Consider the following 72,089-nt stretch of genomic DNA (forward strand, 5'->3'; position numbering starts at 1 on the left):
TAAATACTATAACACACATTTCTTTCCTCTTTTTTTCAATCCATATTTTTTGTCTTCTCGCTTATCCTCTGGAAGGCTGGATAAGCGAGAAGAAGCGGTCAAGTGGCTCGGAGCATAACGACTGAAAACAGCATCACCAAATGTTGTTGTTTGTTCTGCTTTGTTCAGCAGCTAAAACAGAAGAACGTGAGGATCTTTCTGGTTCACACAACAACAGATTTTTGAGAAGCAGTCTAGCGCAAGACCCTGTAGTGGCTTATGTACCAATAAAATAACTTAAAAATCAGTATCACACTTCCAGTGAAGCTTTATGTGGGTTCAGTTTTGTTGCTCTCAGTCAGCACTTGTGTAGCAGAATTTAGGTGATTTATTCTTTGAGAGACCAGAAAAGAGAGTGTCGAAGAGTCTAGTCTGCTAGGAAATCATACATCAGTCCTTGCGTGCTGCTCAAAGAGTGAAATATCCCCACTTTGGAGATGTTCTTCAAGAGGTAAAATGCGGATTATGTGACAAAATGAAAATAAAATCTGATTTAAAATCACGAATAGATTTATTGCATCCTGGCACTGTGTTCCCTCTCTGGGCCTTTGAACCAAACATCAGTATTTCGGTGTTTTTCTACCATGGTTGAGCTGTAAATCTAGTCATTTACACCTAAAACATGGCTATGATTTGAACAAATTGGCCAAATGTCATCAGGAGATCTGGCCACATAGAGCAGAGTGTCATCAGCGTAACTGTAGAAAGAGCCACTGTGCCTCCTGATGACACTGCCCAGGGGTTGCACGGACAAATTAAAAAGTCCAGAAAAGGTGTTTTTCTTTGATAGAAATATATAATAAATCAGTCTAAAACAATCCCAGGAAGAACAACATGCTCAATTTAACTGTAAAATAATGTGAAGGTCCTCAGTATTAAAGGCAGCGACAGAACTGTGCTGTCAGGATTGTTCTTAATTTCTGCTGTGTCCTAAAATCTGACTTAAACAGCATAAATAGTGTTTGAGTTTTTAAGGTAATGGTGTAACATTTGCTATGTGTGGAAATATCCAGGTTCCCTTTCATTACAAGAGGTTTTTTACTAAAGTCTTAAAGTCACCAAACTGTAGGGAGTGATTTATATGGCAAGGATGTCTTCAGAAACAGAATTAAAAATAGTTTTGTAAAAAAAAGGGAGGCTGGAACTGGGTCAAGAAAGTTTGAACATCAACCAGGTCAAAACTTTCAGACTTGACATCACTCTGTACACAGGATATAGATAAAACTGCAGTGTGCTTGTTCTGCTGGCAGATACCAGAGCTAATGTCGATTGTTTTCTCCCTGTTGTAGCCCAGCCAGCTCTTTACATTCAGAACCTGGAAACTCAATACTGCTGTTTGTTGTGGTCTTTACCAGAGGATCTATTGTACTTAAAAGCAGCTGGGGATTGTGCTTGTTGGTGTTTAGAAAGTTTGAGAAATATGGTTGCAGGGCTACTTAAATGGCCTTGTTGGGGTGTATGCTGCCACTTAATTACTACAAGACGGCGACAAAGCAAGTTTATCGATGCCAAAATGAATGAAATAATGAATAAAAGAATGTTTAGTAATGATAAATAGTGTTTTTCTAATAAGCTGTCTCTATGACTGAGGTATGATTTAGAAAGTTGTCATATTTTAGGTTCGTTAAAGGTCAGAATGTGACTCTCAATCCTCGGTTTTAAGGTTATAAACTTTCCTCATGCTAATTCCATCACTTTTCTCAGAAAGACAGCCGTTGTGTTAGGTATTTATTTGTAACATAACCTCAACTGAAGTGGTTTAAACGAGAAACCAGACCTGTTGTGAGAATCAAGCTTCGTTCTTGATCTCGAAATTAGAATGTCGGGTAAAATTAATCTCAATTCAAGGTCTCAAACAAACTGCAAGGTTGAGCTGTCATTCTAATCTCACAGCCTTCTTGCGTGAAGGAAGCTGGCTCAGGTGCAAAATGTCGATCCTGGGATTAGTTAGAGTCAGACAGAGTCAGTAAATTAACACAAACCAGTCAATACTTTAAGAGCACAGCTGGTACAGCCTTAACCCCCGCCCTAGTAAAAAATTAAAAAGTGTATGAGAACCGTTGCAGGTGTTGTAGGGAAAGAAACACCAGCTATCTGTAAACACCGGAACAAAACTGGGTTTGTTTTGGTCATGTCTTCAACTAGGTACGGATTAAAATCATTGACCAGGAGTCAGTGGAAGATGAGGATTCTCCCCACGTATACAACCACTTGACCAACATGTGACTTAGATCATGTAATCGTTTCTTCCACTTCAGAGTTGTCAAGTTCGAAGGAACAACATAAACGAATCTTGGCTGGCGTTATTTTGTCATACAATGAAAGAACTGCCATTGTACACCATAGCAAGAGGTCACCTGTCAGATAAACACAAGTTCTTTATTTCTAAAGAATGACCAAAGCTATCGTGCTGTTGTTTCCAGCTTCCAGTGAATGCAGCTTTCTTTTAAAAATAATAATAACAATAATAATAAGACACGCAAATACAGAAATGTATTACAATGGAAATGTTCAGTGTATGCAGACAGTGCATATCTCACAAATGACAGATGCAGCAGTTCAGAAACCTTCATCAAAAGAAAAGTGGGAAACACACTCAAACAAACACACACACTGGGGCAGTAGGGGTAATCTGGGAGTTGACCTGGTGAGCACTGTTCTGCTAGATAAAGGAGATTATCCGGACTGTGGTGAGCTGGGGCCAAGGTTTAGCGTGCATGCGTGTGTGTGTGTGTCAGTGTGAATGTACACATGCACTCGCTGTGACTTATTGCTGATGTGTCTGTATACCATATGTGTTGCTGTTTGCGTACATGAGTTGTGTTACAGCATTCCAAGCAGCAGGGAGAAGGGATTATCTGGATTTTCCACGTGGGATTTTCTGCAGGGAAGCTGAGAAATACTACTAAGTCGCCTTCACCCCCTGACCTCCAAGGCCAAAGGCGGCCTCCCAGGCTCTTGACACCTGGCTTAGTGGTCCCACCTGAAGTTTTTTTTATGGGCAGATTGCCCCTGCCTGGGCATCTCGTGACTGAGGTTAAAGTTAGGGGGTGGGGAACAGTATTAGTTTATTCTCACTGTGCTTGCTATATTGATACAGAATACATAAATGCAAAAAATACAAAAGAAATGAACTAGATTGGAACATAAAGTGCTTTTAATTTTCTCTAATAGTATCTTATGGTATTTTCATGCATCCTCAGACTATTATTTCTGGATATTTTAGCAATAGCTTGACAAAATTGTAACTGCAGGTCACATGACACACTTGGAATCCGGTATGAAAAAAAACAAACATCTGCAAAGTAAAAAAAAAAAAAAGAAAAGAAATGTTACTTGTGTGTGCAAGTAGTGTGCACAAGAAAAAAATGTGAATCATCAATTAGGCCCATCAATTAAAACATGCAGACTGCCAACTAGCTCCTTGGAAACCAGGAGTTGGCATGGCAACCAATTAGGCAAAGCCACCAATTCATTATGTAAACAGCATGGCTAGAACACATCTGCAACTAATAGGATTACTTGGCTCAGTCTACCTTTTTGTACAACAGGATTCATATTGAATGAATATAAACACTGGTTGTGTTATTTTTTTATAATACATTATGTGCCCAATGCTGGTTAAAAGAGGAGCTAGCTTGGTTTTAATTGGTCTCCAGTTTGTTGCTGATGTCCTTATTATGAGTCCTTAAGACTTGCCTTCATAACCCGTGTCAAAATGATCCCACCATCAAAGAGAAATGTTCACATAGGGATAAATTAAACCATCGAACCAAACTTTCTCTGTTTCCTTCAACATCCCAGGATATTAGAACAAGTAAATTCTCTTAAAATAAGCCGGAGGTGCGTGAGCAGACTCTCTCGAGGTCTTCCAGATAGAGATTTACCAATGTAAAGAAGGTCAAGACATCCCAAGTCAAGTGTAATATGTGGAGTGTATAGAAAAGGAACTGAAATGAGTCTAGGGCTTTATTAAGAAGACTCTCAGATTGATTTCCTGTCAGCCGGCATCCATGCTGATGAGATTGATCCAGACAGGATGGGAGGTAAAGATGGAGGAAACAGGAGAACAGAGCAAAAGATCTCTCCATCCTTGGAGTTGCCTCTCATTGCCTACGGGCTCAGACAGGCTGATCGGCAAGCAGAGCTGTCTTCTTCTTAAGTAATTAAGACATTACTGGGAGGTCTCTCTATCCATATTTGATGAAGACCCAAACCACAATTAAGATGAGCCCTTCTGTTGGAGGCTGTGGAAACCTGATTGATAGTTCCCACACAGTGAGGCCGATAGCTGGTGGTTGGGTCAGTGAGCTTTCGGCTTCCTCTGCAGAATACCCTTTAACCTCCGCTAGGTTGGTAAGTCCCCGTCGGGAGCGGAATATGGATGGTCTACATCTGCTTGTTAATGAATTAAAAGAGCAATTTAGGTCTCCTCAGCTCCCAGATGAGTTGATTTCATCTCCTTAACGATTGGCCCTCGTGAACCCAGCTCGGCGTTGCTGCATTTTATCATAAGTTATACCATCAGGGAAGCTTATTAACGATGGCTTGAACTGAAAGGTGTTAGTAGGTGCAGAAAGGAAAATGCCTGAGGCTAGAATTAGCCTAATTGTTCGTATGAAACTCCAGAGTAACAATGTGGAAGCAAATTGGTATGTTGTCATTGGCCTCTCCCCGTTAAATACTTTAAATTATGAGTTTCTTCTTTTGTAATATCCGATACCAGGGTAATTATTAACTGTGCAATACACGAATGGCTACGTCCGTGCTGTGGATAATACAGAGTTACATTACAGGGACGCAGACGTTTGAAGTCTGTGGGAATCAACCATGTATCACTGCATATCGCTCAGTCCAAGTGCAAATGTGTGCACGTGTTCATGTCCACACATCGTATATCATCACACACGCTACTGAGTGGGCCGAAAGTTACGGAGACTCACTCCACTGGGTCTGAATCCGAACTTCACTGCCTGCACAGTGCTTCCCTGATTAACGTCTGATCGACCCATCGTATTTCTAAACAGAAAAAGGAGCTCCGAATGACATTGCAGTAATTTCAAAATTCATCTTTAATAGAGATGAAAACACAAGGCTTTGGACCGGGTAATTGGATGAAACTTTGCTGCACGTAGCGCTTCTCAGGCCTCACTTCATTTTATGATAATGATAATTGAAAGATGGGGGAGGAAGGACTAAATTACAGAGCTGGATTAACAAAATGCCCACGCTGGGTGCTAAATTCACTCTCGTTACACTTGTGCAATAGCGGTTCGCAGCACCGAGCCTCTGGTTATAGCGCGCTGACTCGATTACCGCCCTCTTAATCAAATTCTTCCTCCTCAATAGAATTTGCAGCAGTTTAAAATGTGTTTCTCTTTTCGCACTATTAAAACTCTCCCCTTAGGTCAGGATACGCTTTAGCTCTAGAACAAAGTACCTTTAGTTTTTGGGGCCGAAGGAAATTCCTAAATATTCTCATGTTTATGAGCTCGAAAATTAGTCTTTTTCAATATGATACCACATAAAGTGTTTTCATCCACTCGCGGTGTGCAGCTCTCCCTATGACTCCACTTTGAAACCCGACTGCGGTAACTGGCACAAGCTGAGACATTACTGGGGTGGGGTTGAGCCTGGAAAGGTCACCAATTTAGCTGCTTTGAGAAATATTCGCTCTTTTTCAAGAGCTGCCATTTAGCTACACTGGAGTCAGACAATATTATAAGAAGTAAAATGGTTCCAGTAAAGTCCTTATACACGGATACAGGTCATTTAATACATTCTATAGCAGCCGCGGTGAAGAAGGTCATGTGTTCTTGGAAAATAGGTACTGTAAACAACTGACTGCATTATTTGGCAACCTCAGCAAAATGGTACACCAGCTTTAGTACAGGGAATGTGCAGCTTTGTTTTGTTGTGCTTCATGAGGATGTGACCACAAATGTTTTTTTGAGTTACATAATCTTGCAGTGCTTTGTAAAGGCTTTCTTGAGGAAATACAGTTTTTCCAACATCTGCTGTTTGTCTTTGTTGTGATTTGTTCTTAGGTTATGTTAAACCTACCCTTCACTTTGATGTAAGTAACACCTAAATTGTGTTATTTGAAACAGCTTAATTAAATTATGGAAATGATTTCGACCTAAATGTTTTTTTTGTCTTTCAGCATGTAGCCATTATGTTAGCCCAATGTAATTCACTTTAGTTGGTTTGCCTTATATTAACAATATCATTTTGACTAATTTAAAACTAGCTGAACCAACCCCATTACATGAAGTCAGACTCAACCATAGTAAATACATTGATTTGATCCTCATAAATGTGATTGGCTCAATCCAGATATATTACGTTGGATCAACAAGATGGTATCATGTTGAAAAAAAGAAATTTAATTACATGGAAATCATTTCGATAATTTTTTTTCCCCCAATCGTTCAAAGAGTGATTTTTTTTTGAGTGTATCTCTTGAACTGATCAGATATGATACCTTTAATGTGCAGATAAAAACAGCTTATGTCTTAGATCTGAGAACCAGGAGAGCTAAAGCTAAAGTCAGCAGTCATCTGTTTGTTATTGCTTAATTAATTCTATATTCTACATTTGAAAATTGTAAATACAGTATTTCAAATTTGGGTTTTGTCCATTCGTCCACATGTAGTCAGGGTTTGATTGATGTCATGAAATGTAATTATTTTTTGTTTGTTTTATAAGAATTGTATTTAATAAATATACTGATGCTGAATTTATCAGCAAAACATTAACAGAAAAAAATAGGTTTCTAAGAAACAGTATGAAAGCTGAATGATATGATACCCTCAGTATTTAAAGGCAGAAGTAGATTTTCTCAGAAACTGTGCACACATGGCATCTCCCAGCAGAAAATCACGACGTTAATGAACAAAGAATGCATTCACAGAACTGCTCAAAGATAAATAAATGTGTTTGCCAAATGACGTCTGCAGCTGTACTGGCTATGAATTATGGCTGCTGACGCTGACGACTGTTGAAGCGTCAGCCGTCATCTGCATAGAAGAGGCTGTTGGTGTATCTGGTCTGGATGTCTGCTATGTCATGCATGTGACAACATTAAGGGGACCCGCAGAGAGTTTCTCTTTCTAAGTGTTACTGTTTTTCTGTGGCGCCTGCATGCTCACTGACCTGAATCAAAGGGTCTCAGTGAGAAGAAAGCAAACCCAGGATCAACCCCACGCCAGACATCCTCAAGGCTACTGCAGTCATAATAAACACAGTCATGAGTCCAACAACTTTTTAAAAAATGTATTAATTTTGAGCAGAATAAATGTATAAATGTTCATGCAAATAAATTACTGATAAATGAAACACTAGTGAACAAAGTTAAGCAGTGTAGGGAAGGGAAACATCTACAACCTCTGGATCATTTTTGTGGTTTGGCTCTTTTCCTTTGGTAACAATGGCATTTTGTTTACCTTTTTAATTGCTGAGGTCTGGAAGCATCACTTAAAAGAAGTCTAGCTGGGGTAGATCATGAACAGTTCAACAATCCCACAAATCTTAAGCAAACCACCCAAACTACTTTGGGAGAGGAAAAGCAAACCGGCTCTACTCCACCACACTACTTCTGTGCAACAGCAGGTTGTTGGTACAGTCTGACTGTTTAATTTCATCTCCATAAATCATTTGAGTCAATCTAGTCATTGTGCAATGTTGTGTTTCTAGATGACAGACAGTAGCCACTTTGGTAAGCTGCAACTGTGAATATGTTTTGAAAGACACGAATAAGAATTACTATCACCAAACTATACCAATCAGCCTGCCAATTATAGTATCACCTTATGTCATTCATTTTCAGCTTATATATTAGTAGGGCTGGTCCGAATAGCGCTTTCTGATATCTGGCAGTTCGGGCCCGTTTAATGGCAAATATCTGAACATTCGGTTGGACCGGGGAGGTGCACGCTTCAGGTGGCGGTTGTCTATTTGGACCGAGGGGGGTGAGGGGAGAACGTCTGCTAATGCCAGATGAGGATGGTGGTCACAGTTTCCAGCGGCGGGGTAATCTGGATACCACCACAACGAACGAATATTCAGATATTCGGGTCCAGCCCTATATATTAGATGGGGCACGACCTTCGACTCTGTTGACTCAGGAATTGCAAGAAAAGCATCAAAGGTGTTATATTTTGACCTAAACCAATGATATTTTCCTAAACCTATCACCAAGAAGTTTCGGAACCTAAACTTAACCAAACAGGCAGATATGTTTAGTGTCAACCAAAGCAGGACATCTTCCTTAACTTAACCGCACACAACCTTACCAAACAGGGGAACAAAAACTGAATGGAAACAAGTAAAAACATAACTTAAGTGTAAGAATAATGGTCTGAAATTGGATGGGGTCCTGTTATGCTTCTTGAGGCAGGCAAGCTTTGCGGTTCTTTTAAGCTAGGAGCCGTTTCTATAAGGCCACAGGTTCGTTTCAAAATAAAATTAAGTTTCTTAACAGGTTTGGATCAGCCACAATATTACATCCGCTGACAGGTGACGCAGATAATATTGATGATTTTGAGACTATGTAATGTTTGGCTGGAAAATCTTAGTTCACGTGAAAGTTAGTTTGACACGCACAACCCGCCTCAACATTCTAGATCAAGCACACCTCCTTCACGGCAACAGCATTGCCACACCACAAAAAACTGCTCAGGAACGGTTAAAAGAAAGACGACAAAGCGCTCAAGGCATTGATCCAGCCTTCAAATTCCCCAGATCTCATCCTGATCCACCATCCATGGAATGCAACAAACTAATTTACAAGCAACGAAGGCCCTCTGCCAACAACACCCAAAGGATCCGCAACCAGCATCCTGGCGCCAGACAATGCAAGACTCCCCTAGAGGTCCAGGTCCATGCCCCAGTGATTCAGAGTTGTTCGTGGTTGCACAAGAGGGACCTAAACAGTATTAGGAATTTAAAGTTGTGGCTGATTGGTGCATGATTCTTTTGACATAATGAAGACATGTTGTCAGTTTGCATTATTTCCGCAAGCTGCAAGTACACTGACACTAAACACATGAGTAATATGTTCGCTAACAATGTATTTTTTCAGCTAAAATAAACAATTTGTAGAACAATATCCACTTTTTATGATTAAGTCTCTTGTTTAAAGTTAAGGAAAGCCTGTGGTCTGCGTTAACACAGACAAAACCCCACAGTAACTTGAGACACAAGTTGTTGATTACCATTTACCCAAAACCACAATCAAACCTTAGTCAAAATGCTTTTAACGCTTAAGCTTAGCCACAGACAGGTGTGAGCAGTTGTGCCAAGGTTTCCTTGTTAACCTTGGCTCCAGGGTAAAACAGCAGGAGGGACATTCTTAAATAATACAATACAGTGAGAGTGGAAGGTAGCGGGATAAGAGCAAATTACTTCCTTCATTCCAGGTAGCTCTAACTACATACATGCCTCTTTCTCTCTTACTGTTTAGTTCACACACACACCTTCCCGCTATCGTGTTTTTCATCACACAGAAGAAAGAAAAGAACTGCCAATTAGGCGCTGTGAGCAGTAATTCTGACAATTACCGGTAATTACATCACACGCACAAAAAAAAAAAAAAACTCTTGTGTAAAACCATCTAAAGCTAACAATTAGAACTCATTGTACACATTTGAGATTAGACGTTGCTTTGTTTCTAATTGTAAGTGAGATTTGAATGTATGGCGGTTGGTCGACCTGCTCTTTTTGTCGGCGTTTCACTGAGACACATTTACATATACACAGGCACAGACACACACACACACATACGCACTCAACCAGACATGCATACACTCCGCAGCCTTGAGGCCCTCTGCAAAATTAATAGCACAAGTCCCTGGTCTAGATCGTGTAGGTAGTGTGTGTCCTCCTCTCTATGTGTGTTTTTGGAGGCACAAGAGAAAAGGGTCTGATTTATCAACAGCTAGGCCAGGAGTCTGCAGAGAACAAGCCGACTGATCTCGCTCTTTCAATCTGACAAGGTCTCAACGACGAGAGCAAGCGGGGAGAGCGAGGAAGACGTGGAGAGACAGGGGCAGGCAGGAGTGGTTGGAGAGCCGGATGATTTAGAGGGCTAATATCAGCCATTATTGCCACTCCTATTCTTGAGTTTCCTAATTTCCCCCTAATGGAATCCTCACCCATCACTGAGCATACTGATCGCCTGTTAAACAGAGCCTGTCTCGACCAATCATTACGAAGCTCATAGCTGTCAACTGCCTATCAGAGATGGGGGGGGAGACTTCTGAGCAGAGACGAGTCGGATAGGGGTGTCTGAGAGAAGTTCAGAAGTTGAAAAAGCATCACCAGAGGCAGCGCAGATAACGAACTGGAGAAAACGCGCAGCTGTTTTCTGAATCTGGATTGTGGGGATAGTTTGCCTTAAACAGTGACTTTAGCAGCATTTACTTCTCACAAGCTTTTCCTGACGTGACGGTCGATGACACAGATTTGTCGTGAGCGATGGTGACACTTTAAGGTGGAGCTGAGTCATATCCAGCCACTTTCAGGAACTACCACAGTATTATTTAATGCAAGGTGTTAAACTGACTCAAATAAATTCATGCTATCTGCATACATTCCACGAATTCAGCTATTTATTTGATGCGAACCATTTTTTGAACACACAACACATAGCACAAACACCTGATCCTGGAAAAAAACTGCTAAATGTTTCAATAAACCTGGCTGACATCAGGTTTCTAATCCTCACAATTATTGGAATTAACTTCCATTTGGTTTTAAAAAATTGTCATTCAAAACAAATGGTGTCTGTACACAAATTTAATGAGCTACATCAATTTCATGTTTCTGGGAGAGTTCCTATACATATGCTATAATAAGCAGTCCACAGTGATATGCTGCAGAATGTACTCTGATAGCTGCTCTGATTAATGTTTGATGTCCTCAGCTGCCTTTATTGTGTCTCTCCCTGCTGTATTTTTAGTAGCCATGAAAAGAAAAACAAGCCGTTTGCATCCAGCTAGTGTTTACACTGTCTCCGATTAGAAGCCTTGCGTGTATATTTTACCTTTTATGACGTCTGGGACAAGCTCTTTTACTTGTAGTTTCCACAAAAACATCAGCTAAACGGTCCTCACAGTGACAAACACAGATCCAGGCAGAGCTGAACCCACACAAATGTGCAAATGTTGACATGTGATACGGGACTAAGTACATCGCCATCTTCATTATTCATTAATTAAACCAGAACTACTCCCTGGACAAGGCCCTCGCAGTGGAGGATGAGCTAACACAAGGTGTTTGTTTACACAAAAGCTCCGCCTCCTTCTTCATCGTCTCGGATCATCCCGGCAAGCTCTTAACACGATTATGAATCCATACTTAATGAGCACATAAAACATGGCAGGGATTATCAACATGTAGCTGTGGCTTCCATTGTTAAGAACAGAGGAACACAGAAACACTTGTTTTGAGTGGGTTGAGGGGTTTTTTTGGCCACAGCCACCTCCTTTTGTGTCATTTTTCCTTTCCTGCCTCAGTTTGGAGGAAGCAGGCCAGAGCTCCTGTGGTATAATGTAATGTTAAATGAATCCGCTGTGCTGTAAACCTGTTATGAAGTTTTAAAGGGCCCATATGGGAGCAGTGGGGTAAAAGAGAGGGAAGCAAAGCATCAAAGGAGAATCAGCAGCCAGTGATAGCGAAAGAGACTCGCTCTCTTTTACTCCTTGCCCACTCCAGGTCCTTACCATCCAGCTGAAGTGTACAGTGGACTGTGGACTGTGTGTTTCATTTCTGTCACCTGTCAGTTCACCTGGCAAAGGCTTGGCAGCGTTTTGTAGGTTTTGGAAAGAGATGTGACCAGTGGAAAGGCAGAGTGTGGAAAAGTGGAGGGTTGGTAACAGGAGAGGAGAATGATGCGGGAAACATGGCCAGACATTGTTGCAAACCAGAGCAGAACCCTCGGGCATTACGCGAGTCCAGCTCGACCAAATGGCCTCTTTGTAGCCTCGTCATGGTCTTTTTTCCACAGGCTTTGTTCAGGTGTTTAGTTTCAGATGAGGATGAACAGAAAGCCTGGTCGTCATAGTGACTAAGTATAGAGATTTTCAGCAAAAGGTTGGTTCCACTTATATACATATACTTATGGTACCAAAGCCACTATTGTTACTCAAAACTGTTGTTAAAACCCAAGTATCATGGATTTGTACGTCTATCTTGGGTGGCAATAACCAACCAGGGAAAGCAGGAAAGGCCTTTAATTACCCCTTTACAAATTGATTGTAAGTGTGGCAACCTGTTTTGTTTATATTGCTTTCTGCAAGTATTTGGACCCCCGCTGCAACTTTATCTTCACTTCTTAATTGAGCAGTTGTTTGCCAGACTAATCTCCAAGGCTTGTGTACACAACAGTCCTGAAAGATGCTGCAAATTAAAGACTTATCTTAATCCTCTCCTTCCCAAAACATTAGCCTTTCAGATCAAGACAATTCGGGCCGAATGTTTTTGTGTCTGTGCGGAGGAAGAGTAAAAGGTACTTTAAAGCAAGCTTGACTTAGCTTCTGGTAAAAAATGCATGTAAGACAAAACCAGCCGACTCATTAAAAGAACACAAGTTGATACAAGTGCGAGGATGCTTAAGCCATATAAGATTGCCTCTAAGTGCATCCGCGAATGCTTCCTGAGAAACACAATAGTGCTTAATGTAGCAATTTTATGCTACGCTGAAATGCCCATCAATACCTGTGTCTCAGGTGTAACTTGTTCCCCCGACAAGCCATGAACACCTGTCTCTCTAATCCTGCCAATTAACCTGGAGACTAGTGACTATCTTGGGTTACATCCAGCATGGCTTGCTCATCCTTTATTCTGACGCGTCAGCCTGTGCAATCGTCTAATCAGAGTAACCCAATCCTCAACGTCTACCCACTGAAAAAGGCACAGTCGCGCCTGGGAAGGAGACAGATCCCGTCTTTATGTCTGCCAGCACCAGTGTTTGGCCTCCCATCCAAAGCTACTGCCCCTCCACTCCCACCGCCATCCCTCTTTTTCACTTTCTTTTTCCTTGATATGCAGCGCACATTCTGGTTTATCCCTCGTCCAGGTCTCTATTCCAGTCACAGATGCAGTGGAGGAATTGTGTGGGGCAGGTATTAAGCTGACTGATTTATTTTTCTGAGATTGAAACCAGATCGGTGCCTGGAGCCTGTCATGTGATTTGACTGCCCACGGTTCACCCCGCAGTCTTACACAGCAGTGCAGTTGTTCCAAACAGGGCCATGTCCCCAATGACCACACTCATTCATATCGATCTCGAGAATATCATCTTTAAAACACACCCCGAGGTTTATATTAAGCATGGAAAAGCTCCCAGGAGACGGGAGTCGAACAATAGGAGAACAATATAAGTACATACAAGGCCAGGGGCTACATGCCAGATAAAGTGTCAGCCTATTCCTATCTCTGTGCCTTCAAGGCAGTAATGATTAGCCACAAAACCATAGCTGTCCTTCGCTTGATTCCACAGATGCTATAGTAGCACCAATGAGATATACTGAAAGACAAAGGAGAACAGATGAAGTAGGTATAAGCCAGAAAGGTCTTGTGGGAATGGCTATTAAAGGATGTGGCAGAGCAGCTTTGGGGCCCACTGCTGGTAAGAATGTATTGATCCATCTTCCTATTCTCTTATTTCCTTCCATTTAGAAAGTAGATTGTTGGGGAAAACACTAGAGGAACTGAAAATCTTTATATTGCCTCGGCTTTGTTTCTCAATGTATGAAACAAATTAAGAGATTGAAGTCGAGGGGGAAAAACCATGGCAAAGTACACATTCATCCTGTGGCAAAATGGAAACTGAAACAGATTTTTGCCTGCAAATAAAGCCACCACTCTCAAAGACGTTTCTGGGGCCGAGACGATATGGTCAATCGGTTTAAACGCTTATAAAAGCCTTTCCGGATCAGGCTTTTCAACATATCAGGACGCTGGTAAAAAAAAAAAGGCTTTGGCTCCTTGGCAATGTCGGCTGGCGAAGTGTGGCTCATAACACTCGAATGATACAAGGTTTCAACCGTTCATGTAATGGTGAACGCAGACTCTCCTGCCACAGGAGCTAAAGCAGTTGTCGTCTGCTGAAATGAGTCTCCTCATAAATGCTGGAAGGGGAGGTTTTCCTGTGCGTAATATGCCATTTTTAAGACTGCAGCAGCCCCTGTTTGAAAACGCATCCGTGCAATGTCATTCCAAGCAGATGATGAAAAAACACATGAGTAGCTTCCAGAGGGTTACAGTTCCCATGTGCACAGTGAAGATGTGGAGACAGAACAGCCTGATGAGGGCTACAGGGTTTTGGAAGAGGCGTAAGATGAGCTGGATAGTTAGAGACCTATACTCCAGAGATCATTTGATATATAAGGGCTAAGGTGTCTTGTGTAAATGTTTAATCACTGTCTGGGCTCCAGGTCGTTAACCTCCTCGACAGTGGACTTGAGAGGATACTGCTGTCTAAACACTGGGCATTTACCTTATCACATCTTAAATCCTCAGCCCCGAGGCTGAACGTCCTCAAAGAGGTTTCGTGGGCAATGCACGTAGCCCTCATCTGACAAAGAGAGCAGCTGTTAGGGTCAATAATGCACTTCAGTCCCCATCACTTATCAGCAAACATAGATTAGTGTCCTTGGTCTCATATAGTGTGGGTGTGAGTGTGCAGTTCATGTGTTGCTAAATCAACTTAGAAGCTTACAGGAAGTCTTATGAGATTATATCAAGTTTGCAGAACTTTGTTTAGATGGAAAACATTGATCTATGACCTTTAACATCGGCAGGCAGCAAATGCAACAAAAGTGCACATTTTGTGTCTGCTTGATGATGCAGATAATGCTGACGCCAGGAGCCTTAAATGACATCTGAGAGGCAGGGATCATGTTCAATTAAATCAAAGCTGCAGTGCCCCATGGGAAGAGATAGTTCTTGAAAAGCATCCTTAGCAGATTGTCTGTTCAGTTTGGAACTAATTATAGTTGCATGAGAATGAGGCTTTCCCTTTTTAAACCCAAGAGCGCAAGTGATACTTCTTGAAAGTTCAGTAGTTTTTCTTTTTTTATTTCTCTAATCATTTTTATCGTCTCTTTGTATTACCTTCTGTCCAACTTTTTGGAGTGACGATTCTGGGTGATCAGATAATTTGCCATGTCTCTGTAGTGCTGTGAATTGGTTCGCTTTCATCTTGCGTCGTTTGGTTTCCTTGCCAATCAAGATAGATCCACCATGTGTATGAATGATCACAGCTAGTTCTATTTTTCCTGTGCTTCTGGGCTTCTGATCCAATGGCTTTGCCTCTTCTAGTTAATTGTAATAACAAAACCAAAAAAAAAAAAGCAGCCTGGTCACTTGCATAACCAAAGGAAATCCAGAAGGTCAACCTTTTCTTGCCTCTGACACATGAAAATAAGCGTCTTTGCGTCAATGTGGGAAGTTACTCAACTCGAGTAACTGTGTTCTTTTCAGGGTGAGCATCCCACACTGCGCATTGACGTTTTTACCCAGCGGGTGCACTGTGGGTCCTTCAGAGCTTCATCTTACCTTTTTCCTTGAAAACCAGGAAATAACCGGGTAAGAGATTTGTCCTTGTTGTTGCTTTCTGAAGCAATACTTTCTGAATCTTACTTGAGAAAGTGGTCTGCTCCACTGGGAGAGGGGTGGGGGGAAAAAATGATCTTTTTAACACCAGAGGACAGCGGTGGAACAAAACTAAGGATGGCAACCCAGTAAAGGATAGTGCTTTACTATACTCCACATGTGGACACTTGGTTTGTGTCCACGTGACTAATGCAAATGGGTATAAACAAGGTAAATGTGCTGCTAAATCTGGCTCACCCCCTCCCCACCACGACTACCACACTGCTCATTTTACACTCACACACACACACAAGAGGCATGACTCACCCCTTTTCCCACCGTGCAGCTATTCCATTATGGCAATGTGATTCTAAACCCACAAAAAGGTCCCAATCCACTAGTAGAAAAACCCTGAAATACTGCAGACAACACCCATCCACCCACCTACGAGAGCAGTACGAGCGCCGGGCCAAAGTACAACCTAACTTTAAGGCAGCAGAGGCGTCAATGCTGTCCGTTCACCAATCCGCTGCGGAGGAGAAGCGGGTGAGGGAGTCCAGAAGGTGTGGATGCTCCACTGTTTTCATGTTGAAATTCTACAGCCATGTCACAAAAAAGCACACACAAAGCATCTCAGCCCCGTTGTCAGGATCAAAGATGCTTCATCGCTTCCCCTTGACTTGTTAATTCCCAGTATATGTTCAAGGCATCTGCATAAACAAGAAAAATGGTGTGCACATGTGTATGTCTGGCAGATAACAGGGAAAACAACATTCCCAGGATGATTCGGTGAACTCTGACCCTTTAACACCCTCTCTCCTATAGAGTCAATACACTAAGCAGCCTTGGCATGATGTAGGAGAGCATGCATGGTTTCACTTATGTGCATGCTTGTACTCACACGCAGCCATGCTAACGAATGTGCAAACATCCAACGCCAGATTGGCCTTTTTCGGTCTTATCGGCGCTGTATGTAAAGCCTGTATAGTGTGCACGCAATTACCATTTTATGAGATGACATCACTGCGAGCGGCGTGCAGCGGTTGGCTGGAGCAAAAGTTTATTTCTTGGAGAGCGTGAGATAGGTTTTTTAAAATCTCCTCCTTCACGTCTCCCATGGGTGATGTTTTCCAAAGTGGACTCGCTAAGGCGTAGCAAACAAGAGTGAATGCCCAGGCTGGACTGTGAGGAAAGGCAGATCAATGAGACAGCTCACCAACTCATGCGTAGCAGCTTTGTGGAGATAGTTCTCTGTGGACAGTTCTGCTTTGGAGACCTGAAATCAGTTTTTGGTGGTTGTGTGTGTGTGTGTGTGTGTGTGTGTGTGTGTGTGTGTGTGTGTGTGTGTGTGTGTGTGTGTGTGTGTGTGTGTGTGTGTGTGTGTGTCGGGGGTGGGGGTTTGCTTATCAGCAGTGGATCCTCGGCGCATGACGCATGTCACACAGGGAGATGGTGTTGCTCTGAGGCGCGAGGGTTTGAGCGACAAGAGAGGGAAAGACATGGAGGATCAAAAGTAAACCAGAGCAGCCGAGGAGGAGCTGGTAGAGCTGGGTTGGTTGGTGCACGTAGAATTAAACAAATCCAACTCATTAAAAGGCAAAAGCTATCCACAGTGACAGTCTAAATCCATGACATTTAGAGAGAGAGAAAAAAAAAAACCTTTAAATGCTTAGCATGAGGCAAAAGGGAAAAAAAACAGCAACACAGTTCCATCTGATCTTGTCTGTGTGTTTTTCTGCCTATTATCCCCCACAGTTTCAGGCATGTTCCGGGGTTACCAATTAATTTCACGTTTGTTAAAATCATATGTTTCACGGAACATTGCTTACTAAAAAATGGATATTCCAGCATCCAGAATCCTGCCAAAGTTTAACAAATTGGGAGCAGATGGAGACGCAGGTATTGCCAAAGAAATGGAAGCTCCTTGGGGAGCGTATAAACGGGGCTCCTTTAAGACTCGCGCTGTGCAGAAGCAGCACACGAGTCGAACAAAACAGGAAAAAAGGTTATTACCGTCATAAATAGATGCGCTGTAATATCAAACACACCGTAATAGTTTGCGCAGGTCCTTAACAGACAAAACAGTGTGACTGTTACTCCATTCAAAGGAGAAGGCACTCGCAAACACAGAGGTTAAAGTGTCTAAAATGCATTTTTTTTAACAGGTTATATGACCCTATTTCACCATGCGTCTGAGGCATTAAATTCAAATTATGCTGAATGAAAAACTCGGAATACCCTAAAAAGAGTAGTCAATGAGAAAAGTTCCACTCACAAAAGATAACAATTACCTGAGCCCATTTACATTTAGACTGGCATTTTGCAGCAATTTTTACGCATGTCCACAGGTACCAGACAGCTCGATGGAGTCTCACAGTTAGTGATAATGGTAATACACCATGAGTCGGGGCTTGAAAATTTTAAATTGAAGTGAAAAAAAGATTCTGCCAATGGCGCCTAATCAGCCAAGGAGAAGCGGCGAGCGGGCTGACACAAAGCATTTTCGAGACCCAGCCTGTTCCAAAAGTCTCTCTCCTACCTCCTGCCTTTGTCTTGTGGTAAGTGGTGAATTTGATTTCGTTCGACTTAATTTCGCTCCTAGTCATTGGTGACCTTTCATTACCCTGCATAATTGGCATATAGTGACTCGGGCTTTATACCTATTTGTCTGAACTGCTGGCTGTCTTTGTTTATTTGGAGTGTTGATACGTTTATCTTGACACCTCTGGAAAAAAGGACTGTTAAAGCCCCAGTTTCACAAAGTATGTGCTTAGTTATTGACATATTTTGAAACTCTAAAATAATTGAGACGAAACTACACACCTCCAAACATTGAAAGTAAGTTTGCATTTCTCTGAAGAGGTTTTGAATGGTTCCCATTACAGCTCAACCACATCTGGAAAGTCATTCACATGTTTAAAAGAAGAAAAAAAAATTCACATAAAGAAGAGACAATAGGACAGCAGCTATCCACCTACAGAGATAAATCGTTGTTACATATCCACAAGCAGCACATCCCTCAGCTTCATGAATATTTCTCTGATGGAGATATTACATTATGGGGACCTACAGCTGCATGTTAGCAGACATACAGTCATTGCAGGAAGATTTAGCCCGTGGTTGCACCTGCATCTCCTCCCGTTGGCCTCGTCGGATATATTTCTGGTCACGCAAGAGCAACCTCAGCATAACTAGCAAGACCGTGTCTGTATGTTTCCTTGGATGGGGAAGCTTTACCTCCCCTGATCAAACAAAGCTTCCCCCTTATTGTTTACAATTCCCTCCCTATAGAGGAAATAAGAGTCAGGTCCACATTTATTTATTTGACACTGGGTATCGCCGCCCGCTCTTCTGTTACGGCTTGTTTTATGTTCACAAGCGAGATAGGCGGCGATGGATTCCGCACACACGCGTTTCGCTATCTCTTCCTGGGCCTCTCATAATCTCTTCAGCCCCTCTCGTAATGAAACAAACAGGCCTGCACTCAGCGAGATGCATTGCTTCTGCGCTTATCTCGGTGCATTACAGTGAATCACGGTGAACTTTTTATTCAAAGCAATGTTGTGACACGCGGCTATTTTGCAAATGAAACCCAGCCAGCTGTTTGTATGCAGAATTCCAGTAAGTGATGATTCACAGTGCGAGATATCCTTTTTTTTTTCTTCCCCGCAACAGAATGGCATGTCTGCTTTCATAGACACAAAACAGGGAGGCCCGAGATGTTTAAAAGGAAAAAAAAAAAGAACATGACTCCACTCTACAAATTTATGATCCTATCACAACGCACGTCCAAACACATTGTGAAAGTGTGCGGTCTGTGAACTGCAGGTGAGTAAAGCCCAATTTTTCAGCTCATCCGACAGCGTTGCCATTTGGCCCTTGTCCTTGTCATCGCCCTGCTGCTCACTGAATCTAGGAGTGATAAAATATTTAAAACGAACTGATTCTCCTTGGGGAAATGTTAGCAAAAGGGGAACTTTTCTAGCCGTTCTACCCGACTGGCTCTGGCTGCTGTTTACTGGCGTACAGATGGAAGGATGACCCCCTCCACCATCATCCTCCCACTCTGCGAGCCTTTGTCTGACGCCATCCCCGCTCCACCATTCACATCTTTTTGTGGCACAAATGAACACTTCTTCTCTCCTCTCATCCTTTCTTTTTATTCTTGTAACTGACCAGGGTGGGATTAAATGATAATTCGCCCTTTATTCTCTTTTGGAACGCTTAAGGGCCCAATTCCACTCTTGCATGTCTGATCCTCTTATATCAGCGCACTCACTGACATGTTTTCAAAATTCCTTCCCTTTATTTTCCATGCCGCTGCTACCAAAGCCAACATAGCTTTCAGAGCGCCAACAAGTTGTAAACATGGTAATAGGAGCGGAAGCATAACCAAGAGAAAGAGAAGGAGGACGGGGAAAAAATGGGGGGGATTCTGCATCTTATTGGACCTAAAGATGTGGCGGTTTTTGGTGGAATTTAGACTTGGAAATGAAAATATCCTTCAATCTATCTCTCTGTTTCCTGTTCATTTACAGCAGCAAGCGATGCTGAATGCACACACTGTTATCTGTGAATAGCAAATCAAACTCTTTGGTCCCTGACAAAAACCAAATTGTCACCACGCACTGTGTCAAACGAGCAGTTGTTTTACATCAGTGCACACATTTGAAAAATGCCACGAGGAGACCAAAGCACCCACTTGTCCAAAAGGCTACAGTCTAACCTCACTTACATTAGGGATGACACAGTTTTCGGTCACAATTTACGAGTTGTTTTTTTTTTGTGAGAGCAGAGGCTGCGGAGCGACTTGATCCGTATGTTGTTTATTTATCACAAGGAGCCACGCTACGAGGCTGTTTTCCATCCAAAGCATAGACGGCGACAGTCAAATCAATGCAAAGCGTGTTTTGTTTCTTGAAGTGTGAAGTCCTATTCACACCTATTGTTACATGTCCTTATATGCAGAATAAAAATCTGGTAGTCAGCAGTAGCAGCATGTGGATGTCTGATGCCGTCACCTTGAAATGAAAAGCATAAAGGAGGGTTTCGCTTTCGAATTTTATATCTTTTACAAGTGTCTTCTCTGAGTACATGCTTCCTTCCACTTCTACACCCCTATGGCCATGGGAGAACAAGAAGCTTAATGTAGTAGAAATTGATTCCTATCCCATCATAATTTGCCTTGTCTGTATGTGGCCGGGGCACCGGGCCTTGTAGCTGGAGGATGAGAAGGGGGTTGAGTTGGGGGTGAGAAGGGAAGTGGGGGGGGATATTACAAATCATGTACGCACATTGGAGCAGCGATCAATAGGGAAGCTGCAGTCAATCTTGTTTATTACTTCTTCTGCAATTTCAGAATTCAGATTTTGTGGCGGTGAAGGGAGATGAATGAGTGGCTGCTGCAGTGCGAATGCCACAGATTACCCACACGGAAAGAGAAAGGAGTGGAGGAGAGAAGGGAGTGAGAGGTGGAGGAGGCAGTCGCCATGGAGATGATGATAATCCTGGCAACGTTCAGATGGTGTTTTTTTGTTCTCCGCAACGTACAGGCTACAGAGGGACATACACAAACACAAAGAGAACAATGCGTGGTTAATCTTCACCAAATGCCTGGCTGACTCCAGACAAACGTGTAGACATGGAGGCTTAGAGATCAAGAAGAAGCTGGGGGAACTCATCTCAAAAAAGCCAAAGTGAGGTGAAAAACACTCGAAGGCTACGAAACAAAGTCAACACTGTCAGAGGGAAAGGAAAGTGAACACGACTCGGTCTCCGTCATGTACCAGTATGATCGTAACACTGCAAGCGGTCGCATAAACGCTGGAGGAATGCTACTGGAGCTGTAGACAAAAAGGTGTGTGGAGATGGTAGGTACAGAAAAGCAATCTTTACTCTGTTTAATCCCACTTCATTCTTTGGCCACAGGTTGGTGACTCCAGTGTTCAGTAAACCATTCAGTGAAATGTGCAATCAAAAGAGAGGGCAGAGTGATATTAAGCCTGAAAGGAGAGACAAGAAACAGCCAGGCAGCCAGTGACAGAATGGTCTGAGAAAAAAAAGAGGGAGATGCTGAAAGGGATGAGGCCAGGTACAGCGCTTCACAAGTGGCTGCGGTGCTGCAAATGGATACAAGTTCTGCGTGTTATTTATTTGATATTTGCTCCTTCAGTCACAATGGCTGTAATTTCCATTCCACTGCCATTGTTAAATTTAATATCTAACAACAGATGCCACAGGGTCTCAAGGTACAAAAGGAACAAAGAAAAACATATCAAGCAGAAAGTAACACTGAATTGGAAGTGACTTAACAAAAAAAATAAAAAAATTGTTTGTTTGAAACAGCTGCTCATGGTTTTATACAGGATTTAGTGTGAGTCTTTGGGATTAAACTATTTGAACCAAAACAATGACTTGAAAGCTTATTAAATCTGCGAGCTTTTATTTTCAGTCGGATTGGCGACACACTCAACAAAGAATCATTTACTTTAAGTATCCTTTAATGGATTTGCGATGCCAGAAGAACCCCACTCGCTTCATTGTTGTTGTTTTTTTCTTAATCTGCCATCATTGAGGATGGGATCATTAAAAGTACTTGCTGTTGAGTACCATTCTGCTGGTTGGAGCCAAACTAGAGCTCTCTTGGTGGATTGTTTTTTAAACCTTTTAGCTGAGGGCAGTTTTTTTTTTTTCTTGCTTAACTGAATGATCCCTTCTGATTAAATCTAGCTTTTTACCTTCACATATCCATATGGGGTTTTATTTTTGGTAAAGCATGATGAGCAAAATAAACAGCATTTTGCCTTGAAACTGCACTGATGACACGCTGATTCAGACCGCCTAACAAACCGAAGGAACCAGTCCTGTTAACTTGCAGGGTGGGACCTTTAATATAATCATTCTTCTGAATAGACCGCAGCTCAAACATGCATACAGCTGAATAACTCCGACATTACATCTTGCCATTGTGACGCACAGTAGTTGAACTATGATAGCGCAAAGTCATAGGTAAGCTGGTGTGCTGGAGCTACAGTGATGCATACAGGCAGATACTAGGACTGGTCCCAGTAGCGTTTTCTGTTCTCCGGATATTCGACCCAATTAATGACGAATATCCCGAATAGCTGGGAGGGGGTGGCGGGTGAGTATTTGTTCTGACAAGGGGGCGCAGGCTCTGACGGGCTGGAACGCACTATGCACAGGCAGCAGCATTTGGCTACTGAGAAGAGTTTAGGTGTTTAGGTTAGCGGTCACAATACCGGGGCATTCGGTCTGACGGGGCAGGAGTGAGCGGGCATTCCCGACATCAGCGGTCACCGTACTGTATCTGCATCAGTGTCGGCAACGGCGGGGGAATATTCGGAGATTAAAATTGATATCCCAATTGCAGCACAGCAAATGAATAGCCGGCCATTCGGGTTGAGCCCCAGCAGATATTTTGTAGATTCACACAATTTAAAGGAAGCATTTAGCCATTTAAAGGCACGAAGGAATCGTTTTTGTGGAAAAAACTTCTAAATATGGGGTTTTGATACACAGAGACAAGTTTGTAATGCCTGCAGCAGGTCTTTAAGTCTGCCAGGATCACTTAACTGTTAGCTAGCAAGTATTAAATGTTTGACTTTATTCAGGAGTTATCAAGTCCAGGAATTAAGAGGCTAAGAAACAAATTCGACAAGAGACTAAAATATATGTTTTGAACCTTTGAAGTCATTTATTTCAATTTGGTTGGCGGTGCAATATATGTTATTCCCTACACTCCCTGCTTTTGTCCTCCAGTAATAGCGGAAAATAAAGCACATAATATTAACATAGCTAAATGAATTTTCACTCAGTGATCTTCTCCACAGGGACACTAAAGGCTGTGCACGTAGAGCTGTACTGTGTGACAGGACCTGGTCCAAGACGCAGTGGACCCATGAATAGAGCTGAGGGGGATGTTGAAATTTCAATTTCACTGTGTACAATAAATTTAGCAAAGTTATTGTTGACCATATGCTAAATCAAATAGTGAATTAAATCTTTTGCGTCAGTATTGGAGTTGTATTAAAGCTCTGGGGTTGTTAGCAACTTCACCGAATGCACATTTGTGTATTCGTATGCACTGCCAAAAACATAAATTCATATGTACTTTGTGATTGTATCTGTTTGTGTGCGTGCGTGCGTTTGTGTGTGTGTGTGTGTAGGTGTGTGTGTGTGTGTGTGTTCCTGCGTGTGCCTTGCCTTCATAAACATTTTGGCCCCCTCTGTTTTTCATCAGAATGTCTGTTTCAGGCCGAGCAGAACAAGAGGCACCGGGAGAAAGCGTAAGAGAGAGAGAGAGGGAGAGACCCTGCTGCATCCCAATCAGCCCGGCTCACTGAGGCAGAACTGTGCCTAAAATACTGGGGCTGAGGTGGTCTCAGCTTCGCCCTCCCATTTCCAATTCGCAGCCACCACAGTCCAATGCAATTCAAATAATAATAACAAATGGATGGATGTGTGCGGCATTCTGAGCTTCTTCAATACACAGCATGACTCCTGCACATTAAAGCAGCAAAGTCGGGGAATGTAATGGGAGTTGAGAGCAGGTTAAGCAGAGCCAGGCAAGATTTTTATGAAATAATACAGCTGTCTTATCAGTCTAAGCATGAAGTAGGGTTGCAACTGAGAGAAGACTCTTATCTCTCCAAATTGATATGCTGTAGATTGGCCCTATCTTCCAAAACTAAATTCTGATGTTAAGGATAGTCCAAGTTTCTGTAACCATGAAACATAAGCAGAAAATCTAAGCTGTCTGTTAAACAAAATCCTTTAAAGTAGAACCATCTCACAGCTATACTGGATGATTTTATGAGACATCCAGGGCCAGTGTTTTTAAAATATATATGTATATATTTATTTCTATAATATCCACTCATGGTGTAACCCACTCCTGGGTAAGTACACCTCACTCTAGGTTCGGGAAGAGCTACATATCAGCAAGTAAGTGCAAATGACCAAAAACACATTGGAGTTTGCGTTAACTGCAGCTTTAGCAGCATAAAACATTAAACATTCACATACAAGAAAAGAACATTTTGCTTCATGTGTCCCTTTCCTCTGACTGCCCCTCTGTTTTGAGTTCAGTACAAAGTCACGTCAAGTAAGTCGCTGCTGATCATATGTACAAATGATCTGTTCAGTTATGTCACAGTCAGCAGGATGATGTCATTCACGTTTGAATTGTCAAGAGCTGACACGAGTGCACTCTGTAAGTATGTCTGTTCAAGCTGTAAACAGTCCAAGAGACAGGCAAAATCCTACCAGCAGGCAGATCATCCACTGTTTAAGCAGCTGTGCAGATTCTGGAGATCACGCTGGGAGGCTCGCCGTCTACTGGAATCAATGGAAGTTCTTCACGGATCTTCTCAAAAAGACCTGACCTGCATTGACAAACAGGCTCATAGTCTCCGTCCTGTTTCCATCTCATTTCTATCTCACATTTCTCTCAACATTTGTCTCCTTGTTGTACAACATTACAAATCATAGCACCAACAATTACTGCTTATAAATACTGAGCACACTGAAAAATACATGCTAGTCTTCAGTTAGAATTAATTCATTCTAATTCAAATATGTTTTGCATGTTTAAACACAAGCAGTAGACAAAATAAAGTCATACTGTTTCAGCTTACAATGCTTCACAAAGTAATATGCATCTCCAGCTCACATATTAAGCTGCAAACCTCATCTTTAATAAAAACTGCTGCATTTATCCATATGAAGAATTCAACATGAACAGCTGCTTAATTAACCACTAACAATGAGTGATTAATGCACATTCAAAATAATTCATCTACCTGAGTAGCATGGTAAATATTACTATGAAATGAACACTTTAAGCATCATATACAGCACCTCATTCACACTTAACATCCACAAACAAAAATTTAAAACGGCATAAATGCTACACAGGTAAACAAACACCATCACTGCTAACAGAAAACAAGCTAGCAAATTAGCTTACCGAGATGTGTGAAGCATAATTAACCAAAGACAAACACGGGACTTCTTGCGATTTTGGTAACTTCTACAAGGCTCTCAAATGGGTGTTATTTCTTAAAAGTTTGACTTCTGCATCTGTTTTCCACCAAATTATTACCTTCTGTAACTTTTAGCAGCTCCACTCCCCCGAGGCAAAGCAGCTCCTGCCGCTCACGGGAAACCTCGCGAGAACTCGCTCCTCACGCCCTACTACACTGTAAAAAATGTCAAAACGCACCATTTTTTAAACACTGTACAAAATGTCTTTAAATTTAGTAACGGGAAAGGGAATAAAACAATATTCCAAGGTTGTCACTATTTTAGTGTTTAGCAATGATATTAAGAGAAATAAAATAATGAAATGATTTCAATTTAAACTGTTCTTTCAGCTGGGTTATAATGGCAACTGAAGAATGACTTCAGTATTGTTAAAGCCGCTTTATATGATTTTAAAATGTACACTTTGCTGCTTTTTAGTGATCGCTTAGGAAAGAACATACAACCTTGAACTTTTTTCCTTTTTTTACTTTTGCATTCACTCAAAATAGTTGTTACATTAAGTTTTATGTTTCTTCATCATATCTTTAGCATGCCTCCAATCAACGAATACACTTACTAGGCTTGATCCAGTCCAGCTATATAATATTATACCGTACCAGGTAACACCTTACAACAGAAATCAACAGATCATAAAGTAGAGATGATGCAACACTTTACACATTTATGTCTCGTTCCTCCTTTGGAAAGGCCGAAGTCTGACAGTGTACAGTTGCTGGAGTGAGCTCAGCTGCTTGGTAGTCGTGGGTGAAGATACAGCTATAGTTATGGCTGCATTTGTGGCTGAATTGACTATAATAAGACATAGTGTACAGTCGTGACTCGATAATCCGACACTAAATGTAAAACCTTCTTTTATGTCGGATAGCAAGGCTGTCGGAGGGCTTGATGCTTGAAGGGTCATTTGTTGTTAATATTCACTGTTTATAGTTGTGATAATAACTAGTGTATTGTTAGAACACTACGCACAACGATTTCACGCCTAATTGAGCGGTGCACTTCTGCACATTCCAGCCACCTCCACCCCGGGGGAGCACTCCGACAGGATGGAAGTGTCCGGAACACACAGGTAGTATTTGGCTGCTGATGATAGTTTAGTTAGCAGTCACAGTTCTGTTTCCACTGTCGGTGGCGCTGCCGCCACCATCTGTGTTTACTTCCTTAAATGCTGAGCATGCTCGCTGCGTGTGACATCATTGTGTCCTCTTCTGCACATGCGGGACACTTTTGGGTCGTATGAAGTTCACACAGGAGATCACATACAAGTCGCATTAGAAATGTGAACGAACTTGCAAGAAAATCGGATTTCACACAAAAATCCAAATTGAGCATTAAGTCCTGCAGTGTGAACTCAGTCAATCTGTGGGATTGTTCAGTCAGATAATACGCCGTTATCCTTATTTGTGACATAAAATGTCATGTCGGAGTCAGAATCCAAGGCTGTCGGTATGTTCAGGCTATTTTTCATGGGTTCTGGTCATTTTGCCTAAAAACCTGTCGGACAGCAAGGTTTTCGGATTGTTAAAGGTCTGAATGTTGAGTCATGACTGTATTTGGATTTGGCTACAGTGGCTGTATAGGTTACTTCACCTACTGACATTAGCCAAGAACAGCAGGATTTGATAACACAGACGTGTTTCTAATAAGCCAAAGGAGTTCAGGAGTACAAGAGCTTAACTACAGCAACTATGTCAATTTGCTGCACTCACACAACCCCTGCATGCGGTTAGTTTAACAACCAATATAAACTAACATGATAATCTCGTTATAGCTATTTGCTTACCGTAGTATCTAACCACACTGGCAGTGGATTATATCTGGACTGGACCAGCACATTAACAATGGTTCAGGGAGAATGCAAAAGTAGTTTAGACAAAATAAATCAATAAAGGTCACTTCAATAGCTTCATAGAAAGCTACAGAGCTGCACCGGGGATTTTTATCTTATATTCAAAAAGATTCTGTCACCTATAGTTGGTCAGAGAAAGACTGCTGTTAGAGCCAATATTCATATTTTGCTGGAAGTTATAAGTTAAGTAGGACTTCTATGGTTCTGTGAAGGAATGTAATACTCCATGTTTTTTGTGTCCCACATCACTATCAAGTTCTGCTGTCAACTTTCAGATGCACCCTAAAATCAACCAATCAAATGAATCTTACCCTCAAACACATTGTTTTTCCTAAAACTGCAGCATTACCCTTTAAGTCACAGCGTTAGGAAATTCAATATTTTTGCAATTAAACTTCTGTTTATGCAGAAATGCTTTGAAAGTTGCAGAAAGAAGCGGGAGTAAATAAATGCTGCAGTGGCTGCTTCTCAGTCAGTGCACAATCAATTTAGGCTACACCTGAACGATGAACGTGATCAGCACTGCAGCCGGGTCTTATGGCGCCGCTTTTGCAGACTCTGACATTCAACAGTCCTCGGCGTCAGCTTGCGAGCCCGAGTTGTCGCAGCTCTGCAGGTCTCAGTATTTAATGTCGGGCTTTGAAAGTGACGACAGCTGATTTAGTGTCACTGGTGACTCAATTATCTCAGGAAAACTGGTTAATCCTGTGAAATTGTGGAGTGCACAGGGCAGCGAGTTTCTCCTCTCCATACCGCTCCTCCGTGCAACACAGAAACAGGCATGCCCAAATGCAATTCAAATGGCTGGCAAATTGAAAACAAATTTCTGTCCAATTTTCACACAATGAAACGGTGGCTGTGGTAATCTGGCTAAACGACAACACACAAAGCCAGGATCAATCTACTCTCTAATCCTATTGTGTTTCGTGTACCTGCTTACAGTGGCTCAGGCTTGTATCCCCATTTCCATTGCATTCCCTCTGTATTATTAAGCGCCTCTTAGAACAAGTGCATTCACCTGAAAGGAAAACACTCGGGGCCATTAGACCTTTAGACCTATTAGACCTGCAGGAAAAGTCGGGTTCATGAATGTCTTTATTGGAGTGTAAAAGGTCCGGCTTTGGTTTGCACGCTCCCTCCATACACTAGCAGTGACTCTGTGCGGTGGATATTTGCAGGCCAGTAAACACTCTGCTCCTACTCCTTCTCTATATTTGCTACTAATACAACATTTTTTCTAGCCTTTAACAGTCACAGGAGGCAGATCTGTTTCATAGAGTCTAAAAATAGATGCTTTAAATGGGAATCTGAGCTCACTGTGTATCCCACTAGTGTCTCTCTTTTCTGGTGTTTCTCGATGTGTAACTAACGTTCGAGGAATAAATGGTGAAACCATGTGGAGCGCAAGGATGACGACGTGGCTCAGAGAGGTTACAGAAGTATGTCGGGTTTACGTTTTGACGTTAGATGTTTCCTTCTTATTGGAATTCAAATTCATACGTTCGTAATTTCTTACTTTTATGTTTAAACAAGGTTTCAAGACAATCTTTCTGTTGTTGTATTTTTAAAGTTCCTTGATAAACCCAAAGGAGTTGCTTTGGATCACCTGCAGAGTTTGTACTACTTTTCTTCTTTTTACTTGTCGAGTGAAAAAAAATAATATGAGGCTTGACTGCAAACAGAAGAAAAACATCTTTCCTTCCAATTCATTTCTACTTAGTGAGCAAACACCCTGACTCAGTTGTGTTTCATTGACTGTGGGACTAATTGACTTATTGATATGATATAATGTGTTGATTAATTGGATAAATTCTTAAATAACGGCACACTGATCCAGACAGGAGAACGTCTGATTTGCTTCAAGTGCAATAGCATCAGCATCAAAGTATTAACCTCATCCAGGGAGAGCGGGCAAATTAAATCAGGGCATGTCTAGCGTGGCTGCTGCAGCAGCAACTCCTCATCATCGATCCGTCTGGCAGGCTTTTTGCCAATGACACGCACAGCGCTTTCACAGAAGTCATAAACAAACAAGTATTCATGACCCTACAAAGCTGAACAGTAAGTAACACCCCCGCAAAGCTCCTGCTTTCTCCCTGCTGCCTGTCTCTTTCTGATGCCAGTGCTATCAGACCTATTTCTCAGTGTGCGGCTCTGTCCTCTGAAGTAGTACGAGAGCTGCTTCGGCTGCTGGAGCCGCCTTGGCAGAGGTGAGGCCGGCGCTGGCACGGCTGGGGAGCATCAGGTATGGTGCCCAACCAATGTGTCGGTCTGATAGTGCTGCGTCAGGCGGAGCTATAAGCCATGCTCAGCGAGGCTGCCAGTGCCCTGACTGGATGGCTTGCTTTAGTTTGTTGTTGTGTCCTCTGTGCCTCGGAGATTTATTCCTGCTGAGGAGGAAGAGGGTTCAGATCCTGTTGATAAAAAGAGAAATGCATTTGTATTGAATCTGTTGCATTGCTTTCTGTTGAGTAGGACCGATTTGTATGGGGGGAAAAAAACAAAAAAACAAAACAGTTCAGAAATTGGATTGTGATTGTTCATTTATTTATTCATTGTGTGCAGACATCAAACCGTATTCATAGGCTTTATTTGGATTTATTCAGGAGGCAATGTTTACAATTGTTTTTGTCTCTCAAATTTATACGGATGGCAAACAAACAGATCTCATCAGTGTTAATCAAATTTGGCATTCCCCTGTGAATTGAGATGATTTACCAGGCATGGTGGCAATGTGGATCTCTACTTATTACAGAGTGAATGAATTCATTACAGCGACTACGTTTTAAATACCTTCCTCGGAAAAAGGACACACTGACATAACAAGGTTTTCAGAGGGAGAAAATGATAGCTGATCCCGAAGAACAAATATGCTTTTCATGCCTGCTACTCACTGCTTAAAAAGTTAAATGCTGACCTAAATTATATTTCTAAGAGTACAAACTGACATGCTGTTTTTAAATTACTTCCCTCAGCTGCGGGGCTTTAAGACATGTCCCAATTCAGATCGTTCCAACATCACAAGACTGAGTATGTCATAATAGGCTTGACTAGACTGTCCAATTCCAAATATTCCTTTATACCCTTCAAAGAAGTATTTTCCTCTCTCATATCATTTCCCCTGAAGTTGGAGGACACAACTGCTCGTTTGTTAAATGTTCTCATGCAGTCTGTGATAACGCATCCGAGTTGGGAAATATTATATATGAGCTGTATGAACGACACGAGCATGAATTCATTAAGAAATGAAGCTGGAACTGAAAGTAAATATTTTAGCACGTGAGGCTGTAAAATTGATTGACACTGCATATGTCCTGATTCCTACAAACGTGGCATCAGGACCACATGTTGAGACTATTTTGAAGGACTTGCGCTGGTTGAAATAAAGTTATATCTATAAAAATATAGATTTTGTGACACCTTTTCTCAAGAGCTGATCATCGAATGCCATTTTCTTGTCATTTTGTGTGAATCAGTTTAGCTGATAGAGTGTTTGAAGAACCAGTGTTTGAATTAAGGACCTCGTAAATAAAAAAAAAAAAAGCAAAAACAAGGTGTGCCAAAGTCAGCAGGCAACACTGCATAATCAGCACTGGTTTTGCTGCCACATACAGTCGTCCTCACATTTATTCATATCCTCCCATTAAAGAAGGAAAAAAACAGGTGTCACTGAAATAAGTTGAAATTGACAAAAGTAATAATAAATAAAAAAAATTTATGAAAATCACAGCATTGCTTTTGAATTGTGGTTCAACAGAAATATATTTTTTTTAAAAGAAAGAAAGAAAAACAAACAAACAAGCATGATGGGACCCGAAAACTAATATTTAGTTGAACAACCCTTTCAATCACTGTAATCAGGTGTTTTCTGTAACTCTCAGTCAGACTTCTGCACCTGTTGACAGGTGTTTGGATTTCACTGCTCATCAGCAAAGTGCTCTGATTTGTCCTGGACAGTTTTGTTTTTTGTTTTTTTTTAATTATTCTTTTTAACCACACTTCAAAATTAATGTCTTATTTCACTAAATTATAATTTAGCAAATTTTTATTTATTATTACTTTTTTCAGTTTCTAGTTATTTGAGTGACTTTTGTGAATTTTTCCTTTTCTTTAATGGAAGGGTCTGAATACATCTGAGGACGACTGTATATACTAACTAACCACTACTGACTTCAGTATTTACATGCAGCCCCTCCCTACCCTCTGACTTACCCTGTAAAATGTGTAACTCTGCAAATGTTCTGGGTCGGCCTACCTTCACAGACTCATGCTCTGTGTTGGTGAGCCCACCGTATACCGGCTTTGGGTTTCTTTGTCGTGTTCCTCGAGCCATTCCAGTTTTTGCAGTGTGATGGGTGCATTTTCCTGCAGGGTGAGGTCGTGTTATCGCCATGAAGGGCTATGCTGGGTCTGCAACTATGAGGTGAAAAGTTTCAGGACTGGTGTCACAAACGATATATTTCAAATATAAACTACAAGTTTTCCCCTTTGAAGTAATCCCCCTGGAGTCTAACACACTTCCCCAGCCTTCTCTCTCCATCTTGATGTCGTCCACGTCTTCTAAACGGGTCCCCTTGATGACCCCTTTGAGCTTGGAGAAGAGGAAACAACCCCACGGAGCCAGGTGGTGTGAATAGGGAGGTTGCTCCAGCATAGAGATGTTCTTCTCAGCCAGGAACTGTGGGATGCTCAGGACGTTGTTAGCAGGAGCGTTGTCATGGTGAAGCAGCCACGACTCGTCCTGCCACAACTCTCACCTCTTCTGAACGAAGCAAACGCTGCAGGATCTCTTTGCAGACGTGCTGGCTGATCATCTGAAGGGTTGTAGTTTGTCGTCTGGGTTTGAAATCTATCTTTTGTGACACCAGTCCTGGAACCTTTCTGACACACCTCGTATGTTTGGGTGATGGTACGTGTCACAGTAACATCTCCATGAATGCCAGGACTCAAGGTTTCTCAGCAGAACATTGCATTGTAGTGAGAAGATCCATTTAGATCAATTTACTGATGTTAATGTTGAAGCTGATTGGTGCATATTAGGTCCACAGGCATTTAACCAACACACCAAGACTCCTGTGAAAATGTTGTCGCATCAAGAACTTGACGGTTCTTCTCATTTACTACGGTGTACAGGAGCATCAGAACATCTGATTACATGTTGATCAAATGACATTTCTGGTGTGCTTATTTTATTTTAAAGCAACCTTCAACCCAGAGTGTTTTTGTCAGAGTTCAAAATGTTTTTGTTGCAGAAAAAAACCCAAAATATTTTCTCTGCAGCAGTTCATTGATTTCATAAATGCAACTCACAATAGTTTTTTATGAAAAGCATGAAGGTGAAAAACCATATATGCAGTGTTATCTTCATGTTAGATGTCAGAAGGGTTTTGTAGCTCCCGGTGTTTTCTTTTCGGGTCCAAATGGCTCTTTGAGTGTTTAAGGCTGATGAGCCCTGCCCCAACTCAACCTGGTTTGTTGGCTGAGCATCATTTTTATTAGAAGTTGTCTTAACGCAAAAAAAATCGGTGCCAACTGTTGCTTGAATTCTTTTGTGTTGGAACCAAACATATTCTTTAAGTGTACCACTGTGTAGGTCAACATAGTGAATTAACATTTCTTTTCTGTTCTGTTCACAGGTTCTGAACCGTCACTGTTCACATTTCTGTGTGTTCTCTGTTCAGGATTTAAAACATCAGCAGTAATGTTCAACAGAAAACACCAACTTGGAGCCAAAACATCTCAACACAACAAATTCTGGTAAATCTGGGACTTTGTGGAACCTTAAACTTACCTGCAAAATCCTTTCTATCCAGTCACAGTGTTCTCTTTACATTTAAANGTCTGATGGTCTGAAGCAGTATAAATGTCTCCCTGTTATTCTAGAACAGGAATGTGTTTACGTCACAATGAGCAGCAACCCAGATAATAATTATTTCAACCTGGTCAGTGAGACTCTGCGGCTCCCTGCTGTGCGCTATGCTCCTGTATACGCACACGTAGTCCGGCGACTTCAATCACTATCATATCACTCTGAGACGTACATAAAATAGTCCCAAAAACTTCGGCATTTTTAGCAAGTTCTATGAATTAAATAAATATTTTGTGTGTTTGCTCGCTGTGTGGGGCCATGCTATAAGCGGAATAAACAGCTCGGGGCCTTGCTTTATAAGGTTTGAATGCACTTAGCGGAGTAATACCACTTTTAGACTCCGCTGCGTGCATTCAAACCGCATAACGCGGCTCCTCGTTAGTTAATCCTCACTTAAATGATCACCTCATTAAATGTACAAAAATATGAAAATCATGAATATTTAAATAACCAAAAGTAAAAGTTCTGATTATACAGATTGTTAAAGCTGCTGAGCAGGTTGTGAACTTCCTCTCAACGGTCAATAAAGTTTTTATCTTAGTTTATAACATCACAATATATTTCTTAACTATCTGTCATATTGTTGAATTAAGTCTGCAAAGTCACCAAAGTTGTCATTTACATGCAGTTGGTTCAAAACTAGATATGTTTGGAATTGTAGACTTAAATATGAGATACTTTACAACATACAATTACTTTAACAAATCACCTGTTGACCCATTTTCAGCACATTTTGAAAAGAAAATAATCTAAATTTGAAGCTATATGTTTGAACAAGAACATCTCAGGAACTATTAAAGAGTAAAGTCTGAAGTTTTTACTGATGTTTCTCATCATGTCATTTTGAAACTCCACAACTCTGTTCTACTTTAATGAGGATTTCTACTGATACTTTTATGGTACAACTTTAACAGAAATGTCTTTTTACAACTTTTGTCATCAAGTATTTATATCAGAACGTTTTCTAAATGTTCTCTGTTGTCTTATTGTGACACAGAGCTACACGTCGTTCAGAAAATATCAGTAGTTGACTCTGAATTATCTGTTTTTTGTCAGTTCGTGCTCAAAAGTTTGTTTGCTTGTCATATTTAACTCCCCGTTAATCAGAGACGATATCATCTACATGTCCAGTGTTGCAGATTGTAAACCAGAGGGACAGTCAGAGATAACTGTGAACACTTCAGCCGCTCTTTTTAAGAGATATTCTTGTTCAAACAAAGCCACAAATTTCAAAGTGTGCAACAGTGAGTCAACAGGACAATTTAGAAAAAAAAAGATCTCAGAAAACACTTCATCCATCAATCTGAAATGTCACAGATATCGTTTCAAACATGCTGAGTTTATGATGTAGAAGTTGAAGCCAACCAGAGACGGTCGAGCAGAATTACTCTGATGATTTAATGTGAAATGAACCAGATTTCAACACGTTACTTTCTGTGCAGTACTTGAGTAAATGTAGTTTGTTTCTTTCCACCACTGAGGAAACCTGATCACATCCAGGTTTAAGAGGAGACACAAGTTTGATCAGCTTTGAGCGACAGAATCACACTCTGCCAGAGATGCAGTCCTTCTTTGTGTCAGGATGGAACCTGATCAACTTTTCATTTTGTTTCTGATTTAAAATGATCAAATAACATTTCAGCCTCACATGTACTGTTTGATTAAAACAATGTTGTATAAAAGTTGTAAAGGATCATTTTGGAACATTTTCAGAGCACCTGTCTGGTATCAGTTAGCTTTGACTTCATTCTGAAAACAAAATATTCTTAGTATATCTATTTCTTTTATTTCTTTTCTCCAGTGAAAACAATCATTTAAATGTACACTTGACTAAATGTACTGATGAAGAAAACAGCACATCTCTGGCTGCAGACAGCCCCTACCCCTGGTGTCACTCATTGTTCCATCACCATTGTTACTGATGCTCCCCTTAGCTCTTAGCTGTCTGCCAGACCCTCATTCTCTGACCGTTTGTTTTCTATCAGACCGCTTGATTCAACCACCTTTTGTTCTCTCACCTCCCGTCATTGATTAAAAACTACAGTCGTCCTCAAATGTATTCATATCCTCCCATTAAAGAAGGAAATAAACAGGTGTCACTGAAATAAGTTGAAACTAACAAAAGTAATAATAAATAAAAAATGTCATGAAAATCACGACATCGCTTTTGAATTGTGGTTCAACAGAAATATAAAAAAAAAACAAAAGCAAAAACAGACAAACAAGCCTGATGGGACCCGTAAACTAATATTTAGTTGAACAACCCTTTGAGCCAATCACTGAAGTGTTTTCTGTAACTCTCAGTCAGACTTCTGCACCTGTTGACAGGTGTTTGGATTTCACTGCNAAATGTACAAAAATATGAAAATCATGAATATTTAAATAACCAAAAGTAAAAGTTCTGATTATACAGATTGTTAAAGCTGCTGAGCAGGTTGTGAACTTCCTCTCAACGGTCAATAAAGTTTTTATCTTAGTTTATAACATCACAATATATTTCTTAACTATCTGTCATATTGTTGAATTAAGTCTGCAAAGTCACCAAAGTTGTCATTTACATGCAGTTGGTTCAAAACTAGATATGTTTGGAATTGTAGACTTAAATATGAGATACTTTACAACATACAATTACTTTAACAAATCACCTGTTGACCCATTTTCAGCACATTTTGAAAAGAAAATAATCTAAATTTGAAGCTATATGTTTGAACAAGAACATCTCAGGAACTATTAAAGAGTAAAGCCTGAAGTTTTTACTGATGTTTCTCATCATGTCATTTTGAAACTACACAACTCTGTTCTACTTTAATGAGGATTTCTACTGATACTTTTATGGTACAACTTTAACAGAAATGTCTTTTTACAACTTTTGTCATCAAGTATTTATATCAGAACGTTTTCTAAATGTTCTCTGTTGTCTTATTGTGACACGCAGCTACACGTGGTTCAGAAAATATCAGCAGTTGACTCTGAATTATCTGTTTTTTGTCAAATTGTGCTCAAAAGTTTGCTTGTTGTCATATTTAACTCCCCGTTAATCAGAGACGATATCATCTACATGTCCAGTGTTGCAGATTGTAAACCAGAGGGATAGTCAGAGAAGGCAGAATAGGCAGAATTACTCTGATGATTTAATATGAAATGAACCAGATTTCAACATGTTACTTTCTGTGCAGTACTTGAGTAAATGTAGTTCGCTTCTTTCCACCACTGAGGAAACCTCATCACATCCAGGTTTAAGAGGAGACACAAGTTTGATCAGCTTTGAGCTTCAGAATCACACTCTGCCAGAGATGCAGTCATTCTTTGTGTCAGGAAATTATGACGTTGCTTTTGAATTGTGGTTCAACAGAAATATTTTTTAAAAAAAACAAAAGCAAAAACAAACAAACAAGCATGATGGGACCCATAAACTAATATTTAGCTGAACAACCCTTTGAGCCAATCACTGAAGTGTTTTCTGTAACTCTCAGTCAGACTTCTGCTCCTGTTGACAGGTGTTTGGATTTCACTGCTCATCAGCAAAGTGCTCTGATTTGTCAGTTTGGTTTTTGTCTTTTTTTAAATTGTCCTTTTCAACCACAATTCAAAAACAATGTCTTATTTCACTAAATTATAATTTAGCAAATTTTTATTTATTATTACTTTTTTCAGTTTCTAGTTATTTGAGTGACTTTTGTGAATTTTGCCTTTTCTTTAATGGAAGGGTCTGAATACATCTGAGGACGACTGTATGTATCAGCATTTGATTGAGCGTGCTGTCAGCAGAAATACACGTTATCTAGTAGATGATATTTAGCTTCTATGACCATAAATGGGGCAGAAATAACACTTAATTTGGCCATTTCACTAAAATTCATGTCTACAGTTGTGTATCTTTTTACAAAGCGCCCTCACTGAAACATCACCAAACAAAACAGATCACACTGCTGGCTGCTGCCGCCCGAGACCAACTTCTTTTTGGTAAAGTTGGAAATATTCGACTTTATGAATTGCCAAGGACCACCCAATTGCACCATTAGCTTCGGACAGCGTGCGGCGAGATTTGACAGCTTGGGTCGATACTGTACTTAATCCTCAGACTTCCTAACCCACTGGCTCTGTCTTGCAAAGGAGGAATTAGAACACAGCTTTAAAACGAGCAGCAAGCAAACCGCAGTGTTTTGAAACAGCAGGATTAATCCCCCTATACATTCAGATAGAGCTCTGTTTATGTAAAAGCATGAAAATACGGCAAGTGCTTACCCTTTGCTGATGGATTTATTTATTAATTGTGGGTAGTATTGAGAATTATTATTAGCTTTTGGATGTTTGACAGAAGAATTGTTGAGTGCTACATCATCCAAGCAGCATTTATTTGAGCCTAAATAGATTAAGATGGCTGTGTCTCCACCTGCACATATGCTGAACAAAAAAAAAAAAAAGAAAAGTTCCCTCTTTAGATAAAACTCTGTGTCTTTGGGGGCTTTTTCCCAGCACTTGTCCCCAAGCAGGCTCACTTCTCGAAATTTACATTTAAAGAATTTAGCAGAAGCTGTTATCTTGTGCAACTTGATGAGAGAGCAGAGAGAGAGGTTGAGGGAATCGCCGGGGGACACTTCATCAACACGCTTGTCTCGGTAAAGAGAAAATAGGTGAGACCTCACGGCGCAACGCAAAAAACTTGGTCTATCTGGGAGGAGTGAGGTGGTTTTGGAGGTCACGGGGTTAGAAGAGATATCTTTTGCGGGGACATTTTCTTCCAGCGTTTTGTCACGTCACTCCACCCGCCGCCACATGCAAAGCCCACACTTTGATATACAGACAATTCCCTTAAAGCGGGATCCACCCTCCCTGAGCCCTTCAGGAGGCATGAGAGGATCACTGGAGTTAGAGTCAAGCGAGCCGAGAATAGTGCAAAGTTACTCTGAAGCAAAACATCAGAAAATCACTTACAGCCCCGACAGGATGAGGGAGGACTTAAGTCTGGGCCTGAATGTAAACAGGCCACCGCGACCTTTACCCTCCCATCCTATTCATGAACACATACAGCCAGAGAGCTCAGTGTGTTACAAACGTGAGATGATGTGCACTCTACAGTTCACTGTGAGGGTCCTAGACTGTGTTCACTGTGTTTTGGGGATTTTGTCTGTCTTTGTGTTTTGGTGGGTGTGCCTCTGTTCTCTGCAGGCTGGGCGGAGCCGATCTGGAGGGACGATCTGTGCTGGCAGCTGTGGCTCATCGGCTCATCAGCCATGCCCTGCTTAAATACCGGTGTCTCACAGAAGACCGACGCCAGAGGATTGTGATACCTACCTCGGCTTCTCCTCCTCGGCTCCAGCACTCGGCACACCTCCAAGCACTCCAGCGTTTGTCACCCACGGGAATTCACGACCACGGACACCTTCACCGGGAGACCCTTCACGAGAGCACCCCCCCACGAGCACCGGACCCCTGCGCATCACCCCAGTTTCCCTCGTCACGACCCCCTTTCTGAAAAACCAAGGCACTCTCAGGCACCGGCTCTTCGTGCACCACCCTCGGGACCCCCTCTTCCTCGGATCACGACACCGAAGACTCCACTCCTCCCTCTCCACCACTGACATCCCCGCACCAGATCCCACCACCGGGTTATTCCCCACGACCGGCAACCCTTCACCGAACTTTGTTTCTGCCTCCTGGTGCCCATCACTCCACCACCTTCCTGAATAAATCCTGTTTCCTTGAACCCTTCTCCCCGTCTCCCTTTTCGTTTGGGTCCACCCACACAGTCTCTGAACCGTCACATTCACCCCGATAACACAGAGGAACATTTCAAAAGCCACGTCCCGCCAATTTGTTCCATGAATCCCACGAGGAAGGCACATGAAAGACATTACTGCTGCCTGATGAATTCTATGTGCGCTCATGTTTTTTTTTTCTTCTGTTTCTTTGCAGAGTTAAACCGTCAGCAGTACAAAATAACATTGCTCTCACTGGCTGCGACATGCCAGTAATGCTAGACTTGCTCTTAGGTAATTGTGCGCTGATGGGAACTCTCTAGCTGTGGCTAATGGCCAGATTAAGCGCTGTTCATCAAACTGTAACCATTCCATAGGCTTATTTGTCCCAATTTACTTACTGTTGCAACGCCAGTTTCAAGACTTTACATTAAAGTTTAGTCTGCGCCTCGTCAAGGCTAAGAGTGGAAAAAGTAGAAAAAAAGCAATTCTACATGTATTCATTACTTCTTAAAAAGGGAAGCCTGTGACAGTTATTCAATCAAGTCACCCTTAAAAGGACCAAGTCATCTCCCATTCTATCAGTCTGTCTGCTTTTATCGGTCAGTTTCCATTAGTTCCAGTTTCCAATCCGGAGGTAAAACAGTCATTTTATAGCTTTACGCGATAAATGGCGAGTGATACATAGTGGTGACAATTCTTAGAATAAATTTATGTTTAATTGAATCACCTGAATTTTTAGTGATGAAACCACTCCTACGGATTTTTATGATGATTTGTCGCCTTCAGTTTTCAGTTTCCGGAGACTGGTTGATCTAAATCTGCAGGGATGAGGCTCTCTTCTGTTACTTTGCGATTAAGGACAACGCCGGCATTTTCATTTACCTTGAAACTGATCATCGGAATATAACACACAGCGTAATAAAGGAATGCGTTCAATGACTGCTTCTCATGGCATCTTTGTATAAGTAAAAGCAGCGAGGCAACATCATGTGATTTGCACAGTGTGAGAAATGCCGTGAGAGCTCTCTGTACAGTACATGTTCAGCTGAGAACAAGAGAGTCTTTCTCTTTTGCTCAGTCTCTCTGCTTTCCTTATTCCCTGGGCCAGCAAAGGGCCATGTGGCATTTTACTGCTTAAGTAGGGCACAGAAATCAGATGCACTTGGGCAATCACAAAATAATAATTAACAGAAACCGACGGTGATGTTCAAGCAGAATTTAAATACTTGGTGTATTTGGGGTTTTCCTTTAACGAATAAAGACTAGATTTTAAATCAGTCTAGAAGTACTGGGATCCATAGTTTGTGTTTGTGTGCGAAAGTAAGAATTATTTCTGTACTTGTATATGTGTCTAAAGAGGTTTTCTCACAGGACGCAGCACCAGCGCTGCTGCGATCTGAAACCCATTCATGTCTTGTGCCGCGCAGCAACCAGGTCGGAAAGATCGTGCGCCCACCATGTCAAACTGGTTGAACTTTGACGTCTGCGTGCTATGACGTGTGACTGCATGGCAAATAGAAATGAAGCTTCTCACCTGCATGGACAACAAAGTGGAGGAAAAGCCGGTGCTGCATGTCTGAATTCATCAAATTATATCGTACAACTTTGCGGTTGTATTGAGACTCGGGAGAAAAGTTTTCATAATAGCAAAGACGTGGCGTAACGTCTGCACCTTACTGAATTGCTGTAAGATGACATCTGTTGTGAATTGGTGCTATATACAAAAAATTCATTGACATGAACAGTGCTGCGTACTGTGCTGCGCTTGTTGCGTACTAGCAAGGCTAGTGCCAATGCTTGCTACTTAGCACAGGACAATTAAATCTTTGCTGTTTAAATTGTTACAACTGCGGTCGTATTTGTTTATGGAATATGTTATGTCCTTTGATTTGTGTGACCCATTCTGATTCTATTAGATATGTAAATGGGGCTGCGCCGTCACGACAACCAGATTGGCTGATCCAGCGGAAGTTCCAGTTTCAATACGGAGGGAGGACTTCGCCAATCTGCGCAGAGACTGAGGGTCAGACGGGCGGAGCCATTTTCCTCACCGGCATCCCAACCGGCACAGCACCACGTCATCAGTTGTGTGTAGTCGATTTTGTGAATGGAGTGAGCTGCTACTTTTTTTGTTACACCGTTTTCTCATGTTTATGTTTGGTAGGGAGGCCAGGCATTGTGTTTATTTTCGATACTTTGTTTTTCATAGGCAAGTTGATTCTCCCTTACTTTAGCTTCGTTTTGGTTGGTTTTTTTTAGTAGAGCTCACTCTTAATTTAAGTTAATCATTCCTTTTGTTTTAACCCCACATTTATTGTAAATAAATCTTTATTTGTCCGGTAAAACTGCTGTGGTGTGGCTGCTTGGGACCGGAGAGGGATGGCACATTCGTGTTGCGTTCAGGTGCCCCTAGACTGGGCGTAACAAAGTGTTTGTATCAAACTGAAAGCTTTTTGCTTGAGAGGATGGTGACGTCGCCCCGCTGGAAGTTTTGAAATGTCCGCCTAATTTCCTTGCTAATCTATGACTACCTGGGAGCTGTGCACTGAAACCCGTGGTGAGCACAACGCATACTGCGTCCTGTGTGAAAGCCGCTTTACAGGGTGTAATATATATTTGTGGATGTAATGATTGCATGTCTCACCTCAGCTGTGACCTCGCGTTGCAGCCAGTGTTAGTGCATCTGTGTCTGTATGCACTTGAGCAAGGCAATGCTGGGAATGAATGGCCCCCAGAGTCACGAGGTGCCAGTGTTTAAAAGACAGAGTGTGGCTTGGTTGGACAAAATGCACCTGTGGTGCCTGTTCCCCGCTTCATCCTTTATTCTGTGATTGAATCGATAGAGGCCAGCTGATCTGTGCGGGCTCTGACACTGCCAAGCGCTGCCCTTCCATCATTTACTTCCACCACTTTGGCTAATGGAGTCACAGCAATGTCAGACGGAAGGAAGTCAGTTGTGGCAGCCTGCCTGGATAAACTGTCAGATATTAGCTGGCCCAGATGATCATTACAGGACTTGCAACCAAACCCTGATTTCTATTTAATACACCTGGGATAGTGTAAAGGGGGCAGAGATTGGATTTGAAGGTTGGGAATGTGGGATTAAAAAGCTTGTTATATAAGAAGCTACTGAATGCCATTTCCAGTGGGTTTCATTGAATTTCACTTTGTCTTGGAGAATCTGTAGTGGCGTCTTTAATGTGACCTCATTTAGAGGTTCTGAAATGGGCCAAGCGCTGAAGAAAATGGAGGCAGGAGGCTGGCAATATGTGGAGTTGCATGTCAAATCATTACAGGATGGAGCTCGGATGAGGCCTGCGGCGATCGTTGACCTTGGACAAAGAGGAGGGAGAGTCCAGATTTATCTATCTTTGATTATTGCTTTTTCCCTGATTTGATGTTAATCACATTTCAATTCAGCTCAGGGATACTCTCATTAGGTCAATCTCCTCTCAGGTCAATTCAATTGGTGAAGGTAGCAAATGGGCCATTTTTCATTTCACAATTCCAGTACAACTCCATTTTTGGATTAAGCTAGGGGTGTTAAAGGCCACTGAACGGGCCGTAATTGAGATGTGGGCTCACAGACAAGGGGGAAACTAAGAGCTGAACATCTTTGCCCTTCAGCTTAGTCCACATAACAGCTCACCTCCTCCTTAAAACATTACTTAGACTGGCCATTGATACAGATATTGATATAGCGAGCGGAGAATTTGACTCCACTGTCAGCGGCACGTGACCTTCCCCTCATCTATTTTTCTATCCCAGATGAAAGCAGGGAGAACTGTACGAAGACATTACTGCGCACACCTCCTTACTTCTAGGCAACAACGCTATTAATCAGTGCAAGCAAGGTCAAACGAGACAAAGCATTACCTGCTCCCCAGTTGGACGAGACAAGGTGATGTCACCACACTCCAATTCCAAGAGACCTGTGAATTAGAAAGTTGGGTAGTTTATGGTCTGTGCTAGCGGGGTGACATTGGCCTTCTTTACTGCCTGATCCTAAAAGGTGAGATTGAACAGTGTAGTAAAAAATGACTGTAAAAAAAAAAAAAAAAAAGAGGCGTATGAGCGACATGCTTAGCATCAAAATAATCACAGGGAGTCAATTGCGGTTAACATGATGCTGTAAAGTTGATTATCTGTGAATAGATACGAATGAAAAAGTCTGATCCATTTCACCGGAGTGCATTATGTAATTTCCAAAATGTTAAAAATGTGCAAAAAAGATTTAAAACATCTTGTGTAAAAATTCAAAGCAGCTGAATAATAACGAAGCATCAATACTAAACATGTGAACACGTGTGCTCCAATCTTAGCAGTAAAAACACATGATCCCGCTCTTAGTAAGGCAAATATTATTTCATACCTTCACGCTTCCTGCAGTAGTTTAATGCACTTAGACACAAATGTTTATTTGCAGACAGAAGTGCCTCTCTTCCCCTCGCGTCTCTCAGCACGAGCCCATCCACTCGACACTCACTGAGCTTATGATTTACATGGCACAGCTCCCTTTAAAAACTTGTCACCCCGCTGCAGAGCTCGGTATAAATCAGAGGTTGTAGATTGAGATATACCCAGCCGGTTATTAGCACAGGGTCTGGGACCAGTGATGAATGCTGCCATAATCTGCTGATGCATGAAGAGGGAAGTACATCATCACCTCCTCCATATCCAAGTCATGACAATCCTTCTCCGTTTTAGTCGCTGCTTCACTGGCGCTCGGGGGGTGGAGGGGGGAGAGGGGGAGGATTGGCCTTATCATTAAAGGTGTGCTGCCGTCCTCGCTGCTCCACACCTTTCACATGTCAGTGGAAATAGGTTAACGTGTGGTTCACTAAACACGAATGTGGAAAAACTCAACAAGCAGAGAAGCCTGGTAAACAATTTCATAGAGTCTGAGCTGAGTTTAGAAACTCCTCCCTGAAGATGGTTCCGCATTATGTTTTATGAGCATGCTGTGATCGTGGATGTTAATACAGCTACGGCATCCAAAAAGAACTTCTTCATTACTGTCTGAAGCACTTGCCTTAGGTGCCAAAACTTAGATAGTTCTTTCGATAATTGCAAACTCCACTTCCATCAAACTCCACTTAGCAGCAAAGCAGATGCAACAATTTAGGCTTGCCAATATCTGTTTTTGAACAGGTTACAAGTACGGCTTTCTTCTTAAAAGTCGTGATGTTTGAAGTACACACCAAACCGCTAAAGGCAGAAGTTTGTTTAAATGCAATATTTTTTGGCTCACATCTCTATTTCAGCCACTTTCTTGACAGCTTATTCTTTGCTTCTTGAACATTTGGAATTATATTTTATCTCACTGATATATTTATTAGTCTGGGGAGTTCACTTACAATGCATTAAACTTCCAATTTTCTGATGTTATGTGTATTTACATATCAGTGTCCGCTGAGCCTCTAAAATGTATAAAATGCAAATGATAATTTCTCCAACAGAAATGAGATCAGAAGCAGTCACCAGTGTGCTAAAAGCTCAAAAATCCCAAGCATGTGGGCTGCCAAGACTTGGAACTGGCCTCTCTTTGCTGATGTTTTCTCCCATCTGTGGAGCAGAAGTGAAAGAGAGATGGAGTGCTTGGCTCACCGGGAGGAGAGCGAGAAAGGGGGAGGGAGCAGGGTCAATTACCTGAACACAATTACTGCGTCTAACAACTGCCATCCATCACTTGCATCCTCCCTCAGCACCGTGGCAACCATCCCATCCCCACATTTGGGTTTCCTTTCCCGCCAGATCGGCCAGACACTCTGTCATCCCCGAAGAGGCCCCTCCTTGCACCAATTGAAAGCCTGAGCGGCATTCTTAAACAACCTTTCTCCTCCTCGTCCTGCTTCTTTTCTCCTGCGTGCCTTCTCTCTTCAGCCACCTCCGGCTGGAGGTAAGCTGCCCTTGACAGTCAGGCCTCAGGAGGGGTGAGAAGGCTAGACCTGCCAGGCGGAGTGCTATCTCGATAGCAGTAAATGGGAGTCCTTAGACCAACTCACTGCCAGCATATCAGGTCTGGAATCGCGCCAAGGCATATATTGGCCTATGGGATGACAGACCTAATGCCTCACAATGATAAAATAACCAGTTGGTGATTACAGTTGGATGCTTGCCCAACCTAAGAAGTTATACTCGGATTGTTACATATTACGTGGTTTTGTCATCTGTTGAGCTTTCTGCGCCTGCACGTTATTTTTTCCGCTGTCGTTGGAGCAAATAAAAAGTTCAGAAAGTCGTATTTTTAAACTTTAATATCCCACATTAATGATGGGTTAACATTCACCCTTCCCTCCAACTTGATTTGCAATAGGACCTTTGTGGCATGTTTGAGTGAATGAAATAACCTGCCATAAAAAACACCCAAGGACAGGCTATTACAAGAACCAGGGAAAGAGGCCCCAGATTGTCTGATCTGTAATAAAACAACGAGAGTTCCCTTTGGGCCATATGGGCACTGCAGCTATGCAAGATTAGGTAGGCGGGCAACCACTCTAGCTATATTAGATGGAGATTAGATTGGAGGTGGAATTCCCTTTTAAACGAGCCCCGAGGAAAGCCGTAAACATGCTTAGGCTTCTTTGGGTTTTTTTTTTTTTTCTCCCTCACATATTTCTTTGGCACACATGCATTCATACACACTCTCTCAACCACATACTACAGGAGGCTGTGAGGGGAACTCGGGAGAGAAAGACTCATGATCAGAATAGCAACTAATGCCCAGAATGGCAGAACAGGTGCTGCTGGAAGACAGGTGAGTGGGTTAAGAGGGAGGATGGCTGAAGTGCAAGGTTGTGCGGCTGCATGCCTAATGTGTTGCTCTTCAGCCCCAACCTTGGGGTTACTGAGGTTAGGCCTTGGGTGCTCGGATTAATCATTACACCCGTCTGTGTTGTGCATGTGTGTCTGCGCAGATCTAATATTTATTTTAATGGTCGGATTTCATCGCGATCGCCCTTGAGAAGAGGCCTGACTGAAATATTGATGCCATACATTGGAAGTGCTATTGCAACCCTATGCTTATTAGGCACCTCGGCTCATTTTCGGCCCAGCGACTGCATCATCAAACTTCCAGCTAAAGGGAAACTCTGAGTCTTTTTCAGTCAAACACATACAAGGTAGGCACATACAAGGTTTTTTCCACACAGAGCCAACGTATCCTTTAAGGCTTGTTCTCTCCTCTCCCTGCTGCAATGTCAGATCAGAATATCGCAGAACATCTTCCGTGTCTGTGTCCAGCGTTCGTCTCTTGTCTTTCGGCCTTCTACATCTTTCGAAAAACCTGCCTCTTTTTCACCTCTGTCTCTAGCTCTGGAGCCCAATTACCCACCGAGAACACACTGGCTCAATCACAAAGCCAGGTCACGCTCTGGTGTTCACTATGCTCACTATACAGTGCAGCAAAATTCCCAGCATACCTGCCTCGGCCTCAGTCCTGGAATTGATGAAGCAGTGGCCAACCCACTTTTGATCTTTTGTCAAGTCGAAACTCACCCACCATTTGGATTTCAGCACCATTGCTTGAGGGGTGTTTGGCTAATCGCATCTCATATCTCCTCTGCTGAAGTTTGGCAGCTTTTTGCTTGTTAACTAAATCTCACCCACCACTGGAAGAGAAGGGAGTGTGCTACCTGTGGACAGTGGAGAGCAGTGCTTTGCACACATTTGCTCTGGTACCTTTATTTCAGTGGTTTCTGTTGTGTCTCAGGGGCTCCAGCTCTGCGATTCACTGACCCGAGGCAGACAATGGAAAAAAAAAAAAAAAAAAAGTTGTGCAAGGTAACGTTAATGACCACTCAAGTGCCCTTAGCACTTGACCACAAATGACTCAATTGTCTGTGCACTTTTTAGAAACAGCTGCTTTCTTGGGACCATAACAAGCCAAATTCATTAGGATTCTTTCTCAGGCCAGATATCTTCATTGGGATGATTTGGCTGTAAAGGTCAGAGCTGAAGACCTCTAATGACACCAGGGCCTTGGGTGTCTGCCAGACAATGTCGCAATCAACACACTCAGGAGTGTGTTGTACACTGATGCAGCGCCACTAAAAGGTAACCAGACTTGACAGTTCACTGCCTTCCTGAAAGGTCAAGCCCCAAGGCTATTCAGCATCAGTCCAGAAGACAGCCAGAAAGCCAATTCTGGGAGTTGAACCACAGTTCAGTGTCCAAAGTGTGAAGCGCAGTGAAAGCAGAGGGCGGGAAGACACAGCACAACTCAAAGGACCCAAAAGTACTGCTCTTGCAGATGGAGGCTGTTCACTCACAGCTTACTGTATATAGCCTGACTGCATCTGTTTCGGGTCAGTGCACTACAGTAGGGTTTAACAGAGCAAAAAGACACACTGTGGCCAGCAGCAGTGGGTGTGCAGCACACATTTACCCACTCAACTGGTTGCTTATAAAAAGAAAAAGAAAAAAAAAAAGCTGAGAAAAGGAATACTGCACAACAGGAAGTTGATAGTTGGAGAAAGAAAACGGGGACACCGACACAAGAGATAAAAATGTGAAAGTGAGAAAAGGGCAAAAGTCAGAGACGTGGTGATGATGTATGATTGGATTTCTGCGCTTTAAAAAACACTGGAAATGTGTGTAGGAGAGTGGAGACTATCTAATTATGTCTCCAAATTGCTTCATTAAACTATGTCAGTATTTAAGAGATACGCATAATTTATCCTCAGATGCACCCATTTTCATTTGGCTGACTCTAGATATGCTCATGTTCTGCTTTTTTTCAGGCCAGCAGTATTTTATAAGAAGTGATAAACAACAGTGAACCTTTGCTTTTTTTAAGCGTTGTGTCATGTTTTCCCATTATGTGCTGTAATAAATACAGAAATAACCCTACAAAAGAAATATGGGGTTGGGAGGATAAGGAGGACAAAACACACATATTTGTTTGTTTAAACCTTTGCTATGCGCCTGTTTTCTCCGACTGCTTTGCTGATGAAATCACACACGCAATACAGCTCTGAACGATCAATCATTTGTTTTACAGACATAAACCACCTACTGCGGTGACACCTCACCGCAGCGGGGGAGACGTGAATTTATAGTCAAAGCCGAGTGAAAAGCTCACTTTGGATTGCCGGTCGAGGATGGGACTCAGCTGTGCAGTTCATATAGATCTGAGATCAGATTGTAAGAGCTTTTTTTTTCACTAACACTTCCCCAAGGATGAAGAATTCCTCAGCTCTAATAAAAAGCCCAAATGAACTGCGATGTTGTCAAGGAGGAATAATTGCACTATCCAGTGCATTACCCAGAAGGTATTATAATGGCAGAGGTGTAATTAAGTGTTGTGCCACTGGGACTGGGAAGGGAGGAGACGTGATTTGTGCCACCCGAACATCGCTGCCATGATGACTTCTGGCAAGAATTTGTTGGAAGTGGAGCCTGCAGAACGTGATGTATTTGTAATTTAATGTTTATCCTGTTTCAGCGTGGTGCCCATGAGTTTTGGTGGCATGTTTCCCCTTTGATTTATAACTCCATGCCATGGTCATAATCTTGCTGTTCCCTCCACTCAGATTTAAACCCAGTTCCACTATAGCCCAGCCACTTACATCCATATTTTGGAGCCATCTCCCATCCACTGCTGGGCAGACAGAGGAGATTCATCATTATTACTGCAGCGACAGGTCTATTACCTCCAGAGACTAAGAAAACAAGAGAAGAAACTTTGCAAAGAAGCCATTGTGGAGAGCTCATTTAAGGACTGTGCCCAACTTTTCGCTTTCTCTGTTTTTGCTGTGATGCAATTAAAGTAATGCCTTGCTCAACACTGTGAGCTTTTCAAAGCGTCGTCTGAGCTTCTCCGCTCTGCTGAAGCGCTCCATTATAATTATAACTGTAATGCGTTTGTGAGGACTGTGCTGTTGAAGTTTTTTTTTTTTGAAGACTATCGCGATGCACCAGGAAAAAAAAAAAAGATGGTAACCCAAAGGTTGGAGAAAAAAAGGGGTTTTCAATTTAAAACCACAGAACCACTGGGAAATTGCGCGCTGGCTGAGTCATGCTTTCTTTGTGTTGAACAAATAATTGAGGTGCCCTTGAGCAAGTCATTTAGCCCTCAATTGCTCCAGTGGAAATATTCGGTGTAGAGGACTGTGGCTTCTCTGAGAACATTAGAGGTATGTACATCTGCATGAATGTGTTGCAGGAAAAACTAACTGAGAAAGTGAAGGCAAAATATACCAACAGTGATTTAAAAAAAAAAAAAGAAATAACGAAATACTTATCAAATCTGATACCACTTGATTTCTAGCTTACCTATCACATTCCAAAAAAAAAAAACAACCATAGAGCAATATCTCAAGGAAGACCATCCAAGATATTTTGATATACAACATGCTCCCCCTCCCTTTTCCAATTTCCTTTTCTCTATCCTTTGTTACCCTGTGAGTGTCATCACTTCCTTATCTTTCTGAATGGGTGTGGGGGAAACAAGTATTCGCACCATGTACCACCCTGATATATCCTTTCCCATTCGTGCGCTGCCACTATCAGATAAAGCATAGCTACCACTGCAGAAGGGGTGCTCTCCATTGTCTCCGAGATTATATTTAAGTATAATGTTTTCATATTATTTGGCTTTCAAGTTGCTGTGAGGTCTGCTTGAAGATTTTTTTTTTTCTCAGGGTAACTGAGAGGTTTCCTTAATAAAAACTAAGGAGCTGTTAAGCACCAACGTCGCAGGAGTATATTACATTGATGATTGGATTTTTTTTTCTTCTCCTTGCTGATAATACAACCCGCTGTTGTTTTCTACATTCTAAAGTGATATCACCTGAAGAGAAAAGAGGGCAAAAGAGGATAAATAACAATGTATGTAAGCTTCTTTTTGAAGTTTTCAAAGAAGTTTAAAGGAGCATTGGAGCAAATTCCTTTGGCTTCTCATCAAAGACTGCTGCATCTAAAATCTCCGGTTTTGTTGTTGTTGTTGATGCATCTGCCACCGTGCTTGGGATGCTACTAAGACACCGTACTGCCATATCATCCTAAGTCCCGGCAGAGAGGCGATAGGTGGCACACGGCTGCACAAACAAACCTGGGTAAACGCACTGCTGGAATAGATTCGATTGGCTTGTCCGGCGTGGGGACCAAACACTTTGGCGCTAAGAAGGTTGCCCGCGGGGAATCATCCGGGTGTGAGATCTTGAGTAAACGGGAGAACCACCATGTAATGTCCTATCTTAGACAAGGCTACAGATGCATGACGCACACTGGCACAGGAGATAAGTGTTCAAGATGGGAGAGAGGTGTGACTGCTGATAAGACCAGGCAGAGGCTGAGGGAAAGGCTGAAGAACAGGAAAGACGAAGGGTTGGGGGGAGGAAGTGATAGACCGGACTCTACCAGATAGGAGAGTTTTGAAAATTTTGCTGCATAGTCACCCATTGTCTGATCTAACTTTGCAAGTTTCGTCCGATATAAGAAATTAAGTTTGTTATCTGAGTTTGATTACGAAGTTATCTTCAAGCCTCCTGACTGACGGCATCAGAGCCGCATGTGGCGACACTTCTACTTCTCGTAGGGGTCTTGCAGCCTCTCTGCACATGGAAAAAATCTTCTGGAACATTAAATTCATCTAACTGACAATTAAGTGTGGGATCATGCTTTAGCCGTAGCACATCGCGTAGATTAAGAAAAAACTCCTGCAGCGTTGCATTGCGGCTATGAAGTCACTCTCCTCACTGAAGACTTTATCAGTTTCAGCCAGATTGGAAGCGACTGGCTGCTCTTGGATTCAGAACGATGGTACCTTAAGGCCTTGATCCGAGAGCCATCTGCGCTTACTCCACTCGTGAGGCAGATGCATGTCTCATAAGCTTTCCACAACTTAATAGCTTTATTTATTTGTCCCAGTGAATGCTGAAAGACGAGGCCTGAAAGCACTACACACCAGCTGAACATAGTTTGCAGGCCAAAGTGCAGACAAAAGGGAATGTGGTGAAATGAATCACGGAATACTTTCCGTGGATCATTTAAGGCTCTTACCATGAGTTTCACATCAGGAGTCTTGATGAGGTTTAAGGCCTAATAAGAATATCTACTATTAATATCTTCAGTCCAGTTGATAAAATATAGATTAAGAGAGTCATTTTCCAAATGAATGCCTGCCATCTGATATGAGCAAATTTACAGTAGCTATTAGGCTATGATAGGGCAGCTGATAAGTGTGCGCAAGAGAGGTCCTCTCAGACAAATAGAATTTGACATGCAGCAATTTGATGAATTTATTCTTTGCGGTTTCTTGTCAAAGCCTTGTCAACTCCAGAATGTTAAATAGGTGGTGGCTTGGGCTTTTTGCTCCAACCCTGTATGCCAAAAGGTATTTTCATATACAACCAAACTACAATGTTGATCATGTTTTCTATCAGTAAAGTAGCAGTATGACATAGTGAGAAATGTTTCAAACAGCCACAAAGACCACATTAGGCGACTGGAGGGGTAGTGGTGCCATAAGTCTGGTACAGGACTTCCACCCAGGAGGCTACGGGCCATGTGCCATATGGGACCACTGTTTTAAGACTTAAGCTATACTTTAACTCACTTTTGTTTTCATATCAAAACAATTTGGTTAAGTTTACGAAAAATGTCACACTTTGGTTAAATGATGTCAACTCCATGTTGGGATGTCGAGGCCTGGTTAGATTTAGGAGCTAAAACTAGTTGGTTAGGTTAAAGAATATCATGGTGTGGGATTAAATACATGTTTACAGCTTTTCCCATAGGTATGTATAATGAAGGATAGATGTCTTAAGGCTGCGTTTCGAACGGGATCATCCTTCGGCCACCTTGCCAAGGGGGAAGCTGTCTGGTGGAACCTGTGGTACGTGAAGGAAGGTGAGTGATCTGCACAAACGTCCATCCATCCATCCATCCATCCATCCATGCACAAATGTAAACACTCTTATCTCGCTGAAATCTTAACGGATTAACAAACGGTTTGGTTTCTTACAAACGTTATTAACGTGGCTACAATTCAAATTACAAAAATACAGACAAAATACAAAGTAATTAAAATACATATTGTTGCTGGCCGTGAGAGTGTAACATAATTATCCATAAGTAGAGTGTTTTAACTACACCTCTGACGTTTACAACAAACCAAACCGTTTGAAAATCGGTAGAAAATTGAGCAAGCTATGGTTATTTAAAAAGTACATGTACCACTACAACACAATGTTATGGTGGGCAAGCGGACCGTACCAAGATGGCCGCCAGTGAGGCCATGCGATTCCATTGGCCGGCAGCGCAGACGAGACATCTAGCCTTTATTATACATATCTATGGCTTTTCCTGTCTTTTCTGGGTTACCGTGGTGGTGAGTTCTCCCCCAACATGTGATTGGTTGGCTGAAATAGAGCAACAATAAAATGCAATAAAACAATAAAGGTAAATCATTTGGCAGAAAATACATTTCTCTCAAAATGTAATTGAGAATGAAGTTTAGTTAAATGGTAACAATATTTGGGGGGGACAAGGCTTATACGAACTGCACTTTCACACCACAGAAAAGCATCAAAGGCAATCCTTTGACTAGAAATACTCATGTCATGTACTCAGTGTTCACTATTTGGTTGAGGATAGAGGTGGCACCTCGATAGGGCGAACAACAGGCAGGACATGACGCAAAAACCATGCTGCAGTCAGATAACCAGTTCGAAATTTGCTCAGAAACTTCCCGGTCTCTTGTTGTTCATTCAGTTTTTCCAGTGATTTCTGTGTTGACCCTTTTCTGACAGACTTTTCAGATTCCTATGGTCTCTGCTGTCAGACACTCTCCTTAGCCTATTTGTGCGAACGACCCTTTTTCTTCACACTCAGATGTTTACATTCTTCTGGTTCCATGAAATGTCATCATCGCCTCCACTCAATTGCAATGAAGTCTCTGGACAGTTATCTGCTCTTTTCACACGAGGGCTCACACAGACATTCAACAGAGCTGGAAGAGTAAAGTTCGTTAAATGTCCTGTCCTGCTGATTCAGACGTCTGCATTCTCACACACACACTTCCTCCAGGTGTTATCTAGATAAGTTAACGGCTGTGGCGAGAACAGCTTTGGCTTCAGCAGCGGCTGCTTCTGGAACACTGTTGTTTTATTGCTTGTTTTTATTGCATGTCATTTGTTTAGTTTAGTGAAAGGATTTATACAGTTTTGTTCACTCTGAAAAAAGAAAGAAGTGGTGGAAGAATTATGAAGATGCTTCACTTAAGTATCTACTATTACTCCCTTTAAAGTAAATGTCAAAATTGTTGTGTTCAGCAGGAAAATTCACTTTGAATGGGAAATATTATAAATGACAATAATGATGCTAGTGCTGAGGTACTGCATTTATAAATGGTCCATTGATTAAACTCATCAAAGCAGCTCAAAACTGTACTTCAGTAGTGCTTGAGTTCAAGTACTTAAATGCGTCAACAGCTAAAAGTGTAGCACATGTAAATCAGTGTGCTACATAAGAACGACTCTGGTGTGTTTGCACTTATCTTCTATAAATACAGCAATTAAGTCTAATTAAGAGTAAGATATGAGCATGCTTTTGACGCAATATAGACGATACAAATATTGTTTTCAATCCTGACATCACACACACATAAAAGTAAGGGGGTAACCCTAACCCTAATCTGGAAACAAGGGACATAACTTCCATTGTGGGGTGTAACTGTCTACTTTAAAGCCTTATATCAGTGGTCGTAAAAACTCAGATGATAAAAAGGAGAGGAAAGCTTCGAGCTGGCTGCTGTTGCTCCACGACAACGCATCAGAACAGGCAGCAGAAGCAGCCACATGTGGCTTTGAACTGTTGCCTCATGAACCTTACTCACCCGACCTGCACCGCCTCACTTCTATTAATCTTCTATCTCGAACTGAAATCCCATTTGCGTGGTCGCCATGTTCAGAGTGATGATGAAGTCATGCATGTTGCTGAGGAGCATCCGAGGGTCCAAGATGTGACCTTCTTCCGTAAAGGGATAGTGGAGCTTGAACACCGGTGGACCAGCTGCAATAAAACCAAGACTTTGTTGAAGAGTAATACTAGAACAATCTTTCCCCTAATTTCTGATCAGGCTGAGAACCTTCTGAGGTACCATCGTGCATCGATGCATGGCAACTATCAGCTGCTCTCAATGGGGGTATTTGTACACTTCCTCCGTGTTGTGGATTTCTTCTTGCAGCTCCACCATCACAGGGGTTTAGGTTTTAGTGGACTATAGTGGACAGTTATTCCCAAGCACATTCACAATTACAGTATTTTAATCTAATAGTCACACAATTTGAAATGTCAACAGTGAGGGCCAAGCGTCCATGTATTTTTATCTCCTCATTCTGGTGTTGCATGTGGGAGGTGACAGCCATAGTGGTGACCTGTCATAGGCTTTCACCTAGCCGCAGCATTAATCGATGCTGAGTGCAGCTCTCCATCGTGGCAATGAGGCTAAAGTCTGGAGGGACAGCTTTCGCCAACATTCAGACTGGAGCTAATGTTTTGAACAGAAAACATCCTTGCGTGTGGGCGGAATCAAAGATCAGCAGAGCAGGACCACACCAGAGAATTGCAGACATTTGAACTAAAGTGCACGAGAGTCAAAGCACGCAGAGAAAGTCAATCTGATGAATTCAGAAAAAAAGATTTCTCAAAATGCAATATCAAACTACTAAGCATGTGTGTGTGTGTGGCTATGTGCTGATTAAATATTACGATTAATACAAATGACATGATTAAATATGCCTCATGTGGTCCAACATAGGAAACAGTCAGTATGATGTTGTTAAACCAGAGAAAAGGATGAAAGATGTGTCTGTATCGGGCAACAAACGGAAACAGCATTTGTCATGTTGCGAGATGAAAACAGAACAACAAAAATCAAAACAGAGAGCAAAACAAATAGCAGTTGAAAAATGATGAGAAGGATTATAAGAAATATGAAAATTGTATTGGCTCGGTAATTTTTTGCCTCACATTACAGTCTGAGAATAGAAACAGGGGCACTGTGAGATATCCAAGTGACACAGGGAGGAAGCGAGTATTGAAGTGATAAATTATGGTACCTGAGTGTATCTGTTCCCTGTTTCTCCAACAACTGCCGCCAGTCAGGAGTGATACAAATTACTTTCTGCTACAAATTAGTTCTGTTTGCACGTCACACCCTGGAGTTATGTCCGCGCCTTGTACTTCTTGTACTTCTGTATTTTTCTTTTTTTTTTCTCTCCGTCTTCTTGTTCAACTCCATTTCTCTCTGTCACCTGTTGCAGCCAATTATCGATATTGGCTGTGTTGCTGTCTGTATCCCTGCCAGGGTCCTGACATGTTGTTACAGTCTTACAACAAGGGAAGGCATCAATTAATGACAACTGCACACAGGAGAGAGGTGGGAGCGTTAATGAATTTGAGCTAGTCTGTGAATAATGGCTACTTTTTGCTGACTCATCCTGAGAAAAATGGACATCGAATTTCCCATCAATCATACATCAGCGAGCGGAAAGATGACCTCATCTGAGGCTGTAAAACGTACATTGAGTTTTTTGCTGTGAAATCATAGCGGTTGCATATTCATGCACCTCGCAGCAGTAAAGCTGCCAACGGCCTTAAACGATCCATTTATCTACTTGGTTACAGACGTCAACTTGTTTAGTCCAAGTCTATTGTTTCCCATTTGTTCTTGTCTGTTTACATTCTGCAACTTGTTTATCTCTTTTTTGTTGTTTTTGTTTGTCTTCTGTTGTAAGATATGGTAGCAGCAGTCAGGGTGGTCCCGCTAATGGTGATGATCCGAATGAGATATGATTTAAGTCGCAACTACTTGTGATACTTCCTATTTCTTAGTAAATACGATGCATTGTTGATTGCACAGACCAAAGAGAATGGGATTAAATGCCCCAAAAAATTGCAGGATTGAGAAGACAAGCGATCAGTTCTGGTCAGCAAAGAATAACATCAGTGAAGAGAACGAAGAGACAAATTGGAGTAGAAAGAGGAAAAAATGAAAAGCATCCAGGGTCAACAGGAGGTGGTGGCAGGAAAGATGGAAAACAGAAGATGGAAATTGCAAAGCAGAAACGGAGAGTGGAAGGCACCAAAGCAATGAAGGCAAACAATATTGAATAAATAGACGGAGCAGGACAAAAAGACAGGGGATGGGATGGAACACAGTAAGTTGAAAGTGAAAGGAAAAGTGGTAAACAGAGCAAGAGAAGTAGAATGGAAAATAAAAGTTAAAGACAGCATAAACAGAAGGAAAAGAGCTAAATATGTGGCAGGTGGTAAAGACAAGGACAGGAGAGATGAAAGATGATACAGACCGGACAGAAAAGGATTAGATGCAGCGAATGAAAGAGATGGAAGTATCGTACACGGGATAAGTAGCAAAGGATGAAAAGGACAGAAGATAAGAAGGAACAAGAGAGAGACTGGGAGAAGGAGAAAGATGGAGGGGGTTTGTTCTGTTTGTCCTGACTCTGAGCCGCCTGCTAAGCAGATGATGATAAATGAGGCGGTGGGGAGGCCGGCTCCCCGCTCTGTTCACCGGATGGAGAGCTGCACACAAGTCTTTTCTCCCTAATTACCTCTCACTTACCATTAGCGCTGCCACAGCCACTCAGTTCCACCATCAGTTCCTCGCTCCGCCCGGCCCGTCATCTTCCATTGGTCCCCAGTAGCCGAGCGTCTTCAAATGGCTCCGCTGATTGGTTGTCTCCGACGGGTTCGAGCCCATAAACCCTGAGGCTTGACGGGTGTGTCAACACAGAGAAAAGGACGCGCATTCATGAGGTTGCAGGTTGACTTCCATCGGCTCCATAGCATTCACAGAAATGGTAAAAAAATAAACATTCTAGACTTATGTGGATTGGCTCTACATCTGGCAGGCTTGGCTAAACCTTATTTCACTTTCACATCAAAATACAGCGTCCTTGCTGGATGGGTAACCTTGTTCTGAATCTAATAAATCACACTGGCTATTTAAGCTTGATTTATGAATCTAGTGTCAAATGTCAATCAACTATTCTGTTTACAGCTGAGACAAACAGGAGAAGGGATTTTGCATTTCTATTAATACAAAACAGAGGGATCTCTTGAGAGTTTTCATTCTAAAAAGAAACGCATGACAGGATGTCTGCAAATACAAGCGATGATGTTTCTTTAGAAAGTCAGTTTAATGAGTTGAGTGAACTCAGACAGCAGCACCTTCAGTTAAATTATTAAACTCAGAAGAGTTCTGAAGTGATGTGAAAATAAAAATTGGAAACTAAAGTTTTCACTAAATTCCTACCTAATGGACAGTATAGCAGTCCTAAGCTTACCAAGCCCATATGGTACAAGACCCTGACACTTCTAGTCTCTGCTTTTGATGCTTCTAATCAATTCCTTTTTAGTGAACCTTTGTGACTGATGATATAAATTCAAAAAGCAGGAACTCTTGTATAACTTAGAGGTTCTCTGTGTAATGTTCGGAAAGTCTTGTTACTAAAAACACCATTAAGTAGGCGGCAGTCAGCGTCCTTTTGTGGACTGCTTGCTCCTACCTGTTCTGGAATTAGCCAAAACAGTGACATAAGCAAGACTGAATATGATCATATAGATATAACTACAGTTGACTTTGTATTTTCAACCTGTCACAGCAGTAAAACAAAGAGTAGAGATTGGTCTGGCCTGTGTTTGGTTAACATTTTGTATTTGTCCCGCCATAAATCGAATGCTCTGCCAGTGTTGACCTTTTTTTGCCCCAACATTTGTCACATGGACCTGATGGGCATCACTAGATCAACCTTTCTGTGTTGTTTTTTTGTGCTTATACCGGTTTTGTGTTGGAGTCTCTGTTTTGGGACTCAGTTGCTGAGGTAATGTTAGCTGGTATTGCACATGGTTGGCACTGTAGGGGGGTCAGAAAGAGGTATTGAGGTGAAGCTTTCGGAAACAAGCGTAAATGTCACATCCTTTGAATTTTCCATCCTGAGTGCTTTATGTAGAAATCAGTCCACTGGCTGTTATAAGCAACTGGGAAAGTTGGTGAAGCTATGGTTAAGCTATGTCAAAATCCATTCACACATGCACACGGTTGTACCTGTACATTGCTTTGCATCCTAAAGCAGATTTTCCTCTGCAGGTCCAAGTTTGGCACCAAAACTAAATGAGTAACCTGTCGCTTCACATGATAAACACCCTTTTTAAAAAAATTCATATGAACATGAAACCAACCAGAAAAGAGCAATAGTGCATCGTTTTACCTCGGTTAGGGCCAAGTGAGCCGAAATATGGATCTGAAAGCATCTTTAAAATTTTTTCTTCAAATGAAGTCTTGAAACCTGCGGGCTTTGATTATTTTATTCCCAACACACTTTGATGTGTAAAAGAAGTTTCTGCGAAGGTGACATTATGAATAGTAAGTCAGTCACCCATTACCATCAAGTCTTAGCTCTTCATTCACAAAATTCTAGATAGAGGCTGATTTGCATGTGAAATAAGTGAAATTATCTCACTCCACTGGCAGACTTTAAATAATTTAAAGTAATTCCACACTGTCAAACTTTATCAATGTCACAGAGCAAAACCTTGAAGCATAGTGAGCTTTGATAATGTATGATGTGGATGATACAGCATGCCAAAGACATTGCACAAATCATCCCTGATGACCAATTAACTACCTGCTGTTTGCTTCTGTTAACTATCCTTGTGCAATGAAACGAAGAATCTTCTTTCCTTCTCCGTATCAAGTGCCCCATGGACATTTTTTCCCAAAGCTTTCCCCCATCTTGGTACGGTTGTTATTGATTGAACTAGAGAAGTCTGGACAGTCAGTAATTAAACGGAACGACTGGTGGGTGTAAAATTAGCCTTTGTGTCATTAGACTGGAACGACAGAGTGGGTAAAGGAACAAGTGCAGCCAAGATGACTGATGACTGAAGGCCAATTAAAAGGCAGAGCAAAGAAGGGATGAGAAGAACGGCTGAAGACGTGGCAGAGAAGCATATGGATTTGTCTTGGATAATGAACTCTTCAACTGCAATCGATCTGCAAGGAAAGAGACGCCGGATCAAAGATCCACTTTGAAGGAGCTCAGGGGAATCAGCGGATAGTTTGCTTTAGATCTCCAGATGAATTTGTAAACATTAAATTGGTTTTTCTTTAACATTGGGAAATTGTTCTTTTCAAGATAATCTAACTCAGCCTATTAATGGCAATAGACCTTTCTTGATGTCTCAGATGCTTAAATGACCGATCTCTGGAGTCGGTATTCTTGAGGGTATTCATTAGTCTTTGATGAATGGTGTGACCTTCAAGGCACTATAACAATTTATGTTAGGGTCGAGCTTTAGCGTCACGAGTCTACAGTTTTCTTTGCACAGTAAAATGTATGAAGAATTTTAGACAAAACACATATTCAGAGGAATTTTAATGTGGCGATTTACACCATTTTGATGGCATCCTTGGTTATTAATCTTTTAGTAGAAGGTTTCAGTATTTTGTAGATTCAGACTAATTGTCCAAGTTTCTAGACACCATTGTATGCACCACCAGTACTGCAGAGGTTGTAACACATAAAAGCCCTGGAAACTGCATAATTGGTTTGAAAATATCAGTCTTAAAGCAGTTTAAACAACAACCAGCATCAAATAACATGATGCTGGACAGTGTAGCAATCCGACGCTTACTATCCACCATATGGTGTGAGCCTCTGACATATAAAGTCCACTTCAAGTCTGGAGTATGTTCATGATGCTTATAATCAAATCCTTCTTAGAAAGATCTCTATGACTGGCACATAAGAAGAGGCAATAACTGTTGTGTGACTTAAAGGTCTCTGTGCAACATTCAGAAAACCTTTTGCTATTAACTACAGTCGGTAACCAGTTGTTTTTGCTTCATTGTAAATTCTAAATGGAGTGCCACAGCAATGATAGCAATGATGGTGCACACAGTGGTGCAGGCCAAATGTACAAAGATCAGGTTTGCAGGTCAAAGGAATCAGTACACCTACCCCAATAGCATCCCCCAACAATAGTGTCCTCCTCTTGCTGGACAATGTGGCATTAAACCCTGCAAATACTGTTCAGGATCGGCTCGAGGAACACAACAAAGCACCCAAGGTGTTGACCAAGCTAACCCAAACTCCCCAGATACCAGCCTGATTGAGCATCAATGGGATACAAGCCTGATCCAAGGGGGCCTGACCCCACAACCCACAGGACCCAAAGGATCTGCTGTCAACATCCGGAGGGTGAACAGCACAAGACAGCCCAAGAGAGCCCATGTCCAAGACTTGATGGGTAAAGGCTGTTTGGCAGCACAAGGGGGACCTACACAATATCTGGCAGGTTGCTTTACTGTTGGTGTATATACTCTCTCAGTTGTTATGGTAAGGACATCTCTGAGTCATGCTGTTACTTTACACTACTTTCTCCTGTGAGAGCATTTGTCAAGACAGAAATCTGTGGTGCGTACATTCAAAATGCAGCCTATGCTACGTTTGACGGGAACCTCAATGCGATGGGATTCAAAATTTCTGACTGTTTCAATTAAAGAAGAAGGCACTTCACAAAACTGCACAGCAAGACTTTTTGACAGTTTGAATAAGAACTTGCACAGATGTTCCACAGATTCATAGAGGCAATTAAGAAGAAAAAACTAAAATTGTAATGCAGTATAATGTGACAATTTAGGTAGAGTGCTCAGTATTAATAATTCCTAGGTTATGTCCTCAAAAGACCTGATTATACAGCAGCATATTTCTCCGCCTTTCAGACAGATCATGGTAAATCTCAAGGTGATATGTCAAGTCCAATGAACGCAGCCAACTATCAGATCAATTTTTTTCCTGACAGGAGGTATTGAACAGAGTCGCAGCTCCTTTTCATTCTTTCCCTTTTACCCTAAATCTTGATTTAATTCAAACTAGCCAAAGTTAGCAGCCGTCCCAGGGAGAAGTATTGGTTCCAGAGATTAGCCTGTGAACACAGCCGATGTCATGGCCTTCTCCTTGAGAGAGCTCCTTTTGTTGGACAGAGGCTTACGAGGGACTTTACTAAAATGGTGCAAACACTCAACCATGGGTATTACAGAAAAACACCCCATGTGTTATTGGTTTACAAAGAACACAAGTGCTGGGCTAGAATTAGTTCCTCTATTACCTGCTAACTTTTATATTTGTGATCAGTTGGATGTGGTAGATATGCAAAAATATTCTAACTCTTGTTCAGTGAGAACCCTCATATCCATATCCGTGCTTCTTTTCTTGGAACATTATTTGTTAAAGCTCTTATTTACTAGTTTAAATGCAACTACTACCATTCAAAAAAGACTGTCTTAGGAGCCACCTCACATCAGTTGCATCAGCATCAATATAATGAATGCACTTTTCCACATTCTGAACTATCTTGTTGCTCCTAAAGTCCCTACAAACATGGTTTATCAGGGATGCACCAAATGTGGCTGGACAAGAACTTTCTGACCAAAATTTGCAATCAATCAATCAATCAATCAATCAATCAATCAACCCGAATGCATAAATAGCGTGCCCCGACATGTTGTAAAACTCCCTTTGTTGACTCTGGAAGTATTGATGGAAACCACTTTAAATGTTACCATGGAAACAGGAAAAGGAGTGTTCTTCGCGTCATTTGAAGTTCTTAGACAAAGGAAAGTCTAAAAGAATTTCTCATCAAACACTTTTATCATCGTTCTAAGGTCCAAAATGCTCCTCCATCCTTATTATAATCTTCTCTAAAGGTTTGTGAATTGAAAGTGAGTGGCTGTGAGTAAATGAGCAGGTATGTGTTTGGTATTTTCCCCCAAGGACATTTAGCAGGAGCAAAGCTGTTAGGGTGTCAAACCTGTGACATTTCGCTTGCATCATGGAAAAAAATAAATAATAATAATAATAATAATACATGCGAATGAAAACACTACATCCACACACGCGCGCACACACAGATCCTGTCACCTCCACTGTCCTCTTAATCTGAATCCTTAAATAAACCCCAGCGCCCTAGGCACTGAGGCTTATTAATATTGCAACCCCGTCGGTATTCATTATGAATGAGAACAAGTGTGAAGACGCCAAACGGGCTGCAAAACAGTACAAGGCTGTGGCTGTAACAATGCAGGTCACACAGATAATCGGCATGCCTCACCAACCTCAGTTTAACCGACAGGCTCACACTTGGTTCTGCTAAGAAAACCCTGAACAGGTTCCCCCGTTCCCTGGACTGTGTGAGTAAAATACCAGGTAGCATAACAGATAGCAAGACAGTTGATTTTTGTTACCCTCTGCACTATTTTGAATTATTTTGATTGAATCCATTGACATTTGCATGGGTATTACAAACCATGATAGCTATTTCTGCATTTCTGTTAAATGAGGAGCATTACTCACTCAATTAGGAACTATCTTAATGGGATTAAAGGTCAAGGTGTCAGTTTCTATCTACGGTCTCTTAAACTCTGCCACAGTTTTGTACTGTCAATGTACATTAATATTTGCAGATAAAGGGACCACTCAAAGCCCCAAGAATGTCTACTTTATAAATGATTTACCTGTTTCCATTAAAGTGTCCTGTGACATCTGTGACGCCTGACCTGGCACTGGAACTGGTGGCAGTGGAGTGTCACAAGGTGCTGAACTGGGTCCTCTTGCACTTGCCTCACTTTGATGTAAGCTGTGAGTCTGACAACTGTCGTTAAGTGCTTCCTGATTTAGATCTAGCAGAACAGGGCTGGGAAAACAGAAGAAGAAGAACATGTAGGAAAAGTCAAAAGTTAAAAAGAGTACTGATTTTGAACACAAAAACTGTTGTATCTTGTGTCTGGGAAAGGAACACCTAACCCTTACCTTAACAAATACCATAATAAAGGAATAGTTAAAGAATTTTGTAAAGTGAAAGTCTTAGCTTGGTTGTGAGTTAGATAAGAAGTCATGCTATTAACTTAGCTTCACTAAAACACCTAAAGCATGCATTGGTAGCAATTGTATATCTTGAAATCTGTGAAATATTTCTTTCAGAATCTAATTATGTATTTTATGCTTTTAATTTTGGGCTGCAAGGTGGCCCGGTGGTGAGCACCGTCACCTCGCAGCTAGAAGATCCCCCGTTTGCCTCCCGGTGAGTACACTTGGAATCTTTCTGTGTGGAGTCTCCATGTTCTCCCCGTGCAGCGTGGGTTCTCTCCGGGTTCTCCGGCTTCCTCCCACAAGGTCCAAAAACATGCTGAGGTTAATTGATGATTCTAAATTGTCCGTAGGTGTGAATGTGAGTGTGCTTGGTTGTCTGTCTCTAAGTGTAGCCCTGTGATAGACTGGTGACCTGTCCAGGGTGTCCCCTGCCTTCACCCTGAGTCAGCTGGGATAGACTCCAGCCCCCCACGACCCTAGTGAGGATGAAGCGGTGTATAGATAATGGATGGATGGATGGTTGCTTTTCATGTTGCCAATGATTTTAATTTAGAAAATAGTAAAGCTAGCTGTGTGTTGTGCTTGTAGTCTTAGTGCTAGGCTCAGCCTCATGGCTCGCAAAGACATGCAGGAGTGGTAACAACTGTCTCAGCTGTCTCTTGAAAAGACAGACAAGAAGAGTATTTCACAAAAAAAATGTCAGTCACAACAAAATGTAGAAAATGATATTTCACTCTGTTATGTGTAATATACAATTAAGGGCATTCTCTTAAAAAACACCCAGTTATATAGCGAAGGAATGTAACACATCACGTTTTCTACTCTTTCTCCTTTATTCTCTGTTTATATCTACTGTCACTTGTCTTACATTTGTCTATTCAACAGAGTCACATTTCCTCACTTCAGAGTGACACTGACAGGTGAAGTGGACAGCATTGATCATCTTGTTAAAACGCTTGTTCCGCTGGGGAACCTTGGGTCTTGATGTCCATGCGGATGTTGCTTTTACACATGCCACCTAGCTGAACATCGTTCCAGACCGAGCACACCACCCCAGCAGGACAGCGGACCCCACCGCTGCTCAGGAACAGCTCAGTGAACACGACACAGCTCAAGGCATCGACCGGGTCATGTTGTTATAAGCCTGGTACCCGGAGGGCCCCGCAACACCACAGGACCCAAAGGATCCACTGCCAGCGTCTTGGTCAGTGACACAAAACCATGACTCCAGTGGGCCTGTGTGCATGCCCTAATGAGTCAGAGCTGTTTTGGTCGCACAAACATTAAGCACACGGTTTTAATGTTGTGGCTCTTTAAAATTAACTTTAGCCTAACTTTAAACCGAGCCTTCACCTTAAATGATTTACATTATGGGGACCTCTCTTTTCAGGTCATCACAATGTGTCTCTGAGTAACACACACACACACACACACACACACACACTATCATCTCCATTGTTTGGCCTTTTCTGTCACCTTCTCTCAACACTGACACACACATAACTTCCTCTGTTTCTTTGTCACTGTGTCTCCTTCCAGGACACACACACACACACACACACACACACACACACACACACACACACACACATCCACTCACCTCCTTTCTAAATGACTGTATCTGCGCTGCCAGGTGTGCTCTCAGTGGTGGCTGTGACCCCAGACCGAGACCTGCTCTCTGCCGCACCGCGGGGGATACAACGACAAAGCTACTCCGAACATTTATTTTCTCATGTGTCCTCTCTGCTGCTCTTATTGTCTTTATCAACTGTCTTGGATGGGAACGCCTCTTCTGTTGATAGGCACTTTTCTTATTTTTGTACTTAAGTTTCAAAGACTTTTTTTTTTTTCTCCCTCCAAACTCTCAGTATTTCTCTAACAACAACCTGTCAAACAACAATGTGGCAGCGTGAAAGGCGTCACTCAGAAAGATGGAATCTATAAAGAACTGTAAGATATCAGCAACTCAAAGTTAATTGTTTAGCTCCGCATCTCTGTTCATGGCTCACTTTCATCACTCTGAAAATCCGCTGTGCTGATATTGCTCCATAACACCCATAGCTCACAAATTAAAGCAGTGGTTCCCAAAGTGAGACACCGAGTCGGGGTCATAAGATAATTTCAAGACACGAGTGAATCAATCAGTAAATGCAGATCGGCGCTGTGAAGAATGATCTCCGAGTGGCCATCTCCAGAATTAAACTCGGTATTAACTCGCCGCGTCCCAGCGTTGTGCCCACCCATCTCATTCGGTGAGTTTAAATGAAAGTAATGAGCAAAAAAGTGGAAGTTTGCACTTGACAGCTACAATGAAGGACTCGCTGCTTGTTACACACACATAGAAACATCACCTATGAGTCTGCTGCCGAGTCCCTGGTGTCATTATTTTAGGGGACCAGGAGCTGAAAAGTTTCGGAAACCCCCTCACTCGATGATGATATGTCAATATTGTGTTCGCAACTTGTTTCCGGAAGTTGCACCCAAGCGGCCAAGAAATGTTTCTGTAACGGCAGCAATTTCAATCCTGTGTGAGGACAATTAACAACTGTTCATTAAATGGTCTCATGAAATACGAGCTCCTCGCAGAAACCGGTGGTTATAGTGGACATAAAACCCCTTGAACAGACTTTGTAATTGTGCTTCTGACAGCGTGGACCAGTGGAATATGACCAAAAGTAAAGATAACAACTGCTCTGAACAGTGTGCCGTATCTTCAGTTGAATTCCTGTCTCATCCAAGCTAAGCTTCTGTCTGGGGGGCAAAATTAAAGGTGTTTAATTTACAAGACTAAGTAAGATACCATTAGCTTCTGTATGCTATATCCATGGATCCGTTACAGAGTCTTGGGGCGGCTGAGGCCTCCTTCCTGTCATTTAGTCAAGATCTCGATAGTTTGCTTTCCACTGTGCTCCTGGTGATGATATACATTACCTCAAATGAATGACGTATCACAAGTATTGATATTTTGATTTGAGAATTGATTTTAGAGCATCAAGAAGTGTCGATATTTCAGTATCGATCCACACATCACTAGCAAATACTGTTCAGGATCGGCACAAAGCATCCAAGGTGTTGACCAAGCTAACCCAAACTCCCCAGATACCAGCCTGATTGAGCATCCATGGGATACAAGCCTGATCCAAGGGGGCCTGACCCCACAACCCACAGGACCCAAAGGAGCTGCTGCCAACATCCGGAGGGTGACCAGCACAAGACAGCCCAAGAGAGATTTTAAACAGTGTATTCCTGTGTTATCCAAGCTAAACTTCTGTCTGGGGGCAAAATTAAAAGTATTTAATTTACAAGACTAAGTAAGATCCCATTAGCTTCTCTATATTATATCCACTGGTCCTTTACAGAGTCTTGGGGGGGCCGAGGCCTAGTCTCACTCGTCACATACTTTGACACTTGGTCACGACTCCTTGGCATCACAGTTGAATGCACTGCGTAGCCTTTAGCATAAATTTTCAAAGCACAGGGTGGACCAAGAGACCTATAAAAATCTACCAAACTCAGAAACAGATAACATGTTCTCTGCTGTTTTTGTCACCGTTGCTCTTGTTCAGATGACAAGAAGTTGTTAAAGGGTGTATTTGATCCCCAACCATGATCTTTCCCTAACCCCTTGGTACTTTTGATACTTAAACTTAGTGAAAACAGTGAGTGAAAACAAGATTTAAGTCACAAAACAAATGGTCGTCCAATAAGGGACACAAACGTCATTCCTTTGGGTAAAAATTATTGTGCCACCTCCTCCAACATCCTTATGAACCTCCTGCAAACTGGAAAAACTCCTGTACATCTTTTGGTATTGAACGCTGACATTGGTGGCACCAACGCCTAATAACACCTTGTGCTTATCTCATATCTTTGACAAAACTGTCAAAATGCTGTTCGACCGTGGACAGCTTGTTGACCAACCACAGTGCCAGAAAACATGTAAATAATTGTTTTTTCTCGAATGCAATGATTTGTTGGAGGATAATGCAGTGCCTGTATCAAATATAGCCACATATCTGGCAGAAGACACAGATCTCATGTAGCTCGACTTTCATTCATTTAGCTTTTCAAACATCTAGAGATTTATTTTCCCCCCGGGCAGAAGAAACGGAACGCAAAGTCCCTGCTGCAGTATAGATTCAGGGATGTGGTGCATCAATAAAAAGCAGTGCTGGTCTGAGAGATCTTTTTTCTATGCAACAGGTGTCTTTTACTACAGATTTGCCTGCTTAATTATTCACATGGCTCTTCCACCTTTAAAAGACGCCCCGTCTTATTCATTATTTAAGTGCCTTTTCACTGCGGTTGGAGGCACCTTCAATTATTCAACAACAATATAGAACCTAGCAAGGGGTTAATAGGGCTTTTGCTGGCAGTGAGTGGTAGAGGAGGTAAAATGGGCAGCCGAGGAGGTGATGTGGGGGGTGGGAAAGATTTATGATACAGGTCTAGTGGTGAGGTGAGAGATTGTGGCACTGGGGGAATAGAGCTGTGAGACTGAGAGAGAGAGATTGAGGCGGAAAAAGGTTTGTGGTGATGAGAAAGGAGAAGCCCCAGCGCCGCTATCAGCATGAGAAGTAGGTGGGGACATGTGTCTGTACTAAAACTAGGAAAATAGACGAAAAAAAATGTCAGTCTGAGTGAATCTGTCTGTTTCTTTTTGCATGCTCAGCTGTGCCGGGCTGACATTGAGATTTCCTTTCAGTGTTGGTTTAGTTTGCTCAAATGCTTTGCTGTGGGTTTGTCTTGATAACTGTAGAATAACTTTATGGCTTCCTTTACTCTGCCATGGGATTGTTCTTTGTTATGCTTTCTTGTTTAATTAGTTTTTTTTCTGATCCTGCTATTTGACTGACAGGAGCACAGTCGCCACTTCACAACCATCCATCAGCAGTTTCAGTCTTCTCAAGTACATCTCACTGAATTCTTCCGATTAGCCAAAAACATTCCTAACGGCTCTCTATATAAGCAAATTAATAAAATTCAAGTGGAAAGCTGCAAGACATATTTCTAGAAATAAATAAAAAGAGGAGCTGCAGACAAAAAAATGCCTAATTTTAAATTCAAGGTGTCAAATAACTCTAAAAATACCCTGTTCAGGGTTTTGGGCAACAAGTAATATATTATTTAATAACGAGTACTACAAAAGACAGTTATTCCAAACATGAAAGAGACAAAGGAGGTAATAAATAATTGATCCGACAGCTTCAGTTTGTACCAACACGATGCCAAATGTCAGACGATCTAGTTAAAAACTCAATCCGGGAAGGCAACGCGTCTGTTTGGTCGGAGACACGGAAGACCTTCCTCGCCACAAATATCTTTTTTTCCGTGTGGTTGCAGATCTTCTTCTCTTTCAAGTTTAAAATAAGTTGGCTTCCAATCAAAAGAAAAATGTTTCAAACAAACCCCTGTCATGTGCCCTTCAGCTCCGGTGTGCTCTGCTGCCTCTGTTGTCTCCTTCTCCGTGGCTCCTCTCACCTATTTCTTTCCTGCACAGCCAGGCAAGGGAGGAAAAGGTGGTTTTGCCCTGGGCTCAGGCACTGCATTTACCACACAGTATCGACAGATGTAGGCTACTCGGTACATGTGGTCAAGACACAGCATGCGGATTCCTGGGATGTTATTCAATCCAGTGTCTTTTCAGAAGTTTGGTATTGACCAAACTTTTTTTTTTTTTTTTTCCCAATGTATTGTTCACTTGAGCTTTAAATACATGAGACACTGTATTTTAATGTTCTTATTTTTTCTAGAAGTGGGGTTAAATATTCATCATGTAGCTCCTTTAATCAGAATCAGATACAGATTTATTGCCAATTTGTTCTGGTGGGTTGGTGCAATAATAAATATAGAGTAAGGTGCAATGTACAAGATAAAAATAGCTAAAAAATAAAAGTAACTAGAAATAAAAATAACTATAATAGTGCAAGAAATAATAAAGAAACAATCAACAAATACGACTAGTGGCATGATTTTTCCTGTTTTTATTTTTCCTTTCATTTCAAAAACACTTCCTTCCGAACCGAGGAGCCAATCAGCTTCCGAGAAAAGACCTCAAATTAGACAACCGTGTAACAGAACTAAAGGAGTTAACCGTCTGGCTCTCACTCAACCATTTAGATAATAATGTTACGTAAGTTACTTACAGTGAGTAAACAGGGGCTTCAGTGTCTCATTCGAGGAAGTTTTCGCGGGTCACACGGCCGACACATGTTTCGTTATTCCTAGTGATGAACTTGTGACCTTCCTGCAGACTGAGCGGCCTTTTTTTCTGTCGGCCTAAACAAAGCATCCCACTTTGCCTCCCTCGCTTACCTTTACAGCGTTCGAGTGGTAGGAAACAGCCGTCACATCCAGCCCCTCTGACCATTAATTCATCGCGTTAGTCGGCGCGGGCCGCTCCGCCATTGATCAAAAGCCATCATTTTGCAATGTTATCGTTATCATCACTAATTGATTTGATGATCCATGCATCCCATTAATAATGTAAAAGATGGGAGATTAAGAATTTAACTGTCCATTGCCATTAATGTGATCAAGATGTAATAAATGAATGAGCTACATTTCATTTAATTTAATCAAACCCAATTTTATGCAGTCCAGTTTCAAGCCCATATATCCTGCCAGTATGCACGGAGGGAGCGCTGCTGGTTGAACGATGTAGAAAGTTTTTAAATGTCTTTTTGATACGCTCAAGTTTTGGACGTCCTCCTCCTCCTCCTCCTCCTCCTATACAAAATATGAGCTATTGAGACCGGTTTTCAAATAAATTAAAGTCCTGTAAAACGCACAGATCAAGCATCATTATCGTTTTATTCAGACAAATAGCCTATACTTATCTCAATATGATGGCGAGGACTGTATTTTGGAAAATAGCTTAGGCTGTAATTACATATTGCCTTTTTACTTACAAATAATTTACAATAAATTTCAAGCATACAGAAACTTGCTTCTGGGGTCATCCCCATCTCATTCTCGCCATCTCTCCCTTTCCTCTCTCTGTTCCAATTAGAAATGCTGCAGCTCCCCCTGTTGGCGCGGATCAGGTGGGAGTTTTTGGAGATCAAAGTTTCCTAGCTTTATCAAACACAGCTCTGCATTGTAATGAACACCACGGCCAGGAAGCCAGTCCTGACCAACACTCGACACTTGCGAAGCGGTAATCTTTATCCGAGATCTGCACACTGCGAGCAAATGGCACAGTCAACAGAGTGGCGCTGGACATGTCATTAAAGCATTCATGTGTGTAATTAAGCATGCATAATCTCAAATGTCATCAGAAACGGCTTCATTATACAGTACATCTGAGGTTATTCACTCTCTTCCAATGGGGGGAAAATTATATCAATTTACAGGGATCAAACGGCAGCGGAAATCCCTCAGTCTCCAGTATAATTACTGGTTTGGTGAAACAAAAGCACCCTTTCTGCCTTAACAGTCGAAATCTCATGTGCCCCCGCTCTCCAGATCCCTTTGTCCGACGATGCCCACATTCAAGATGTTCAGCCAGTTTCTTCCCTGTGAAAATGGAAGAGGTTTGATGCCTCTCACTTGACAGCTAGAGAGCAATAGACAGAGTGTGAGTGGCTCTCTGTCCTTTGGGCCTTTCCTCCTGATTTTTTTTTTTTTTTTTGGAAAGCGCAGATGAGTGCCACTCTTCAAACCACATTCATTCACAGCAGAAGCTCCAACTGTCCCAATTTTTCACTCACATGTGATCCGGGCCCTGATGCTTCCTAATCAGTTTGAACAGGATGAAAAAAAAAAAAAGTCACATTTTTTCAATTCACCTCTCAGTGATATGAAATAAGATATAGAGTCTTGTGACGTGCAACTGAGCGCGTACTGTTGCCTAAAAGTGAGATTGCCTGAGATTTTTTTTTTGAAGAACAACGAGGTGAAAAGAAAGCAAACTTGGCAAATGTTGAGCAAAAGTTGTTCAAATCAAGTGTAAGTACAAAAACAGATTAGCCTTTTCTTTGTTTGTTTGTTATTGCTTGTGTGCACATGTGTGTCTTTTCGGCGGATCTGTGAGCTCACGCTGGCATCGGAGAGCTTTGGATGAATAAAAATGAAAAAGGAAAATAAAGGAAAACAGCAGTTTACGGTTAAGCATGGCTTATGCATGAGTTAAGCAGTGTGTGAACACAGCCTAAAACAATCAAAACTGAATTGATTCCCTCCTCCTCCTCCCTTCGCTCCCCCTCATTGCTGAAAAAGCAGATTGAAGCCCACGATAGCGCCATACGTCTGTCCGTCCCAATGTATATCTTTCAGCGAGAGGCGAGCAGGAGAAATGGAAATATGTGTAGAGCGGGAGGCAGGGAGGGTGGGTGGTGTGCCAGTAAGGAAAGTTTGCCCCAGGTGACAGTTTGAACAAACTCCCATGAAGCCCTCCGCCGAGAGAGTTGCATGCTGGGCCGCGCAGAAACAATGGACTAATTAAGGCGAGGCTCTCGACGCAGGGTTCATTGCAAGTCCTTGGATCTCGGCTGGACGGTGGAATGAGCGGAGAGGGAGGGTGTTTTTTTTTCCTGATTAAATTCAGATCAAGGGAGCTGACACAATCTGGCTTCAGTTCTGGCTTAATGAATGGCTCCAATTATTTTAGCTGCAGGTTCTATGCGCTCTGTCTTCTCCCATATTTAGGGTACTTATGCAACAACAAGTACAACGTGGCACTGTCGCTGCTACAGTTTAGATCTCAACATATAGCCGTAAATCATCCAACAAAACACATGAATTGTTGTTGGGTTTTTTTTACACAACCCTCTGTACTGAAACAAAGTGTGCTTTTCTAAAATGTCCCATGCAGATTATTAAATAGAGCAAATAAAGCCCCAGATTCAACGTGTGCCAACCATATCAAGAGGAGAGATGGATTTGGAAAGCAAACAGGGGCATATGGAAAATCTTAAAGGAGATTAAGCTTTCTTGTGTGGTGTAGGTGTAGGTAGAGGAGGAGAGACAGAGTGTAGGAAAATCAATTTTCCCAGGATCAGAATTTTTAAAGAAAAAAAACATTAATAACCAATAACCCGGTGTAATTTGTGAGCCTCTTTTAATATCAA

Source organism: Stegastes partitus, unplaced genomic scaffold, assembly GCF_000690725.1.
Source record: "Stegastes partitus isolate 25-593 unplaced genomic scaffold, Stegastes_partitus-1.0.2 Scaffold757, whole genome shotgun sequence".
Lineage (NCBI taxonomy): Eukaryota > Metazoa > Chordata > Actinopteri > Pomacentridae > Stegastes > Stegastes partitus.